We start from the raw sequence: 72,089 nt of genomic DNA, 5'->3' as shown, positions 1-72,089 counted from the left end.
TCTCCATATGGGTCTAGAACTGAATAAGGATCATGTTGGACAGTCTCTGGGAAACTGCATTGTTTCCAATGGTCCTATGCTACTTGCTTACCACAAGAGTCCTTCTTTTCAACATCTGCATTCTTCTAATGATGCTATAGGACTATAAATCAGGGAACATCACATTTTTAGAAGAATCAAAATTATAGGAGACACAAAAGGCAATCACAGTTTAGAACTGACTAGAGGACACAACCCTATTCTATGAATGACATTTCAAAATGAGACAATTCAAGGGGCAGCTAAGTGGCGCAGTGGCTAGAGCTCTGGTCTTGGAGTCAGGAGGACCTGAGTTCAAATCTGGCCTCATACACTTGACACTTACTACTGTGTGATCCTGGGCAAGTCACTTAACCCCACTGCCTAGCAAAAAAAAGAAAAAGAAAACAAAGGCAATTCTTTCCTATGGCCTTTCAAAGATGGAGGAGAAGTTCAGGGAAGACAAAACAAAGACAACTAAGAATGGAGAAAAAAGTGAGAAGCTCTCAAGATTCTGAAGTTAATGAACTCAAATTATGCCACATGATTTCATCCTTCTGGAACTCAGTGTTCACATCTAAGAGGGGGGTTGGACTAGAAGTCTAAGGGACCTTCCGGCTCTAGCATTCAGTGAATTTATGAAGTCTTTTGTACCTTTGTTATCATAATGATCTGATTAAGCAATTCATAGTTCTTGGTCTGTTATTTTGGCCTTGAGCTACTGGAAACTCTCCAGAGAGTAGCCACAACAGACCCAAGCTCTAGTAACAATAATCTTTATCTTGGGGCCTGAATGAAACCGAGTTGGATTCTAGAGTTAGCTAAGACGAAGCAACCTTTCTTAATGGCAAGGTTGATTCCATCCAGTGGTTTTAGAGTTAAAACCTCTTCATTCACTAGCCATATCACAAAAGAGGTTTTTTAATACTCTATTTTCAAAACATTTAATTTTGACTAACCTTGTTTTAATGTGTGTGAATACCTGATCTGGACTATCCCACAGAAAGTTGAGGACAGCATAGAGTTATGGTGGGTTTTTTTTTAATCCTACAGTCTATTTTCTTAATTTTTTTTCTTACATCAAGTTCATTTCTGAATCTATTACTCCTCTCCCTTCCCCACTCAGTGAGTCTTTTCTTGTAACAAAGATTACAAAAGAAAAAGAAAAAAAAAACTTCAGCAAAACCCACTGACACTGACATCTGATTATATATAATATTTCACACCTGGAGCCCTCATTCCTTCTCTCCTCACTCTACCCCCCCCCCCATTTGGAAGGAAGGAAAGCAGCATCATGTTTTCCAATAATGAACTTTTCTCTGACAAACACCCATCTATGTCATAGGTGGCCTCTTAGGAAAGACATTGCTGTTGTAGTTACAGATGAAGAGACAGGCATTGGCAATAGTGGACCTTGTTGGGGGGAAAGTTCTCTTCCACATGAACTTTTGCAGAGTGAAGTAAGTAGAAACAAGAAAACAATATATGTGACTTTTTAATAGTGGTGAGCAGAGAGGTTTAGCTGAATCTTTTATTTACCCACATGAATAGGTACTCATTGCTTAGTTGGGTTTCCCTGTAAAAACATTCCCTTTCTGCTCTAAAAAGTTGTAGCAATAGAATCTATAATTCTCCATTCTAGCTGAGAGCCCCCAGTTTTAGACATTGTTCTGACAAAACAGCCATTTTAATTCTCTTTCCTTTTCTGGGATGATCTCCCTTAGTTATCTCTTTCAAATTGCATCCCCAGGGTAGCAAATGCCCGTGTTTATAAATGTTTATAAACACACAGTAAATTTTTTTTTTATCTCATCAAAGTTGGAAGTACAGAGGTCTTTCATAGGCCAGATCCCATTACCTATCAGCACAGAAGCTTTAACCTGCTACCTTTTTGTTACCTGGGCCAGTTTGCCCCTCATTAGGCCCCCTGGTGGCCTTCTCCTCCTGGGGGCTCACTATAGTGGTGCTGCCCTTAGTGGAGATACCCAATCAGGTTAGCCCTACTGCAGCTCGGAACTGAACTCAAGCCATCCACTAGCCTCAGCCCCAGTAACAGGGATTACAGATGTGCCACCTGGTCAAAGTAAACAAAGCAAAACAAAAAAAGGCAAATTTTTAAGAAACGTTTTTCCTGTGTCCAGAGGAAGAAGATTCAGATACCCATGAGGGAGTCCAAGGGAAAATGGAATGCAGAATTACTGACTTGGGGGGAGGGTGTATTGTAGACTGGGGAGGGGGTGGTTTCTGTAGCACAGCATCTGTGTCAGTATGGTTTGTGCATGATTAGCCCACACAGCTTTGCTCTCAAAGTCCTGGCACTCATTCCTCGCATCAGCTACCTCGATCTGGACTTCTGCTTTTCCAGTTCTGTGCGACTTCTTAGGACTTCCTCTTTAGCTCCATGAAGAGCTGGTCTCCCTTGAAATGAATGTTCCGCTCTCTTTGAGGGGCACTCTGGGCCAGATTCAATCACTGGTCAGCTGCATAGGCAGACCTCCTTTTTAATTCAGTCAAGGAACTTGGTTGCATTTCATAAAGGAATCATCAGGTGTGACCACACTTTTTCAGTTAGTTTAGTATCTTGTTGCTGGCCAGCCCCTTGCTTTCTGGGATCAGATATGAGGCTGGGGATTGGGACCAATTCCCCTGTAGCAATTACGAAAAATGAAAATGGAAATAAAAGCAAAATGAAACAAATGCTGCGTAACCATATGATCAAAGCACAGAGAAAAGATGAGAAAATGTACCTTTCTCCCGCTTTTTCCCAAAAAGGAGAGGACTATAGATATGGGAAATTGTATGTACTGTGAGATTTGGTTGATGTGTTCTGCTAAACTTCCCACCGTTCCTCCTCCCCCTTTTTCATATTTTGTTACATGGGATGGATCAGTCAGTGGGGGTCGGGGTGAGGGATGGATATGTTTGGAGATGAAGGTGATATAAAAACGAGATACTGATACATTTTTAAAAACTCCTGTATCTTTACTTTCTTCTTTATAAAACACACCCAGGCATGTAAATCAGAAAATATGTATGTGGAACAGTGATAGGTTTTATAAAATTTCTCTGGTCTCTGTCATACAACTATCTTTTCTGGCAGTGTGGTATATTTAAATATATTCTGGACTAGAAATGCACAAATGGGTCTCCAGGCTTAGTTCTGCCACTAACTAGTGACCCCTTGAATCACCTAACCACATAGATCCCATTAGTTAATTTATAAAATGAAGGAGTTGATGTAGAACATGGGCCCCTCACTATTTTTGTGTGTGTTGTGGAACAACTCTGGGGAAGAGCTCTCAAGGAATGCATGAAATACAGGAAAATTCCAACTGCAAGAAAAACTGTCACCAAGCTGCAGCAAAGGGGGTGGGCTGATAGCTCTCAATGTTTTAACTACACTGACTTCCAAACAGCTCCTCCTGTCAGACATGCTTTGGGTTGCAGGGAGAAGTAAAAGCCAAAGGTCTCTGACCATATATAACCCCTTCTCTCCAGCCCACTGACGATTCAGAACCTCATTTCAACCCTTTTCCTGTTACTTTAGCCTGGTATTTAAGATGGCCCAGAGGCCCAGAAAAGAAGGCATGGCTCAAAGGTAGGGGCTCCATGTTGGACCACGATGGGTTCTGGCCAACCATATGTTGGGAACCTCTAGAATAGATCACTGCCAACTGAAATTCTATGATTAAAAAACAGACATGTAATATGTATACATTTGTATTACATAAATATTACAAGGTGTATGTTAATCTACAGAATATACATTTATTAAGTGTCTCCTATGTGCCAGGCACAGTGCTAAGTGCTATGGATACAAATAAGAAAAAGAAATAGTTTCTTCCCTAAAGGATCTTACAATCCAGTCGGGGAAGACTATATAAAGAGAAGCTAAAAAGGGGGTGGGGAATGCCAGAGGAACCTGGCATGTGGGCATGATGAAGTCAAAACTAAGTAGATCAGTGAGTGACAAATGAATAGATGGCTGGCATTTTGAGCCCTCTATAAAGGAAGGCTATGGGAGGAGTTTTTTGATCTGCCCTCTAGTCCTCCAATCAGAGAGGCAGAAGCAACTGAGGTAAGTGTATATGTCAACATATGTCAATATATGTATGTATCTATAACATTTCAGTCAACCAATAAACATTTATTAAGCACCTACTGTCTCTCATGCATTGTGCTAAGTACTGGGGATGTTAAAAGAGACAAAAGACAGTCCCTGACCTCAATCCCTCACAATGGAGCAAATAAATAGGATAAATAGGAAATAATTAACAGAGGGAAGGCACTAGAATTAAGAGGGATTAGGGAAGGCTTCCTGTAGAAGATGTGGTTTTAGTTGGGAGTGAAGAAAGCCAGGGAATCCAGGAGGCAGAGGTTAGTAGGAAGAGCATTCCAGGCATGGGGGACAGCCAGAGAAAATACCTAGAGCCAAGAGATGGTGTGGCTTGTTCATGGAACAGCCAGGAGGCCAGTGTCACTGGATCAAAGAGTGTGTGGTAGGGAGTTAGGTGTAATACAATTGGAAAGGTAAGAGGGGGCTAATTTATGAAGAGTTTTGAATATCAAACAGGATTTTGTTTTTAGTCCTGGAGACAATATGGAGCCACTGGAGTTTATTGAGTAGGGGGGTGACGAGGTCAGACACGCACTTTAGGAAAATCATTTTGGCAGCTGAATGCAGGAAGAACTGGAGGAGGCGGAGATTTGAGGCAAGCAGCCCCACCAGTAGGCTATTGCAGTAATCCAGGCATGAGGTGATAACAGTCTATACTAGAGTGGCAATAGTGTCAAGAAGAGAGAAGGGGTATATTCAAGAGATGCTGTGGTGAAATCAACAGTACTAGACTGGAATCACTAGGGATTGGGCCTGATGGGTCAAAATCTAGAAGTCACGGACAGATTCCTTCATCGTATAGAAACAACTGAGCTTAGTAAGTAATCAGGGAAACTAAATAGAAGCTACCAGGTGGTACGTAATACCTAAAGCTACAAAATCTGCTCTTTGCCTAGTCTCCACTGAATCTGTCTTTAAACACCGATTTGTGTCTTTCACGCTCCTTTCCCTGGGGTATATGGTTGTGGCTATAGAGGTGGAAAGGGCTCCTGAGGCCATACAGTCCAACTCAGTTTACATGAGGCCATTTGGGCCCAGAAAGGCTAAGGGACCTGCCCAAGGTCACACAGCAATTAAGTGGAAGACCTGGGGTTCACATCATAGTCCCTGCCTGCCTCTGGTGCCAGCCATAGCTTTACCAGTCTGATTAGCACACATTTCCCTATGTGTTTCTCCTCTCCCTTTCTTGCTCTGGGGCTTTTCTGTTACCCTCCCAGCTAGTGATGTTATATCCCCTCCTTACCCCAGTTCTGTTCCTGCTTCTCATCTTGGCCCAGTTCTAGCTCAGGACAGGCTTCAAAGAGGCAAGGGTAAAGGTGGCAACCCCAAGTCCATTCTTGACCAATCCTGTCTTAATGCTGTTGACTCCTTCAATCTTGCTTTGAGCTTATCAGTGATGTCCTTAGCTCTCTCCTGTCCTTCATCCTCTACCTAGAGACTTGTCCTACATAGGAGCCTATCTTGCTCTTACTCAGAACCCATACATCTGATCTTATAGTGAAATGTCCAATATGGCTGGCTGTCCAAGCCTGGCTGTCCTCTGAAATATACATGAATTTAATGCAGTTATTTGTGTAGAAAGCGACCATTAACACCTAAGTGTAATAGTATCTAATAATAACAGCTAGCATTTTGTCTAACAGCACTTTACAAATATCTCATCTGGTCCTCAAGAACCCTGAGAGGTAGGTACTACTATTATTCCCTTTGGGGGATAGATGGGGAAATTGAGGCAGACAGAGGTTAAGTAACATGCTCAGGATCACATAGCTGGTAAGTGTCTGAGGTCATATTTGAACTCATGTCTTCTTTACTCCAGGTCCACTGCTTTATCCACTGGACTACTTAGTTTATCTTATCTTTCCCTACAATGTCTTTCTAATAAAAGAAAAAAGAGTTGGTGAGGAATAGGAGGGTGTTACTCCCTGGTTTTCTCCCCCCCCCCCCAAGAAAAATCCGTAAGAAACCTTTAAAGGGCTATTGAGAAGACAACGCTCTTGCCTGAAGTAGGCCAGGGAGAGAGGGAGGGAGACACTGGCTGGGAGCAAATAGACAGCAAGATTAGAAAGGGAATGAATGGGAAGGAGGGAGAGAGACAGGACAACCATTTGGACCTGAAGAAGAAAGCATATAACCTGGTAATTGCTAATGTATATCTAAGGGTCATATGCCAGAAGGATGCTCCTACTCTGAATTTTAAATTTTTTAACATTTTTTAAATTAAAATTTTAAGATTTAAAATTTTTAATTAAAAAAACATTTTATTTGTTTTAACCAGCTAAGATGCCTCTTTTCACCCTCCACCCGAATCCCCTGCCCACAAGTGAGAACACAAAAACAAAGCCCATCATACACGTGTATAATCACTCAAAACAAATTTCCACATTGGTCATGTCCAAAAATAATTTTTCTCATTCTGCATTGAGTTCTTTACCTCTCTATTAGGAAGTGAATAGCATATTTCTTCATTGATCCCCTAGAATCCTGGTTGGTTATTATGCTGATAAGAGTTCAAGACAATAGTCTTCCATCACATTTGTATCCCATGATGTGTTCGTCCATTCCCCAATTTATGGGTACTCCCTCAGATTTCCATTCTTTGCTACCTCAAAAAGAGCCAAATGTTTTTTGTGTATCTTTAGAACTTGTTTGGCTTAGGAGTCACTTCCCCCTTAATCCTTGAATCCCCTCCCCTTTCCCTGTTGAATGAAATGTATCTCTGTACCCAGCTGTGTGTATATTCTTCCTTTTGACTAGTTCAGATGTGGGTGGGGTTCCACTGTCAGCTGCTCCCTGGCTCCTTGACTGTATAACTGTTGACTTGTGCATCCTCATTATGTGAGATAATTTCTCCTAATCATCCTTTCCCTTCTCCTCTCTTGGCATTCTGACCACAATCAAGACAAAACAGAACCACTCCTAGGCCTTGTTTAATTGGCTTTCCCTTATAAACCCTGATGTTGATAGGATTCAGAGAGCATGGGAATGGACTTCTCATATTTGAATGTAAGCAGTTTATCTATGTTTAGTCCTTTGTCATTGTGCCTTCATGTTTACCTTTTTATGTCTCCCTTCACTACTAGGCTGGAACTTTAGAGTTTCTTCACAGCTCTAGTCTTTTCATCAGGAATGCTTGGAAGTCATCTGTTTTATTAAAAAGCCATTTCCCCCATGTAATATTGTACTCAGCTTTGCTGAGTTGTCTGGGCTGGAAATCCATGTCTTTCTGGAATACAGTGTTCCAAATTCTCTTTTCCATTTTAGTGGTAGCCGCTAAAAGGTGTTTGATCCTGACTGTGGCTCCTTGGTACTTGAATTCTTTCTTTCTGGCTGTTCACGGTATTTTTTTCTTTGACCTAGAAGTTCTGGTATGCTATTCCTGGGAGTTTTCATTTTTCTATTTCTTTCAGGAAGTGAACAGTGGATTCTTTCTTTTCCTGTTTTGCCTTCTGGTTCTAAGAGTTCTGGGCAGTTTTCTTTTTAAAATTTCTTGAAATATGATGTCTAGGCTTTTTATTTTGGTCATGGTATTCAGATAGTTCAATGAGTCTTAAATTCTTTCTCCTCAATCTCTCAATCTTTCAGGTCATTTGTTTTTGTTATTTATTTATTTTTTTTACATTTTCTTCTATTTTTTCCAGCCTTTTGACTTTGTTTTAATATTTTTTGTTGCCTTATGGAATCATTGGCTTCTATTTTGTCCATTCTAATTTTCAGGGAATTTGTTGCTTGGGCATGGTTTTGTACATTTTGAGTCAAGCTGTTAATTCCATTTCCAATAATTTCTTCCATAGTTCTCATTGCTTTTCCATTTTTTTCCTCAAGAGCTCTCACTCCATTTCTAAAAAAACTGAAACTTCTTTTTTTATTCTTTCTTTATCTCTTCCAGGAATTCTAGTTGACTTTGTTCCTAAGCTGTGTTTTTCTCTGAGATAATGCTTGTAAATGTTATGGAATCATTCTCTTCTGTATTTCTGTGTTGAGCATCCCTGACACAATAGCTCATGATGATGGGGTTCTTTTTTTGTTTGCCCAATCTTTCAGCCTATTTCCTGACTTTGGACTTGAGGTTAAGGATGGGCTTTGTCACACTTCTGGAGGGAAGATCCGGACTGGTCTTGTTGCTGCTTTCTTGGGCGTATTGAATGTTGTGTTATTGCACAATCTCAGGGATAGGCTGAGGTCCTGCATGCTTTTTGTGCTCCCAAAGTGGTCTGATCCAGGGCAAAGTATGATTGCTGTCCTGCCACCCCCAGAACTCTCGACGTTTCTGATCTGGGTTTGGATCTGTGCAAGAGTAGATGGACTCCACCCCTATAAGCTAGCTGGAAAGCTCTGTTGGTTCAGCGTGGAAGAATTATAGGCTTCTCTTTGGTCTGGAATTCCTGCCTTGATTTTTCCTCTGCAATCTGGGCTAGATGCTAAAAGTGAGGAAATTGGGTTCCAGAGAGGAAAAATAACTTGCTTTAGGTCAGACAATAGTAAATGTAGAGTTGGGATCTGAACCCTGGTCCTTGAATAATTCCAAATTGTTTTACAGAATGATTGAACCAATTCATAGCTCCACCAAAAGTATATTGTTGTGCCTATCTGCCTTCCAGCATGAACAATTTCTGTTTTTTTTTTTACCATATTTTTCAGTTGTTAATAGTTTGCATATCTTCCTCTGAAAACTTTTCATGACTTTTGAGCAATTGGAGAATGACTCAGTTTTAATAAATTTGTATTAATTCCCTATAGATTTGAGATGTCATACTTTTATCAGTTTGATAAACTTTTATATTTGATGCAAACATCAAAATACTCCATCAAATTAAGTTTGATATTAATAATTTTCTCCAGTTCATTTAAATTCTTATTCTAGCTCCTGAAGGTATCTTCTATGGAAACATTGCTGTGTATCTTATAGACCCTTACCACCCAATGCAGACACCAAGAGAACTTGTGTGATATATATGCGTGTGTGTGTGTGCACACACATATATGTACATACATATGTATGTATATATATACATATATATATGTATACACACTCCATTTTTAAAGGTTAAATTATTTCATATTGCCTTGGACTTCCACTGGGTGGCACTGTTTGAAAAGAAATGAGGTCGATTTTGGCCTTGCAAGTTTTTAACAATCTAAGTGATGCCAGTTTTTAAACCATCTAAAAACTATTGGAAAGACTAGTATTGCTATCCATCTGGCTATGACTTGGCACAATTCTTTTGAAAACCAGTATGGCAGTATACAACCAGAGTTACAGATTTATTCATGTTTTTTGACACAGTGATGCTAGACCACTATCCTAACTAAGGATGTTATTGACAAAAAATGAAAGCAACATGGTGCAATTGAAAGGGGAAAGCCAAGAATCCTAGAAAGTTGGGTCTGGGGCAGTAAGGAGGAACCTGATGGCCATCTGGTAGCTTCCTGGTTTTATTATTCTTACCAGCCAGGTGTGAAGCCCTCTTGTTTTGATGCTGTTGAAGGACTCCATGTGCTTTCAAGGCCTTTTCCATTTAGTGCCAAAGGAGCTTTGGTTTTGGGCTTCCCAACCCAGTTAAATCTCTGGTGACCATGAAGCACCCACCCAGTTTTAACTCTATGATCCTATGAACTCAACTACACAAAAATATTCTTAGCAGATCCATTCATACAAAACTGGGAGGGTAGAAAGGGTCCTATGTGCCCAATAAATGGCTGAAATGGAATCAAAACCTAAAGAATAATGTCCTCTTCCAGGCCTTCCCCTCTTTAGTAATCCTCCTAATTTACTATTCTTATTCTCTGTCTCTTTCTCTCTCCTTCTCCCTCTCCCTCCTCTTTCTGTCCCTGTCTGTCCATCTGTTGGGCTCCTTTTCTCCTCTGCTCAAACATTTTCAGTGCTTTCCCATGGGTAACAAGATAAAATGCAAACTCCTTAGCTTCGCATTTAAGGTGCTCCATAATCTGACTCGGATTTCTCTTTCCAACTTTATCACCTTTGCACACAGTGCTGGGTATGTTGTAAAACTTAACAGATGCTTGTTGACTGATTTCATTGGCCCTTCACTGTCTTTTGACTGATTATAACTTATCTTTCTCCTTCATTAATATGTTTATTATCTATCTGGAATAAGGAGCTAAGAATCTATATGATGGAGAAATATTTTTAAAAAAAGATGTAAGAAGGGCTACCCACTGTCAACATTTCTTTTTGGCATAATTTAAAAATGTTAGCCATGAGGATAAGATATAAAAAAGGAATCAACATCACCAATATGGAAGTTAACAATATTTCTCTTAGCAGGTGACATAATTATGTATGGAGTTTTTTTTTTTTTAATTTTTACTGGATCCATGATTTCATAGGTGTAGGGAGATCCCAGTGAGGAATTCCTTTCACCAGTGTAGATCAGTACCTTCTCTGATACTTCTAGACTTAGTTGCTTGGGGCACCAAGAAGTTAAGTGTCTTGCCAAGGTTCCAACAGCCAGAGGTGGGCCTTGAGTGCAGGTCTTCCTGGCTCAGAGGTCAGTTCTCTGCTTTAAGCCTTTCATGGATCTTTATCTAAAGCATATGTAGGCTGTGAAGCTCCAATGAGATAATGTATATAAAGCATTTTGCAAACTTTATAGTATTTTTAAAAATGTCATCATCATCATCATCATCATCTAAAACAGAGGTCTACAAGATGGGAGCTGGGGACTCTTTGGAGGTTATGGCTTGATTCCAAGGAGTTTACGACTGGACCCTGAGGGCTATGTGATCACAACCAATCAGAGGGTGGGAGGACGGGCTGCATCTCCCTCTCCTCTGCCCCAATATAGGGAGTTGTAGGGCTCGTCTCCAATACAACCACATTTACCTTTTACCCTTCATCACATAACACTCCCCCATGTGCCCCCCACCCTCTACTCTGTAAGATCCTGCCTTTCCCCTTTCTAACCATTGGCCTTTTGGGGAAGTTATAACCTAACCACTACTGGGGCACTCATAACAGGTATCAGAGTTAGCTACTGTGGGCAATGTAACGGGCAGCAGAGTAATCAGGAATGTGGACTCCATAGGAGTAGGCACTGGTATAGTGCAAAGATAAATCCAGCATAGTCCCTTGTTTACTATAATGAAAATGGTCCCTCCACATTGCTGCCAATGCAATAGTTAGTGGTCACTGGACAGCATCTTACCAGGGAGGACAGAGGGATGACATTGTTGGGATATGACTTGTTTTTTTTGGTGGGGGAGGGGAGGAGAGTGAAACTGTCTACTCAATCCCCCAGTGCCCTGATCCTGAGGGAGACCTTTAGCAGAGGCCTCTAAAGGGGCAAAGATTTAGTATTCCTCCTCCCCTCATGGGGAGGTAAGGTGTTGTCTGGCGGGCCAAGGAATACTGAGGGGGTGGTGTACAGGGTGATTCTCTGTATGGATGCTGTCACTGGGACAGGAAGCATACAACAGGGTAATGACCTTTTAACTACCTTACTAGAGATGATCCTGACCTATGATGAAGATAAAGAGGACCACATAAGCAGGCCAGGACTATGATATCATGCTACAGTCAACAAGCATTTATTAAGCTCAGTTAAGGTTAGACAATTGTGGGGTAGTGAAGTGGGAACAGCAGAAAGACAAGGGGGCATGTAATTCAAGGACAGAAAAAATGCTTTGGCAAAATATCACAATATTAGGTCAAGATTGTGAAGCCTTCCTTTTTTAAAAAAATAAACTTTATTTTTTAAATTAACAAGCATTTATTTTCTCTCCCTCCCATCACTCCCTCATTGGAATTAAAAAAAAAAGAAAGAAGAAAAAGAAAACCCTTATGGCAAATATGCATAATCAAGCAAGATAAATTCCCTCATTGGTTGTGTTGGAAAATATGAGTCTCATCCTGCATATTTAGTCCTCTCTGCCAGCAGGTGGGAAGCTTCTAGAATCTTGACTGACTATTGAATTAATCAGAGCTCAGACTATAAAACCATGAATTTGTCTTTTTCAGAGGCCTGAAAGGCTATCAAAGGCCTCCCTCTACTGGGCTGAATGGGCCTGCTGGAATATTTGAACAGATATGATGTGTGAAGACCTTACTAAGTCATCTGGGGGACTCTTGAGGGGAGGCAGGAGGTGTAGTAGGTTCATGGAGTGAAGAAGCAAAGAATCCAGGGACATGATGGAAGAGGTTTAGCCTCCGAAAATGTACTAGTTGTATGACCTTAGGCAAGTCATTGAATTAGAAGGCTCTGAAGTTTTTCCTTTTCCCTTCCTTTCCTCTCATCTCTAGATTAAGATGATAAATCTTAAATGAGTTTGGATATTGTTTCTTTTAAGAAAATTCTGTTGATATATTTACTTTTTATATCACCTTTATGGGCAGCTAGATAGTTCAGAGGATAGAATGGCAGGCCTGAAGTCAGCAAGACTCATCTTGAATTCAAATTTGGCCTCAGACACTTACTGGCTGTGTGACCACGGGCAAGTCACTTAACCCTGTTTCATCTGTAAAATGAGCTAGAGAAGGAAATGGCAAACCACTCAGTGTCTTTGCCAAGAAAACCCCAAATGGGGTCATGGAGAGTCAGGCATGACTAAAAATGACTGAACAACAACACATTTTCCACTGTATCCCTCCCTCAACCTCTCCTGGAAAGCCTTTTAATACAGTACGAAAAAGAGAAGAAAGAACAAAAAGTTCCCTAAAACTAAATAACATGGCAAAAAAGTATGATAAATAAGCAGTATTTTACACTTACGGCCCTATACTTCCTACAAAGGAAGGAGGGGAGGTGTTTTCACATTTGTGTTCTTTAAGGCCTAGCTTGGTTATTATAATTTCATAGCATTCAATTTTGATCATTTTTGGGTATTGTTTCTTTTTTTTAAATCTACTGTTCATAGCTAGGGGAGGCACAATCCATCTTCTCAGAGGACCAGAGCCATTGGAAAGTACTAAGCCCTCCTGAAAAAGTACAGAAGAAAGAGAGTCAATGATTAGAACCGAGGCCCAGGGGTTAAGCAGACATGTTCTACTGATTCTCCCTCTTCAAAAGACTGAAGCAGTAGAGAAAACCAATGGGATAATGATTTTGAACTTAGAGAAGTTGGGTTAAAAGTTTTAGAAAGCCTCATGTTTGCTACTCCCCCACTTTTCCCCATTCCCAGCTGCTTGATGCTCTGTGTTCTTGAAGTATCCAGCCAAGTGAAGAACCAAGGGTCAAACTAGGCACGAGGGGCTGACTGAAGGACAATATTGTTGGGATCCCCAATTTCAGAGTGTGTCTTAGTAGTAATGTTGTTATATTTTTATATGTACATATGTAATATTATCATCAATAATCATGTTATTGCAGTTATGTTTCTACTCATAGGATTGTAGATTTTGTGCTACAAGGGGCCTTAGAGATGAATTGCTTCATTTTACAGATGAGGAAACTGAGGCCCAGGAGTTTAAGTAATTTTTCCAAGGTTGCTCCCTTAGTAAACAGCAAAGCTGGAATCTGAACCCAGATACTTTAACTCTAAATCCAGCATTACTTACTGATGGGGAGTGGACTAGAGCAGTGCTTCTTAAACTGTGGGTCATGACCCATATGGGGTTGCAAAGAATTTGGCAATAGTAAAAGGTTTCTGAATGCTCAAAGACCAAAAATTATTTAAAAACCAATCAGATAATGAATCTGAGGTGTTTGTGGCAGCACTTGCCTGTTTTGTGTCGCATAACTTCACTGCAGCCTTGGTTCTGAACACAAAGCATGTGCACTTTGTACTGGGCATGCCCTTAGACCATGCAATGCCAATGACAATGAATGCCAAAGCAGGAAAAAGGGTCAGGAGGGGAAAAAGTTTAAGGAGCCCTTGACTAGAGAAGTGAGGTGGTATGCTTGTGTTATATTTGTCTATGGCATTTCCTTACCTTTCCTGACAGCTGCATTTCATTCAATCATATGTGCACATGGTGATTCATTCAAGTACTCATTGAATACTTACAAAGTGGCTGATAATGTAATAATGATTATTACAATGATAACTAACATGTATCTAGGGCTTTAAAGTGGATATGGAAAAGTAAGGAATAGGAAAAGTAAGGCTTTAAGGGAGAAATCAAGTCCAGCCTGTGTCTGTGTAACCATGGGGCAAATCATTTGAATATTTCTGAGCCTATTTCTATATCTATTAAATAGAGATAATAATACCTGCCATGCCTATGTCATGGAGTTGCAAGGCTTCAGTGAGGTAACATATTCAGTGCTTTGCAAACTTTAAAAACCTGTCCAAATGTTGATTATGATTATAAGAATTATTATTACATTATCAGTCACTTTGTAAGTACTCAATGAGTACTTGAATGAATCACTCCGTGGATATACGCAGTGAAATGCAGCTGCCAAGGTCAGAAGAAAAGTTGTACATAGCAAGTTGGTAGGTAGAACAATGGGAAGGCTAGACATCACAAAGATCCTTTGTTGTGTCTGACTCTTCATAACCCCAGTTGGGGTTTTCTTGGCAAAGATGCTGGAGTGGTTTGCCATTTCCTTCTCCAGCTCATTTTATATTGGAGGAAACTGAGGCAAACAGGGTGAAGGGACTTGCCCAGGGTCACACAGCAGTAGGCAGCAGGGCTTGGATAGTATTGTTAACACTGAATTCATGGTGTGGGAGACTGGACTGTAACTGACTGCTCAGGCTATCACACAGTGAAGACGTACTTAGGTCAATAGCAGATTATCGAGGAAGCTGGTGGCAGCAGTATGCAGATGATGATAGAGAACAGGGAGACTGGAGAACATGGAGAAGAGGAAAAAGAAGGTTATTTGAAAGGGATAAAAATTTTGGCTCCCCTGGGCAAGGTCTGGATGGTGGTGCCATAATTATTGGCATTTCTGATCCCTAGGAACTATGCAAATGAGGAGCATAGTTAAGTAGAAGAAAAGTACTCTCATTAATCCCCCAAATGCCACCAGGATGAAGATCTTGAGATGCCTGTGAAGGGGGAGAAGTATAACTACAGAGAAAATTCAATCTTAAAATAGTATGTAGGAGGAGGGTTTGCTTCTCTTGGCCAATTATGTAAACAAGAGAGATTAGATCCTTTTAATTCAACTACATCATTCTTTTCTAAAAGTGAGTAAATCAAGAGCAATCCCAGTCTGTGGGTTATAAAAGCCTTTCCTTTGTCTGGATGGAAAAGCCCAGCAGAAATACAAAAGAATTTATTAGGGAAATCATTCTGCTCTTATGCTCTCATCAAAACTAAGTTTTTCATATAACTAATTATCTCTGTCTCTTTCCATATATCTCTCTCATTTATATTATATTGCAGTAGAAAATTCAAGAAAGCTTTGTGACTTTGGACAAGTCACAGTCCATCTCAGCCTCAGTTTCCTCATCTGTAAAAAGGAGGTAGGAGCGCTCGCGTCTTCCAGCTCCAGGTCCTATGATCTCATAGTACAGGCAAACCTGGGAGCGCTCTTCATCCTTTCTCATCCAATGGGAGACAGAAAGGATTCATGTGCTTGAAGGCCAGAGAAAAAGAGGTTCCCTTCCCCCCCACCACGGCTGAGGAGTTCTTCTTTTGCCCTCTTGTCAGATATAAAGGTCAAGGGAAGAAACGTTCCCACAAAGATGATGGAGGAGTATCAGACACTTCTCCAGGGAGCATGACTGTGCCAAGCAGAAAAATATGTATCCAGCTGACTCTATATGACTGCTGCTCATGCCCTTTTTGCTCCAGCCAAACTGACCGGCTAGCCATTTCTCATATGTGACTTTCCATCTCTTGCCTTTCTGACTTTGTATTTATTGCCTGGGATACTCTCCCTCCTCAACTCAGCCTTTTGGAATCCCGAGCTCCCGTCAGGACTCATCTCAAGTATTACCTTCTTTGAGAGAGCTTTCCTCCTTGTCCTCCCGTTGTAAGTCTGGCCTCCACCCTGATGAACAATATATGTGACATATATCACAAATATACACACACGTATGTGTAATATATACACTCACCTATAGTATAGTGTACAAATGCATGCACACACATACACATAATATCCTTTATACAAAAGAGGCAGTGTGGTAAGTGGATGGAGAAGAGACCTCAAATCAGGAAGACCTGGGTTCCAGTCACACCTTTGACACACACTGACTGGTGACCTCTGGCAAGGCACTTGGCATAAGGCACTTGCTCTCCTCATTCCCCTCCAGGCTGCACTCCAGACTTTTTCTGTCATGCCCCATTTCTTCACCACAAAGCCTTCATTTTTGCCCTCATTGGAAGGATCCTCTACCCCTGCAGCCTCTGATTGGATGGCTTCTCCCAGGACCTCTATTTAAGGAGAGTGCCCAGGCCAGCCAGGTCTCATTCCCTTCTAGGCTGCTTTCCAGACTTTCTCTACTATCCACAGCTTTGGTTCTTCTCTCCCCCACCCCCTCCCCACCATCAAGCTTCTTTTTACTTGTGGTCTTTCTCCATTAGAATATAAACTCCCTGAGGGCAGGGACACTCTACTTGTAGCTGTATTTCTCATGCTTAGCACAGTGCCAGACACATCGTAAGTGCTTAATAAATGCTTTTTGACTTGCCTTGGCCAACTTTTTTTCTTTTTCTTTTCCCCCAAGAAAAGTAGTTTAATGGGTTACTACTCGGTGCATGACAGTTTTTCAAGGACTATGTTTTGATTTTGTATACATAGGAAATCAAGAATTTGTGCTTTGGGCAGAATGGGGAGGGCAATCAAACTTTGCCAATGCCCATTTGCTAACTGGGAACACTGAAAATCTTGCCCTTTTCTAATGTATTTTCATTCTCATTTTAGTGTTTAACTCAAGATTCCATCTGTAGCACTCTCTCACATGAAATCCACTCTTGTGTTTCCTCAACAGAGTTGGAAATACAGAACATCTAAACTTCTCACAACAATGAGTTATACATGACTTTGAAGAAAAGGAAAAAAAAAACCTATTGTCCCAAGTACAAGTAAACATGTTTGTATAGCTCTGGAATAGCTGGACTTCAGCTTGTGGATCCAGTGAGAACTCCCCCCTCCCACACAAACCAACACCTGTTTGGGCATCAGCAGGTGGTGGTGACTCTTAAGACAGGAGATCTGTGGTAGAGCATTCCCAGTTCCTATTGGTCTGATGGGCCACAGGTGGACAGACTGTAACTTGACTCTAATACAGTGATGTTATTTTCTTCTTCGAGAATAAAGGACAACAACTAACCAAATAAGACAGGAGATCTTAACCCAGGGTCTGTGAGCTTTTAAAAAAACATGTATATTTACTACTTGTATTTCAATATAATTGGTTTCCTTTGGAATCTGATGTGTTTTGTGTTATGCATTTAAGTTCACCAAACTGCTGCCTATGGGGCCCATGGCACGAAAAAGGCTGAGTTCATCTGTGGAGTTTGGAGGATCCTCCTGCTCTGGGAGGGAAGATACTACTACTTGTTTGAGAGTGTGGCTGGCTGACTGGCATTATTTTCATTGCCTCCTTATTGATTTTATCTCTATTAGATTTTTACTTTTTCGGTGCATAACTTGACCTGGATCTTTTAGTATTGTGAACCACAGAATATGCAGGCCTTAGTTAGCAAGGAGCAGACAGGTACACACATTCGTCTAGGATCCTAAGTAAATCTATCAGGGCTTTGGGGCAGAAAAGTACTGGTTTGCACTTCTGAGCACTCAGAGGTGGGGAGCTGGCTGCTTCAGAAGCAGGGTATCTTATGGCTATGTCCCACATCTCTACTAGCATTTTAGGATGAGGTTACAGGGCTCATGCTGAATGTGAGCTAACTCCTGCTGGTGGGAATTGAACACTGGGTATTTACTGACCCAGACAATTACTGGAGAGCTCCTTACCACCTTCCTTCTTCCACCTCATGTTACTCAGTGTTTGGAATGACAAGCCATGGAAGCTGATGATTCAACTCAGTCTAAGATTAGTATATTAAGTTTCTTGAGGCTAAACACCCAAATCTAAGGCCCAGCACCCTAGATAGTGGGGTCCCCAATCCAATGGTGGGTGAAATTTCAGCTCCTGCTTCCATTGTTCTGTGATTTAGAGTTGCTTTTTTGCTGTAACAAAATCCCCTCACTGATGCTACTTCTCCCTGTTCTCTTACTCTGATCTGTATCAGTCCTAGTCCTCCCTGGTTCATATCCTCTTCTACCTTCTCATTCTCTTCTAGCCTGTGCAACTCCTGATTTATTATGAACAAATTCCCCTTCAACCTAGATCTTTTCATTTGATACTCTGACTTCTGTAATGTTTGGAAGTTTGGCTCCCCTCAGAAGACAGTGCATACTCAGCTACGCATTCTAGTACTAGATGTTCCTTCTCTTATGTCCCCCCCCAACTCTATGGGTCAGGAGGAGGAATGGACAGATTCCTCACTCCCTAAATGCCACTTCTAGACCCTCTCTTTGCCAGCATAACTCAGCAAATCGTCCTCTTCTGACATTTATTTCATGCACTAGTATGACCTGGTTCAGATCCTTGTTACAGTCTTCCACTAATCTTTAGGTTATTTTCCCTCTGATTTGAAGGTGTTGATGACCTGGAAGTCTTCTTCTTCATCCCAAATCACTCCCATACTCAAAGGCTTTAATTTATATACCTATGTCCTGTAAGCACGGCGGCTTTTCAGTTCAAAAACCTCAACTCCCATGACCAACATCTTCACTAGACTTCAGCCACTTACAGCAATGGTCACATCTTAGATCTAACTACCACCCACGTCTGTTCTACTTCCCTGATCATGTGAGAGCTGGAAGGGACGTTAAAGGCCATCTGCTCCAACTCATGTTTTATAGATGAGGAAAATAAGGCGCAGAGAATGGCTTGCTCAAGGTCACAAAGGTAGTGACAGAGGTGTGGCTTAAACCCAGGTTTTCCAACTCCAGAGCAAAAAAATGCTTTTGACTGTTCTATGAGGATCCTTAAAGGTCCCTTATATGCTCCTCTCATTCCCTTTCTCCCATTTCCATTTCATTGACATGTTAACCAAACCAGAGGATTCTGACAACTTTATCGGAGAAATAAAAGACACAAAGCAGTGGATTACTGTGTCTTTCTGAAACTCCTCTAACATTGACTATTGCCATCTTCTGTTATCTTTGCCAATTTGCCAAGTGTGAGGTGAAACCTCAGAGTTGTTTTTCTATTATTAGTACCTTGGAAAACTTTTCTTCATAGTTTGCAATTCTTTTGAGAACTGAGTGTTTATATCCTTCAACATTTGTCTTTTAGGGAATGGCTTTTTCAGTTAGTTGCTTACATATTTTGGATATCAGACCCTCAGATGTTTGATTTTTTTCCTGGAAAAAAAAAGTTAGCCACTTTCCTCTTTATCCTAGTTGTGCTAATTTTTATGATGCAAAAGATCTTCAATTTGATGTAGTCAAAATTATCTATTATTTGTGATTACTTCTATCCCTTATTTGGTTAAAAACTCACTTGCTATCCACAAGGGTTTCTGAGCCAGTTTTCTTCTAATAGTTTTGGTATGATTTTTAATATTCAAGTCACATGTGAATTTTGTAATTATTATAGTATATGATATAAGATACTGGTCTAAACATAATTTTTGCCTCAATAGCTTTCCAGTTTTCCAGCAATTTTTGTCAAATGCCTTAGTGTGACTTCAGTTGTTTCTGATTTCTCCTTTATTTACTCTTCTATTTTTTTTAGGGTTATGCCTAAATGCTCCATGATTGGTGGTTATCCTTTTTTTTTTTTTGAAAAGAAGAGAAAAAACCTCCAGCAGAAGTTTATTATTTTGCTTTTGTAATTCTTTTTGTCAAACTTTATCTCCCCATTCTTCTAAAAGGCAGCAGTGTGATGTAGTGGAAAGAATATTAGACCTAGAGTCAAGAAAACCTGAGTGTAAATCCTGACTCTGTATGAAACTGTAGAAAGAGCACTGGATTTGGAGTCAGAGGAGCTAGTTTTACCTGAATGATCATAGGCAAGTTACTAGGCCTCAGTTTCCTCAACTGTAAAATAAGTTTTGCATTAGAAGACACCTGTCATCTGGATCTACCTCACATTATCACTGCATAAAAAGTGCTTTGTCAAACTTAAAATGATATGTAAATACGAGTTAAATGAAAAGTAAAACCTTTCTGATACAATGCAAACCTTGCTTCTATCCCACTCTGGTAAGTTAATAAACATAGTAGTAAATTGGCAGGAGATGAAGTTGGTGGTGGGCTGAGTTATCAAATTCTACCCTTATTCAGGACCCAGCTCCTTTCCTACATGGAGTCTGCCCTTATTAACAGCAAAGAATCTTGGGGACCTTAGAGATCACTTAGTCCAACTTCTGACCCCCAATGGGAATGTCCTCTCTAATACCCCTGACAGACGGGGATCCCATCTCAGCTTGCATGCTTCTCAAGTTACCCAGTTCATTCACAGACAACTATTGGGAAGATCTTCATTTCTGAGCTGAACTCTGCCTCCCCCTTTTTCCTCCTCCCCCAACTACATAAATTCTAACCCCTGGTCTTAATTTTGTCCTCAGTATTTACACAGAAGTAGGTTTTTGCCACATCCTAGTACCTAGTCTGGTTCCTGGCACATGCATACTTAATAAATGCCTGCTGAACTGAATTAAATATCTACTCCCTTCCATATGATTGTCCTTCAGATATCTGAAGATATCTTTTCTAGAATCTAGTTCTAGAGAACAGATCTGCTGTTCCCTAGGCTGATGATTCCTAGTGCCTTCACCCTTCTGATCACTCACCTCTGGGACTCCAGATTGTCAATGTCCCACAACTGTTTTACTTTTTCTTTTCTTTTTTTTTTTAAACACTTAATCACATGTTTTACATTGTTAAATAGGTTTCATCTCCCCAGGGAGGTTGGGCGTTCACTGAAGGCAGAGACTGTGATGTTTCCAAAAACTATATAAGTTTATCATACTGTAGATGTACAGGCACCAAGGAATTGTGAGATAGGAAGAGGCTGGCTTCGTAGTAAGAGCTAGAGATCACAGGTGAATGGCCCAGAGGGCCTCTAGTTTGTTGGGTGGATACCCTGTGGCAAACTTTAGGTGAATATAGACCAAAATTCCACAGGTTGGGTAGGCATGGAAGGAACTATTGAATCAATGTGATTACAGGTCTATTTAAGTATCATGCATGCTTGATAAATATTAGCTGAATTTAATCTAATTGAATGTGCCATGACTCTTTTAAATGTGTGATATATAAAGAAAATCTCTCTTCTTATCTTACAAGTAGAATGTGGAGCCCAAATAGGAGGAATTAGGCTTACTATCATATAAAACTGACCAAGATTTTAAACAAGGACATTAATAGAAAAACTACAGTCTTTAAATACTCTGTGCTGTGATTCTTGGACCTGGTAAAGAGCCCTTCCCCTAACCAGCTCTATTCTTGTTTCCTTTAATAATATGGATATTTCTCTTTCAAAAACTCTTAAAAGAAGAGAACCTCCTGATCTTTTAGCTTCCTCAGAACAAGTAGGACAAGGTGAAAAATAATCTGATCTCCAAGTTCAAGGCATGGATAGAGATCCATAAAATCATCCAAATAAATGTGTTGCCCTTGACCTACCACAGATGACATATGTTGACTTTAGGCATAGAATTTTAAAAGCAGGTAGAGCATATGCTCCCACCTCTAGAACAGACCAATATTTATCTTAATGATTAGGAAACAAAAAGACTCTCAAAATGAGATTCTAATTTTCCCATTTGAGACTAGGAAGTATCTAAATAGAGGTTAACTATTGTTCCTATCTGGGAAAGAGAAATTATCTCTAGAATTACACATTTTAAATGAGGCGAATTTTTCCTTTCAGCCTGGAACAATATCCTTCAGAAAAGCCATTGACTTTATATGAGTAATACTAATATTTTATCAGTAAATTATAATTTTCCTTTAAATAGATGATTTTAGAGGGTTGACTGCATTCTTAACTGTGATTTTTATGATGTCCTTAAGCCAAAATGCTTTCCAAAGTACAAATCTCCATATTTATAAATGAGCTAAATAGAAAAATATGATTTTTCAAAATTTGCTTCAAAGGCACTTGTTTTTTCAGAAAAAGTTATTACATAAAGTAAGGTATATTGGCATTCAAAAACTATGCACATATATTTTATTCTAATTTTGTAATTATACTATTTTTCCATTGTAGGGATAATAAAACTATATTGTTAAGTGAAACTTTTCTTTTTGTGACTATTTATGGAAAACTTTGTCCTCAAAGCAGTAACAGCCTATACTTAACTTTTTTAAAGTCACATTAGTAGAGCAAGTGTGATTATCTCTGGAGCTCAACTGGATTGGTACCACTGATGAGGATGGGATCTAGACCCCAGAAAAGAAAAACCCTGGACTTTCCCATATGGTTAAATCTCTGGCATTCCCCTGAGGCTATAATCTTATCAACTGGCCTTTCATTGTGGCTCCCAATCTCCCAATTCTCTGTTACCCTTAACCTAGCCTAGCCCTCCCTATGGCCCCCCAGCCACTTTCCACTCTTAATCCTAACTATGCTCCATTGTCCAGGTCCCAGGAGTTCTGTTCACCCCAGTTTACTGGCCACTCCCATTCAGATCTTCCTTAGACCCCTCCTCCAGTCACTCCAAACTACTTGGCCATTCCTAGATCCCTCCCATAGTCTTTTCTGTATATAAGGTCCATTTTGTCTCCATTAAGATGCTCAGATTCTTAAAATCAGATTCCTGATAATGTAACCAATAGCTTACTAATATTTAGACTCCTTAAGAGTCTGCCCAATACGGCAGATGTTCTAATAAACCTTGTCTTTGGCTGAAAGAAGGCTTGGGTCGAATTCTTTCGGGTAGGACCTGCATGCGGTGATTTTGGGGTCCCAGCACTCCTTAACCTCATCACCACCTCTACGAATAAGAATATGCTAAATTACCTCCACACTCCCCCCCCCAGCCAAACAATTCTTTTGGGAAAAGAAAACCAGTTCGCAAAAATGACATAGATCAAACCAAAGGTCTCTATCCAGCTCAATGCTTTGCTTCTAACTGTCCCAAAGAGCCGTTTTGTGAGCAATCACTATGCTAATAATAGCTTGCATTCATAGAGTGCTTTATGTCTGTAAAAAAGTTGTTTACATATAATCTTTCTCTTGATCCTTACAAAAGCTCTGGGAAGGAGGTTGTGCAAATTCTCTAAGATCACAAGATTTAGAACTGTACATTTAGGATCTTGGAGATTATCGAGCACAATCTTGTCATTGTACAGATGAAGAAACTGAGAACCAGGGAGATTAAAGCCATTAGCATCACTGAGATTTGAACTCAAGGCTTCTGATTCCAAATTCAAGGTTCTTTCCACTTTATCATGTTATCTCAATTAATCTCCATATTTTTACAGATGAGAAAACTGAGGCTCAGAGAAAGTTTAAGTGACTTGGCCAAGGTCATAGTTGTTAAGTGGCAGAGCTGAATCTTGAACTAGGATCTTTTCAGTCCAAATCCAGGGCTTATTCACATGCTGTGACATTGACCTCAGACGACTAAAGATATCAGGATATGCTTTGGTTCATGCTTCCAAAGGAGAATGTCTGGTGTATTACCTGACAAACAGTACTTGTCAGGTAGAACTCTATTAAAATGGTGCTCCATAACTTGTATATGTTGTTTTCTTCCATTAGAATGTAAGCTCCTTGAGATCAGGGACTGCCTTTGTTTCTGCTTGTATTTGTATTCCCACCACTTAGCACAGTGCTTGGCACATTGTAAAAGATGCCTGCTGACTTGAATGAACCATTGGAGTAGATCGTTAGTGGAGGAAGAAACAAATATTGATGTATTTAATAAGACATGCGATGTCCAACATACAAAGGTAAGGTTAACAGAGCTCTTCCATGATCTAGAGTACTTATATAATTTTTCTTATTTCTGTTTTACTATTTAGTGCCCTAGAATAGGAATTTGCTAAATGACATACCAGGGCTCAAAGAGTATCTTGAACTCTGAAGATGTTTACTAAACTCCCAAATAGTTTCCTCTGTCATACAATAGGGCTATAAAGTAGGGATGATTAGGTTCACAATTATGAGAAATTAATATTTCTCTTGTATTTAATAACTAATTATTGAATCAGGACCAAGGTTTTTCCTTTTTTTTTAACTTCCTCATCCAGAAACCAACTAGTGTAGGAAATCTCTAAGAGAGATTTACCCAGATCTAATCAGATAGTGAAAGAATTTCTAAGTTTGGGCTAATGGGTGTATTTCTGCTCACTGTGTTTGCTCAACAGGTCTGGGAAAATGTTGATTCTCCCTTCTGTTAAAACAGGTGATTATAGAAATTGATAACCAAGATTTGGGTGACTTAAGTTATATACCCCAAGACCCTCATTTTAATATAGCCCACCTCCCATTGTGTTAACCAGTCAGAGTTGATTGGCACCTCCTCAGGAACACCTATTCTTCAAAGGGCATAGAATCTGGGAGCCCACTGCCATTAGGGGTCTTTGGTCTGAGAAGGATGGCTAAATGACTATCCTTTTATTAATAACATGCTGGTCTTATTAATAAAATGATTAAATTACCCAGAAACTATGTCTCTCAGAATTTTTTAATCATCACACAATTCAATGGGCATTATCAGAATTCTCTCTTTTGTGTTACATGCTTATTTTCATTTTTATGATTTGGAAATGCTATCCCATTCTCAATCATGAAATAGTTTGAAATGAAAATATAACCAACTCTATATTTGGTAAGTGTTATAATATGCTTATTTTAATGCCTTTTGGTTCAAACTGTGGAAACAATTCTCATGACTATATATGTTTACCACTAATGGTAGCCTCATGTCATAGTCTTTAACTGATCTTTCAACTTGTTGTTTGTTTTTCTAGGGGTGAGTATAGCGAACTGTCATAAGGCAAGAAAGCAGCACATGATTTGGTACCACAATAACAAGGCTTCCCTGTTTTGTCTTTATCTGGAATTTCTTGGTTTCCATTACTCTTTAAAAGATTGTGAAATCTTCCTGAATAGTCATAAGAAAGTTCTTCTTTTGGCAAAATGTCTCTGGCTGCAAAAAGTGCCAACCTAGGCACCATTGAGTCAACACGGACAGGGACCATTAATAAATTTGGCTCACAAGAATGGTTAAGAAATCTGCCAATGTTACCTATGTTGGTAGGATCCACAAATGTTTCTATTATCTGGCCATTACATATGTGCTCTCTGACAGCTATAATGTAATTTAAATCATGCTTTGTTTGTCGTCGTATTCTTCTGCATGCCTCTGAAGATCCTAAAATTTCACCAGCATATTCACACACAAACCTTCCTTTGGGTATAAATTCCAAGGTGCGAAGCCCCCAGCCTTTCTTATCAGTCTTGAACACCTGGAGATTGAATTGCAGACCTCTTTGAACTACTCTGTTCTTGCATTCTTCACTGCACTGGCACATGACATTGCATTCAAACACCGGTCTGGCAAATTCCATTTCACTTTCTATGTCTCTGAGGCATGAATTATCATAATTCTCTCCATGAAGGAGACATGAACAAATGGTAGGGAGGCATGAAGTTGTGAGACAAGTGCATCCAGGAAAGGTTATTTGAGTGGGATCAACTTCTGCTCCAGGTCCAATCACATGTTCAGGAGTATACTACAAAGATAATAAGATACCATGAGTCAGTGTGGGATAGTATAATACAAGTTTGTAGTTGAGACAATCCCTAATACAAATAGATTTTTTTAATATTGTTATAAAAATTACTTCCCAATTTTTTTAAAAGAAATGTTTTTTAGTTATTTTTAAAGATTTGGGTGCAGTGTCTATGGAGGATTTATACAAATATGTGAATTAGAATTGGACAGCATAAGAAGGTATAGGAAATTGAAATATGTGACAGTGGTAGGAGTGCCCAAACTGATGAAATCACAAAATCATCTAAATATTTAATATTCCTATATGTGCTATTTTTTTCCCATCAGAATATTTAAGGTCCTTGAGGTCAGGAACTGTCTTGTATTTTCTATTTTATAACCTTAGCGCTTAGCACAGTGCCTGGCACATAGTAAGTACTTAATAAATGCTTTTTCATTTGTTCAAGTATTAATACCAATGAAAAATTTCCTTTTTGGAGGGGAAATTTTCCCAGACTTCATATTGAATTTTAAATTGTAAAAAATTCCTAGGTTATTTAAATTCTTAAATACTCAGAATTCTGACATTTCATATAGGACATGATTATTTTACAGTTCAATCTGAACCTTCATAGGGAAAATTTTGGTTATTACATAATTAACTTTTCAGTTCAGTTGTTAAAACCAAAAGGTTTTTATTACCATTGTGATTTTCCTTTACTAGTCATTCAGAAAAAAAGTTGCAGAAAGAATGTCACCTATTAATAGTTCTTTAAAGCATGTCATTGTTTCAAAAAAATGGCTTATTTCTAAAAGGCACAATGGTGGTACTGAGGGACCAGCTCTCTGTGTCACTATTTTTTTGGGGGGAGTCCATACCTGTGGTCTCATTACTGTAGGAAACTCATCCTATAGAAGCTCCTTTCATGATCAGCAAAATGACAACTCAACTGTAACTTTAGAGTTTTAAAGAGCTGTTTAGGACAATGAGAGATTGAGTAACTTATCCATGATCACACATGTTATGTGTCATGAGTAGAACCTGAACTTTTTTGCAAGTGCAAAATGATACATGGCCATGTCACAACAGTTTCTGTTGTTTCCGCCTTTTCCATTTTTTGTTTTTTGTTTTCTTTGTTTTGTCTTAACCTAGGTAGGTGGCCTAGAAGGAGGAAGGCCGGTTTAGAAAGAAAGCCTTGTCAATCAAATTCCCTGCCCCTTCATCTTCTGTGGAGTCTACTTTAAAGCTTTTGAATATCAAAAGTAATGTAGGCCAGTGCCTAGTGAGGCATTTTAAGAAGTAATGAGAAATTAAACTTTATCGTTTTTAGTGAAAGTTTTGTGAAGAATTCTTTTAAATCAACTTGTTCTTTCTAGCTCTCTCCTTCCTAAATACCGTATAATTCACTGAGCCAAAAAATGATTTTATGACACAATCATCTCCTTTTAAAATCATGCTTGACTTTCCACAATTTTGTCAGTTGCAGAAAAGCATATCAGTCCTTGGTGAATAGATTTGCATTTCATTGCACAGAGATGAAAAAGAAGAACTTACTTTGATCTCTTATTTTATTTTCACCAATTTCTTTTCTTCTTCTTCAGATTTTGGTGAATGAGGATATATTTTATAGGGTTGCAATCTTAGATGAAATCCTCAGGGATTCTGATTACATTTGGTAAACAAAATAAAGCAAAAGAGTCTTAGGCCTCTCAATTTATAAAGTAGGTCTTTTATGTCTTTGAGATGTTTCATGTTTAAAGAGAATTATTCTTCCTTGCTATAGCTAACCTAAGCATTCTCAGGGTAATTATAATTGTTTAGAAATATGCTAATTAGTTGATTTGGATTCCAGTAGACTTAAAAATACTAAATTATCTATTCAGTTTTCAAAAGCAGAATGGTAGCCCTGTGATACAGGAAATAATCTTAATAGTATATAAAAATATACTGAAAAAAATATCTTGTTTAACAGGGTCACTTATAATAGAAAAAGAAATATAACTGATGTTCTTGTGCCTGTTTACAAAATAGTGAAAATCCAAATAGCTGTGCATTTTTTAATCCAAGAATCTCAAAGCAGTAAAGAACTTGAAGCATTTCTCATTTTTTTTTTGAAATGAATAAATCAAAGCATTGACTTGACATTTAACATGCGTCTTCTATGTGGTAGGTGCTATATCAAGTGCTGGGGATACAGATAAGGGCAAAAGAAGCTCACGTTCTAATGGAGGAGGCAACATTAGAACTGCTATGTTGAACAGGAGATATACAGGATAAATTGGCGATCATCCACAGATGGAAGGCACCAGCATTAGGGGGATCAAGAAAGGTTTCTTCAAGAAAGAGGTATCGTAGCTGGGACTTGAAAGAAGCCAGCAACACCAGGGAGCTGAGATGAGGATACAGTAGTCTGGGGTGCAGGGAGAACAAGTGGACATGAGTAGCATTTAGAGGCAGGAAGTCAGGAAGGCCTGACTTCAAATCCCCCCTCAGTCACTTACTGGCTATGTGGCCCTGTACAAATCATTCAGTCTCTCCCTGTCTCAGATTACTCCTCTAGAAAATGAAGATGCTAGACTTGATGGTCTCTAGAATTCCTTCCAGCACTAAATCTATGACCAATGAACACCTCAGGTAACTAGTATGGCTGGGAAACGAGGTGTTTTGGTTAACTAATGGTTAACACATTTATTAGTGAAACTTTTTGGGACGAAGAAATATTGGACAGAATGTACAGACTTTATTTTCAGATATGGATAACTACATTGGGTGGTCTTTCAATTATGCATTATTTGGAAATTCACCACTTTGTCCATCATAGATCTATGTTTTATTGAGCATCTATACTGCCAACATACTTTGAAAAAGTTAAAGTTGTTCATAACAATTTGCCTAGAATAAGACTAAAGAGAAAATTCTTTTTCTAAAATTTTAAGCTAAAAAGTACTTTGATCAGAAATCGAGAGCTAAAGGTGGTTCAGAAAAATAAGGAAGTACTTGTTAAACTACATAAAACCATAAACACTGAGTTGTTCCTACATAGCAAAATAGCTTAGATTGAGCTTAGAATGAATCAGTCAGACATTCAATTAACATTTCAGTCTACTACGTGACAGGTACTGTGCTGAGCAGCTGGGATACAAAGATAAAAATATAGGCCTTGCTCTCAAATTCACATTCGAATGGGGGAGACAACATGCAAATAATTATACATACATATACATACACACACACACACATATTTTATACAAACACACACATATGCATAGAGCGTAAAAGGAAGGTAATCTTGCAGGGAAGGAGCTGAATGGTGGTGGTGGGAATGGGAAAAGCTTCCTGCAGAAAGTGGGATTTGAGCCCAGTCCTGAAGGAAGCCAAAGAAGCCAGGAGTTGGATGTGAGGGCCAAGCCTTCCAGCTGTGGGTCACTGCCAACATAAGGCATAATCAGGAGGTGGCATGTGGTGGGCAAGGAGCAGCAAGCAGGCTGGTGCAGCTGGATTGTGGAGTGTAGGGAGGGAGCAGAATGGAAGAAAAGGGCAAAAGCATGCCAGGCTCAGGTGGTGAAGGGAATTAAATGCCAAACAGAGAATCTCACATTGGATGCCGGAGGTACAGGGAACCAGGGGACACTGGCTGTTACTGGGTAAGAGTAACATGGTCAGACTTGGGCCTTAGTAAAATCCCTTTGTCTGAGTGGAAGATAGACCTTCGAAGGGGGAGATAGTGGTACCCTTGACAGTCAAAAAAGTTGGGAAGAGGGGATGATTTGGGGTTAAGTTAATGAGATCTGGTTTGGATATGTTGAGTCTGAGGTGCCTGTGGAACACTGTATTTAAGCTGTTGGAAAAGGCAATGGTGATACAAGATGAGCCAAAGAGAGATTAAGGTTGGATATACAGGTCTGGGAATCATGTGCATAAAACCTGATGATACCAGTTACCTGGGTATCAAACTAGGGTGATTAAAAAAAAGATTCATTTAATATTTATCAAGCATCTGTTATATGTAAAATACTATTATACTATTTTTATAATAGCAGAAATAAAATAAAAGTAAATATTGACTGATATTTTTTGCTTCTAAAATGGCCAACTTTCTTCCTATATGTCTCCTCTTCCCCTATCCTGAAGGGCCATCCCACAGAACAAAAACAGAATCCCCCTAAAAGTTTGAAAGCTGAGCTTATGAATTTGGACTTTTAGTTGCATGCTTTCCCAATAGTACTTAGTAAGTTAGGTTGCTTTTTTTTTGGGGGGGGGGCTGCTTTGATGAAAAATTTAAAGCTTTTATAATTTAGTATTTGAAGGATCTATGGTTTCATTTATGTGTGTGCCTCCTTTATTGACACAGATCACAAGCACTATTTTATTATTACTATTTCAATTTACATAGTTGAAGTCATTGTTTGCTTGGCTCTCTTTACTTCACTTTACAACACTTCATGAAAATTTTTTCCATGCTTTCTCCAAATTCATCGTGTGTGTCATTTCTCATTGACCAGTAATATTCCATTACATTTTTGTACTACAATTTCTTTAGTCATCCCCAGCTTGACGGGCATCAACTTTGTTTCCAGTTCTTTACTACCACAAAAAGTGCTGCTGTAAGTACTTTGGTGTAATATGGAGTCTTTCTTTTTATCAATGACTTTTGGGGTATGGACTTCGTAGTGGAATCTGTGGGTGAAAAAGTAAGGATGTTTTAGCTACTTTGTTTGCATGGTTCCAGTGTTTCTAGAATGCCTTACACATTAATTCAAAGTCCCCCTCACTGACCCAAAATACATTAGTGCGACTGACTTTGCACAACCCCTCCAACATTGACTATGCCCATCTTTTGTCATCACTGCCAATCTGTTGTGTGTAACCCTAGGGTAAAACCTCTGAGTTGTGATGTGCATTCCTCTTATTAGTGATCTGAAGCATTCTTTCAAAAGGTTAAGTTTGCAGGTCTTTAGAAAATTGTTCATATCCTTTGACTACTTGTCTATGAGGAAAGTCTTACGTATTTCCTTAACTGTTTATATCTCTCAGACACCAAACTCTTAACAAACATGATACAAATATTTTTCTCATTTCACTGCTTCCCTCCTTATCCCAGATACATTCATTTTGTTTCTCTAGAAACTTTTCAATCTCATATAATCAAAATGACGTATTTGTTTTTTGTAACTATCTCTATTTCTTGTTTGCTTAAGAATATATCTCCTATTCATGGCTATGAAAGGTATATCTACTTCTCTCCTAATTGTTTTATGGTATCATCTTTACTATTCAGGTCTTTTATCCACTTTGAATTTATAGTTGAATATAGCATAAGATGGGCAGTTAAGAGGAATTCCTAAGACATTGGTCTAAAGAAACCCATTTTACTTTTGAAATTTCACTTTTTTGCTTTTGAGCTCTAATTGTTACTAGGGGCAGCTAAGTGGCTCAGCAGATAGAGAGCCAACCCTGGAGTCAGGAAGACTCATCTTTGTGAGTTCAAATCCAGCTTCAGACACTTATTAGCTGTGTGACTGTGGGCAAATCACTTAACCCTGTTTCCTCAGTTTCCTCATCTATAAAATGAGATGAAGAAGGAAATGGCAAACCACCCCATTGATCTATTTCTCTATTTTTTACTTAATGCCAAATAATTTTGATGATTCTGCTTTATAATATAGTTTGAGGTCTGCAAGTACTAGTCCCTCTACATTCCTTCCTTTTCCCCCTATTATTTCCCATGACATTCTAGATCTTTCATTCTGCCAAATAAATTTTATTTTATTGATTTCTGTAAAGCTTCCCTTTGACACAGAAATAAATTGTTAATTGTACTTACTCTGTTAGACCACTTAGGAAATATGAAGTTTAATTGAACTACTAACTGTAACATAAACCAATTTTATACTAAAAAAAAAATGGGAAAACCAAGAAAAATGGGTATTACATTTTTCTGAAAGCATGGATTTAATCTCTGTCCCTGACAGCAATTCACTGTGCAAATAATTTTGTATCTTTATCTTAGTTTCTTCTTTCACAGGATGTTGATAAAATACTGTAACCAATTTGGAAAAATGACACAGTATGTCTTCATTTATGGACTGTATGTCTGTTTTTGCAGAGCAGCCTACAAAATTTGGAATGTCTGATCATCAGTTTCACATCTGGGTTGACATATTTGGGGCCCCAGCAACTGTAGAAGACCCATCATCTACCAAGTTGTTGATGGCTTGTGATCCATGTCTATACAGAATGCACGCATACCAATGAAACCATAGATCCTTCAAATGCTGTATTATAAATGTTTTAAACTTTTCATCAAAACAGGGAAAAAAATGCAACCTAACTCTGAGTACTATGGGGAAAGCATGCAACTAAACGTCCAAATTTATAAGCTCAGCTTTCAAACTTTTTTGGGGATTCTGTTTTGTTGATTTTTTTGTTACAATTACATATCAGTACAATTTTCCCATAACACTATCAAAGATAAATATTTAATTTTCTCAAATATTCTCTAATATTGAACTATAACAACACAGATCCTTGAAGTACTGAAGTTTAAATTATACAAGTGTATGTGTTATATTCAATGTACTACATTTCTTTGTCATCCAAAAAGACTGTTATTGCACTGGCGAACATATAGGTAAGAGACTTGAAATAGAGCTTGGACTTTCAATGGCATGCATGTGTATTGTTTGTTTTTGTTTGTCTTATCTAGTAACAAACCTTAAAGAACTACTTCACTTAACATTTTCATATTTAGTCTTAATTATACTTATTTAATTTTAAATACCTATCAGAATTTTAATGTGTTCAATATGATTTTATTTATCTGCAAAGGTATTCCCTAACGTAGCATTCACCTTAGCAGCTAGGTTATGTATTAACTTATAGGTCATTTTTGTCTGTAAGCACTAGATGGTGAGATATGACTACAGGATTACCATCTTAAGAAAGTACAGGAATGTGTAGGGCATTAAGTGATTACTTTAAGGATACTTTATTTGTAGGGTAATGTCAGTTATATGCTTTTTTTTTTAAAGGACAGAAATCTTATTTAATAATCTAAAAGGATTTGTGTGTATATCAAATAATCAAGATGGTTAGTTTCAATCAAAAGTACTTGTGTGGGTAAACTTACAAATGTTATCTTTTTTATTTCTTAAAACACTTAAAACACTTTAAAACTTATTGGATTTGTTTTTCCAGTGATGTAGATCTTCCAGTCTCTGGTGCAGAATGTTTCCCAATTTTAATCTTTGAATCCCCTTTTAATCTTCTGTGATTCCGGACTTTCTTTGCCCACAGATCCTTTACACATAACTCTCTCTCTACCCAAGATTCCTTGTTCTTGCTCCATGACTAGCCCACTTCCTTTTCCAATCACGTTTTCTGAATGACATTTTAAAATATTTATACTATGAAAAATAAAAATAGGCCATTTGTACTTAATATAAGATGTGAAACTTTTGAAGCAAAATTTACAACATGCCTCAGGTCTCCCCCTATTAGAATTTAAATTCATTTTGGGCAGGAATTTTTTCATTCTTTGTGTCATCTTCAATGCCTAGCATAGTGCCTGTGCTAGTTGGTCCTTAATAAATACTTGTTGGTTGACTGATCATATAATCATATAATACATATACATAATACATATAATACAGTTGCACAGATAGTACTCATCACTTTTTTCTTATTTTAGGTACAAAATTTGGTCACAAATTCAATTATGTTCCTTTTACAGTCTTTCCTTTTTTGCAACTGTATCCCTATTGGTAGGTACTTGTTGACTGATACTAGATGGTATATTAATAGTATTATCTGCATTATATACTCAAACCTCTGAGGTATTTGGTCAAAGCTAAGTGTTACTAACACTACACATAAGTTATTTTAATTAAAATTGGGGGAAATGACAGCAGTTGACCCAAGACAACTGGGTATGAAAATTTAGAAACAAATTATCAGAAAAATATTACTAAATTGGAGTTTCATTATTTCTCAGATTTCCAAAATATGTTTTGTTCGGGCAAACATCAAATTATGTTGACGACTTCAAGGTAAAAAACATGACAAAAATGTAAATGTAAAATCTACTGATTAGAATCAAAGTTCTGAAATTTCAGAGTTGACGTTTAACTTAACTTAACTGAAGAAACATTTGGGATGTCATTTCACTAGGAGCCTAAACTAAAATAGGGGACAATCGAGGCCTACCAAATGTGTTCATTCTGTGGTCAGGCAAGCCCACACTGCTCAGGCTCTTCTGCACTTACAGTCAGGGCAGTTAATTAGAGACTGGTTCTTACTCTTCTCCAATGGTTTCGTGACTGCTAGTCTAGCCAACAAGGATGAAAGTTCCTAAGGGCAAGGAAGTCTCAAGCCTTTTGTTCTGCATCTTTTATAATAATAAGCACAAAACCGAGTGCATAGCATTAGAGGGCTCTGCAAATTCTTGTCAGACTGAGTAACGGCTGCTCTCATTGTTCTACAAAAGCTTCGAAATGTCATATTTTTCATTCCCCAGGTTAAAGCCTTTGGCTGCTCCTGGGTTTCAGAGGCATGGCCATGAAAAAGGCTTCCTTCCTTTTTTGGTTGTTCTGAAACACCAACTACAAAAAGTTTTGTACTTGGCCTTTAGCCCCATGAAGTTGTTTTTGCTAAAGGCAGCTATGAGGGGCCTGTGGCCAGATTAGTCCTATTATGAGATCTTCAAAATCATGTTTGGAGTTAGTTTCGGCGATCAGAATAACAGTGAGTTACGTCCTGGCTGAACAAAATTAATAAGTTTTTTTTTTCAATCATTGATTGTCTCTGGCATTAGTTTCTCAATTCCAACTTAAGAATTTCAAAGTTTTATTTTGGTTTTCTCACACAATACCTAAAGGTAAACTAGTAAAAAAGTTATTTTTGCCCAAGGAGTATTCTTGCCTTAATTCTTCTGGGGGTACAACTAACCAATCTGATTTGGAGAAAACATATTTGAAAGTACAGAACTGCTTAAGCTATCTACATAATAGTTACTATAATTTGCTACTATCCATTAACTAGTATTGAGAACAAAAGAATAGGTAGTCAATTTCCTTGTACATGTGAGCTTGAATATCACCATTGGTTTTGAATAAGTTTAGTGAAAACAGAACTTATTTGAGCCTTTTACAGTCCTATTCAATATTACCAAAAATATCTTGTGTTATATAAACCGCTTTTAAGTGTTTTTTGCCTTATTATCTAAGGAAGCTGCATGCTATTGTGTAAATAACACTGGACCTGGAGTCAGAACATCCAGGGTCCACTCCTGAGTCAGCAACTTAACCATATGTAACTCTAGATAAGTAGAGTCATTCCTTCCACATCGGGGGTTAGGGACATGGTGCCCCAGTGAGCTGCATAAAATATTTTGGCTCTCTTTTCGTACCAAAGAAAAAGTCTGAATTTTTTCTTTTTCTTTTGTAGGACGTTTACAGTACCTTATTGTAAAATGTGGGTTGATAATATACAATACTATATATGTATGTTATGCATTTCTGAGTTTCTAACTTTTTCTGTGTCATCTGCTAGCCTTTGAGTGTTGCCTGCTGCTTCCACAAAACTCCCCCCAAATTCCCATTTAATTTCTTATACTGACCTGCAATATATAGAAACCAATGAGATAAGTTGTAATGTGAAAGGGATAACTGTAATTTAACCTCTGAGCCTGCTTCTTCACCAGCAAAAGGGGATAACATTTGTAAATCAATCAATAAGCATTTATTAAGTGCTTACTATGGCCAGACACTGTTCTAAGTGTTGGGGATACAAAAAAAAAAAAAAAAAGCAAAAACAGTCTTTGACCTAAAGGAGCATATATTTTAATGATGAGGTAGACAGAGTGTTTGAGGCAGACAGGGCAGGCAGGATGTAGGACATCAGATATGAGATAAAATGCAGGATGTTACCAGCCATAGACTATGCATTGATGCTCCCACTGCGGACTTATCTGTGTGCTTTCACAAAGCATCCCCCAACTACATGACATTTCAGAACAGCTCTCCCCTTACCCCTTCCTGTTCCCATTGTTTATCTGTATGACAAAGACACCTCTGGACCACCTGATATTCCAGGCATTCCAGAGCTGTGCTTGCCTCTCCTCCCCTTCTTCTGCTTTCCTTCCCCTATCCCATCAAACTGTATTTAGACCAGACACCTAACCTGGCTAACTGCTGTCTCCCATGTGGAGAGAGGCCTGCTAGGGCTCTGTCTCTCCCAAATAGATGTCCTGGAGACAATCTGAGTGAATTCTTTTCAGGATAGACCCTGTAACCTACGCATCTATTTCTTGTCATTCTGGTGCACTCCATTTTGGGGTGCCCGTGAACCCCAACACTAACAGGTGGCAATGCAGATAGATCAGAACATATGAGATAAATACAGAATAGAGGGAAGGTAACTTTTGTGGAGATGGCAGCAGAAGTTGGGGGAGATCAGCCCGAGGAGGTGCTACTTAAACTGAGTCATAAAGGAAACAAAAGCTTCTATGAGTTGGGAGGATGGATACCATTCGAGACACAGAAATGGGAGATGACGTGCTCCATGTGAGGAACAGAAGGTAGGCAAGGATGGCTGGATCCTAGAGTACATGGGAGGGAAGACAATATAAGAGGCCCGTGGAAGGTTGGCAGAGGCCATGTTGAGAAGAATTTTAAATGCCAAAAGTAATTTTATTTCCTGTTGGTAATGGGGAGCCACTAGATGTTATTGAGTAATAGAGTGACATTCTTTTTTCTACGCTCAAGGAAAATCCCTCTGTCAGCTGAGTAGAAGAGGGATTAGAATGGGGATAGACTTGAGGCCAAGAGGCTGATTAGAAGGCTATGGCAACATCAGAGGTGAGCTGCAATGAGGGCCTGAGCCAAGGTGGTTATCCACGTCAGGGGAGAGAATGGGACATATGTGAGATATTACAAAGGTAGAATCAATGTAGGGGCAGGGAGGAGAAGGGATGTATGCTAGAGATATTGTAAAGAAAGAAATAATAAAATCTGGTAAATGACTGGATATTTTAATGGAGGTAAGGAGAGAGAAATCAAGGATGTCACTGCAGTTGCAAACCAGGGTGAATGGAATGACAGTGGTGCCCTCAAAAGTAATAGGACAATAAGATGCAGAGGCAGCTAGGTGGCGCAGTGGATAGAATAGAGGCCCTGGAGTCAGGAGGACCTGAGTTCAAATCGGCCTCAGACACATAACACTCGCTAGCTGTGTGACTCTGGGCAAACTACTTAACCCCAATTGCCTCAAAAAAAAAAAAAAAGAAGTAATAGGATGTGTGGGAAAGAGTGAAGGTTTAGGGTAAAAGCTAGTGAGTTCTGTTTTGCACAGACTGATTTGGAGATGCTGATAGGACATCTAGTTCAAATTGTTCAACAGGCAGTTGGTGACATGGGGTTGGAACACATGAGAGAGATGAAGACAAGATAAATAGATTTGGAAATAGGCTAGGTAAATCTGTACAGTGATGATATCTAAATTCTTGAAAAGCTATGAGACAGTCCAGTAAGAGCATGGAGAGAAAGAAGAAAGGGCCCAGGATATAAAAGTTATGGGACACCCACAGCAAGTTAAAGTGACATGGATAAAGATCCAGCAAAAGAATCTGAGAAGTGGTCAGACAGGTAGGAAAAGAACCAAGAGGAAACAGTCACAAAAACTCAGAAATTAGGGAATATCCAAGAGGCGGGGAGAGTTAACAGTATCAAGTATTCCAGAAAGGTTAAGAAGAATGAGGACTGAGGTAATTAAATTTGGCAATTAACACTGGTAACTTTGGAGAGAGCAGTTTCAGTTGAATGATGAGGTTAGAAGCCAGATTTCAAGAGGAAGTTGAGGCTTTCAGAAAAAAGAAGATGAGAAGGCTATTGGGTATGGTAGGATCTAGCAAAGGTTTTTCTAGGCATGAAGGAAACTTAATTGTATTTGTAGGTAGCAGGAAGGGAGAGTAGACAGGGAAAGAGTGAGGATTAGAGAGACAGTGAGGATGAAAGTGGGGGGTAATCTCTTGCACATAATTTTACTTGCTCAGTTCAATATTTACAAAATTAATAATTTTATTAGTTTTGGGATTCTCTCCATTGACACAGATCACAAACTCTTTCCAACTTGGGAAATGGTCTTGAAAAGTTGCTGGGGCCAAAAAATTCTTTACCTCGCAGTCACCCTGGTGAAAATCCTCTCCAAAGTTAGCTAGGATAGTCCTGGGATATTATATACACTATCCATTTCTGGAATCTGCACTCAAAGGCTTTCCATCTTGACAGGACTTCCTGGTGTCTGTGCTGCCATGGTATGACCTTTCTATAACTACCTGCATAGCATGATGAAGCATCAGACTACCTCAATGGAAGAAAAAAAATTATTTACTTAAAGTGGTTCAAACATATTCTTATTTCTCATAATTCAACTGAAGCTGCTCTCACCAAAATTATCAATGATCTCTAATTGCCAAATCTGATTTTTTTTCTTTGTCTTCTTCCTTCTTGACCTCACTGTACTGCTCAACAGTGCTAATCACCCTCTCCTCCTGGATATGCAATCATTTCTGGATTTTTGTGACATGGCTTTCTCCTGGTTCTCCTAGTCTCCTCTGCCCTTGCAAGAAGTGTGATTACGTAATGCTGTGGGAGTTGGTGCTCCCATTATCGGCACCTACTATGTGCCAGGGACTGTAGTAAGGGCTGAGTATACAAAGAAAGGCAAAAGGCAGCCTGTCTCTTCCAGGAGCTCAGACTAATGGGGGACACAACATGAAAACTGCTAATGTACAAACGTGATAGGCAGTTATTGGAGATAATTCTCACAGGGGGTTTTCTATTGCCAGCCCAGCCCCATGGCCTTTCTTTCTTTTTTTTTTGTGTCACAACACCTAAATTTCCCCCTACATTCGCCTACGTGTAAAGTGCTTAGCGCAGTCTCCAGCACATAGTAGGCCCTTCATAAATGCTTGTTCCTTTCCCCATTCCCTAGAGGGCGGAAGAGGTCCCTTACAGGTCTCAGATCCAGTATGGAGGAGGAGCCGGGGCTTGGAAAGCGTGTGATGCTCTCTCCACCTCCCTCCCTGAGATCGGGGAGCGGGCTAGGAGGCCCGGGCGGCACGTGCCTGTGGACCTTCGAAGCGCACAGAGAACGGAAGGCGGGGGTGCGGTGGGGGAGGGGGTAGCGCACGGCGGGGTCGGGGTGGGGCCGCGGTGCCCTCCCCGCGCCGCGCACGCCCTCACTAGGTGGCGCTCGAGAGCAGCCCGAGGGCGGAGCGTTGCGCGCGCAGGGTCCCCCCCCCCCCCCCCCCCCCCCCCCCCCCCCCCCGGGCCCCCCCGGGCGCCCCCCCCGGGGGGGGGGGCTCGGGCCGGGGGGCCCCCCCCCCCCCCCGTCGGTACCTGGAACTCGGGCTCTTCCCCTTCGGGCCACGAACTGATGGGCAGGTTCTCGAGGCCGCGCCCTACGTCCCGCTGCCCTCCAGAGGAGGCCCTGGGCTGTTCCTCTGACATGCTGGCTTCTGAGGGCGGCCGTAGCCAAGCGTCTTCTCCCTTCTTGGCTTCTTCCTCGCTGCTGACCGCCTCAGCTCCCGGTTCGTAGTTCTTAGCGAGGCAGGGAGAGGTGACCTCAGGCCCTCAAAACCACCCTCTACTTACCCGCACCCATCTTCATCCCTGTGAAGCACCGCCTAATGGGTTAATCCAGGAGACTGCTGGGAGAGGTTGGCTCCCCTGCCCCGTGGGCTCATGGGAGTTGTAGTCCCCGGCTCGGCCGCCCTCCCTCCACCTGCTGCAGGCAGGGGCGGAGAATCAATCAATCACCTCGCGTTTACGGTTCACCGGCTTCTCAGTGGGTGACCCAGTGGTGCCAATCAGAAGACACCAGGGAAGCAACCTCGCCGGATTTCTGTTAACTTACCAAAACAATTTTATGGATGTCATCTGTCTTTATACCGCCGCTATTTCTGGGAAGGAAAACCCCCCAACAGCTGAGCAAAAGCATCTGGTGCAGTGACGTCATGGGACATTGGCGCTGCCCTGCGCACGTAGTAGGCGCTTAAGAAATAATTGTTGAATGACTTCTTAGACGCCACCTTAAGCTCACTGCCCTCGACTTGAGTAAGGAGGTGTGTCTTATTATCTGTGCTCTGGGACTTGCGTTGGTTTTTTAGTTAAACTGGACTTCAACTTCCTAGTTTAGTATGTGTGGCCGACTTCCTTTTTGGTGATTTTTTCCTTTTCGTTATTATACATATTATTCTGTAGGTTCTGTTCTCTCTGCCTCCCGCTTTGAATCAATTCTTACAAAGTTTTCCTTCTGCTGTTTAAAAAATGATCTAGGTTTGCAGATTTCAAGCTTTGATGGGCCTCAGAGGTTATTTACTCCACCTCTTTTCCCTCTTTCCCTCCAAATTCGGTCCAGTCTATGTGCCAGGCATTGTGCTAAGTTTTGGGGATACAATTAATAAAAAGAGACAGTCCCTGCCCTCAAGGAGCTTACAATCTAATGATTTTAATTCAATTGAAATAGGGCTTAAGAGCTTACTAGGTGCCTGTAAAATGCTATTCTAGACTGTGGGGATACAAAATAGAAAAAAAAAATAACTCAAGCCTTTTTTAAGAGCTTATGTGCCACCAAGTACCTCGATTAGAAAAAAAAAACAACCAAAAAACAAAAAACCAAACAAACCAAAAACAGTCCCTGCCCTCATGTAGCTTACATTCTAATGGGAGAGATGACATATATAGGTTAAAATGATACCCTCAAGGAATGTATGTTCTAGTGGGAGTGGGGGGAGGAGAATTCAGTATGTAAAAAGTTAAATAAATGTGAAAGATTTAGGATCTACAACATGTCTGTGAGAGGCAGTGTACTAGTCTTGAGAGCTGGTCTGGAAGGTGCCTCAAGCAACTAGGAAGGGCTGTGGGCCTGGAGTTTGAATGTGACATTTAACAGCTGTGTGACTCATGGCAAATCATTTTAAAAACCGCTGTTTTCCTCGTCTGTAAAACGGGGATAACAATAGCCATTGTATCACAGGGTTGTTGTGAGGATCAAATGAGATAATAGTTGTAAAGTGCTTAGCACATGGAAAACATTTTATAAATGCTAGCTATAATAATAATAATAATGATAATAGTAATAATAGTCAAGACCAACAAAACACCTGCCTCTGACATGCATTCCTTCTGTGATTCTAGGTAAGTCATAATCTCTCAGTGCTCTAGGTAACTGTCTAAGACTATATACATTGTAGAGAAAGTGGTGTATGGTTGAGGAAGTTCCTCACCAAGTGCTTGTTTCCATCACCAATGAAATCATGGGTCCAATCCCTATGCCTAAAATGTCCATGGCTTTACACAGACCTTTTAGGAGGCAAGGAGAGGCTAAGTGACTTGCCCAGAATTAATTGCCATTAAAATATCAAAGGAGGAATTGGGATCTAGTTTTTCTTGACTCCAGGGTTGGCAGTCTATTGATTAGATGAGACTTCCTCTTAAATAGAGTGTATAGGGAAGGATTTTAGGAGGGAGGAACAGTGATAGATGGAGGATCAGAAAAGGACTGATATAGGAAGTGGTCCTTGGGTTGACCCCTTAATGGAAGCTGATGATTCCAGGAGATAGAGGTGACAAGGGAATGCCTTTCAGTCAGCTGGAACAGCCTGTGCAGAGTTTGGAGGCAAGAGATGGAGTGTGTATGAGGAACAATAAATAGGCCAATTTAGCTAAAATATCCTGTGAGAGAAGAAGTGATATGATGCAGCTTTTGTTCTACAGGGAGATTGAAGATTTCGATGCTGAAACTGAGGCCTAGAGAGACTAAGTGATTTGCCTGAGGTAAGTAAACAGCAGAGCTTATCCTCAGTAACCAAATTCAGATTTCACGTTGGGGGATTTCCAAATAGCATCCTGTCTGGGGTTCAGTTTGGGAGGATAACACCAGCAACAGTTATTCCTTCTGTCTTCTGCTGCTAAATCCTCAAGGTTTGGTTTTGACTTATCGTTGAAATTGTCAGGGTGAGATTTTAGGAGACCAGAAATCACTGTGACTAAGATATTCCTTAAAATATATTTAAAAAAATTTAAAGCCTCTTTTATCGTACCGATAAGAGGTGAAGTTTAGGATACAGATTTGGCCAAAAGTCCTGACTGGCTGAGCAGGGATAGGACCCAGGTACTCAGATGCCTGGCCTAGTGTCCTTCCCAGGTCACTCCTACCACACAGGATCTTGATCACCAGATCAGCTGGCCTGTTTTCTACCATAGACTTTACATTTGTACTTAGTAGTAAAATTAGTGGCATTAAATTCTTACCTGAGAGTAAGTGCCTAAAGCAGTGGGGGGGAGGTAGTGGACAAAAGGAAAAGCTACTATATACAAAATTTACCTGCTTAGCGAGTGCCTCATATGTGTAAAGCTATGGGGATTCGAAGAAGAAAATGCTGATTGTTTACCTTGAAGGGGCTTTTTTATTCTGCTAGGGAGATTGTGACATATATATTACATGACAGGTGTGATGAAGGCACAGGAGAGGTCTAGACAAAATGTTCTAGGACTATATGAAAGCATCTTTTCATCAGGGAGGGACACCAGGGAAAGCTTCACAGAAGAGCAGGGACCTGTTAGGTCTTCAGGAAAGGAGTCTGAAAGCCAAGTTGAGGAGAGAATTCGTTCTAAGCTTGGCAGTGTCCTTCCTTGACTTCCTGGAGCTGAGAGACCTGTGGCTGGCCCGAGCCCACACCGGCTCTTCTCCCCTGTTCTCCTCTCCACCGCCTCTGCTTTCCTGCCCGCTTTCAGCTCCACTGAATCATGTCCCTCCTAAGTAGGCTCATCACTTCTAACCTCACCACCACGTTGCTAACTCAAGAAACCCTCTCTCCCAGTGCCCCCTCTCCTCTGATTGGAGGGCTGAAGAACAGAGTACCAAACTGTTTCTAAAGCCAGCCTTTATAGAGGGCAGAAATTGGACTTTTAACTGCCTCTACTGCCCTGCCTGATTTAAACTCCACTGAACAAGATGGCCCCATGCCAGGTGTCCCCTGGTTTTCCCAACCCTTCTCTGCCTTCTTTTGTGAGTTGTCTCTTCCCATTAGATTGTGAACTTCTTGAGGCCAGGGGCTGTCTTTCTTTTCCTCAGTTATATCCCCAGCACTTAGCACAGTGTCTGGCACATAGTAAGCACTTAATAAACGTTTATTGGTTTGGGTTGTATTTCCTACCAGCTAAGCGCTTATTCCTTTGTTCATGGAACCATTCTGGTTTAGTACCATGAGATCTGGAATCCCATTTCTCCTGTTCACTGGCTGTGTCACTTCTGGCAAAGCATTTACTTCTCTGGGCATCAGTTTTCTCAACTGTGAATTGATGGAATGGCTGAATGATTTCTCTTCCAAATGTGGCGTTCTATGACTCTCTGTCTGGCTTAAGTGTCTTCTATGAGTTTGATCAGTGGGTCATAAGCTCTCCATAGGTCTATCACACCACCTGCCTGGGTCATAGGATTGATGTAAAGAAAGCATTTTTTTTAAAACCCTGAAGTTATGTATGTGTAAGATGCTACTGTTGCTACTGGTTTTCTCGGCCCAGAACAAAGCTTTTCACCCAGAGGGCACTCAGCAAGTTGTGATTAATAACAACAGGTTCCCTCTTTCTTACTTTAGGGAAGAACAGAAACCACCATTAGCCAAACATGAAAGCTATTTTTAGGCATTTAGCAAAATACTCTGACACTGGCTTGTTTAATCTCCCATCTGCTTTTTAATGTTACACCCTCCTCAGCATAGGTAAATGAGCTGGGCGTGTTTAGCTTACAGAACACTAGGGGAGGAGAGGAGAGAGAAGAAACAGGGCATTATGGCCATCTTCAAGGATGTGAAGAATTGATTAGATAATTGTGTGACCCCAGAGAATAGAACCAGCAGCAATGGGTGGAAATGGCCAAAAGGAAGATTTAGGCTTGATACAAGGAAGAACTTCCTAACAATAAGGGCGGCTGCGCCTAAGTAAGTAGTAAGTAGTAAGTAATCCCCAACGGACTCCTTAGAGGTTCTCCTCCTTGGAGGATTTGAAGCATAGCTTGGATGGCCACTTGGTCGACAGCTTTTAGTGGGGATTCCATTTATGTGTGATTAGACTATATAACTTCTGAGGTCTCTTCCATTTCTCCGATTCTGTGATTCACCTTGAATTATCTTAGGAGAAGTTAACCACAGATGGAGTTTTAATAAATGGCCTCAGAGATCTTTTTGTAGTAGCTCTTTAGGCATGGGCTGATTCACCTATTTCTCTTACAGTTTTATCGTTCTGATTGACTAATTGGGCTGGAGGAAGAGACAGGAAGAACTCTGATTGAACTTCAAGGTTTTCAGGTGACTGATATGCAAAAAGAAAGGACCCAGGTATTCTTAGAAGAATGATGCATCATCTAACCTCACCGTAGTATCTATCTGTCCTTATTCCCTCAAAAAAGTGAAGTGTCTGAGTTTAGTGCTTAGAGATAAGAGGACCTGGGTTTGAATTCGGGTTCTGCCAATTACTGCCTGTGTGACCTTGGGCCAAGTCATATTATCTCCGCAGGCCTCAGTTTCCTTGTCTATAAAATGAGGGGGTTGGATTAGACAACCTCTTCGGTCCTTTTCAGCTCCAAATCTGTGATCCTGTATGGGTTTTTTTCTTCATCTGAGCTTTGTGTCTCTGATTAAAAAACAAAATTTAAAAAAATGTTATTCTGCCATGGGTGCTAGCAGTAGGAGACCTACTGGTTACTGTTATGAAATTTTAGACCTGATCTTCCCACAGTTATGTGCTTTGAGATGCAAGGTTTTTTGTGGGGCTGGAATGGGGGAAGAATCAGATCCTTGCATTCTGCTCCTCTCTCTTCTTGTTTTATTAATAGGACACACAGGAAGGAAGGAAACAAGCATTTACTAAGCACCTACTATATCTCTAGCCATTGTGCTAAGTGCTTTACAATTATCTCATTGAATCCTCCCAATAATCCTTTAATGTAGGCGCCATTTTACGGTTGGAGAAACTGAGGCAGACAGAGGCTAAGTGACTTATTTGGAGTCACACAGCTAATAAGTATCTAAGGCTATATTTGAACTTGTTTTCCTGATTCCAGGCCCAGTGCCACCTAGCTGCCTCATGGTTTCTCCTCACAGCTGCCCTTCTGTCCACCCTGTTTCACTCATGTATCACCCCTTGTGTTGAGAATTTGCAGGGGTGATATTGGAGAGGGTCACTGTGTGATATTATGCCCACCTTACCCACCTTACCGTTTGGCTTGCTGAGTGTGTGGTATATGAGGTAGCTGGAGCTTTAAACCAATTACAGCCTGTTTACAATCAGTTTAAACTCAGTGTACTTAGAGTGATGGGGTTGAAGTTAAGACATTTGCTTTTGACAGTTGACTCATTATAAATATTTTCTGAAATCAGAGCATACAGATTCCCCTTCGTTCATTGTTTCTGTGTCTGTCAAAGCTGATTAAAGCTTGGAGAACAATGATAAAGCAACACTACAGATAACTTGCCTGCTTAGGGAAAATGGTTTGCTGAGGAATAGGAAAGAGTAGAAGAATAACTTTTCTTACCTATCAGATCTCATCCTGTAAATAGGCTCTTTGCCTCTTTTGAAGTAATTGCATAAAAGTAATTCACATTTTGCTCTTAAAAATGAAATCCTATTTTGGGACACTTAGTTTCTTCTCTCCACATCTATTTATGACCTTCTTCCTCTTATTGGCTTGTGTATTTTTTGAAAAGTAAAGTGGAAAATTAATTTGAACAGAACCTTAGAGTTTGAAGGAATTTTAGAGACTGTATGGGTCCAAATGATATCTGGACAAGAATCCTACTGAAGGTATCCCTGACAAGTGTGCAGTGGCAGGAGCCCTGGAATCTGGTCACCAGGATTGGATTTCCAACTCTATCCCCCAACTGGTGGCCAATGACTCTCTCTTGCTGAGCCTTAGGGCTTCTCCATTTGTAAAATGAGGGAATTGGAGCAGATGGTCTTTAAAGTGCTTTTCAGGACCAAATCCTATGAACCTTTGGAAGACTTCTAGTAATGGGGAATCCACTAGTTTCAGACAGCCCATTCCATTTTTGGACAGCTCTAATTACGAAAGAGTTTTTTTTTTCCTTTCCTATTCAAAATTAGAAAGTGGTCTTTCTGCATATTCTACCTATTGCCCGAAGTCATGGTCTCTGGAGCCAGATAGAACAGTCAAATCCCTTCTCTCCCTAACAGTTTCTCAAGTACTTGGTGACAGCTTTCATGTCTTTCTTAAATCTCCTCTTCTCCAGGCTAAACACTCTCAGTTTCTTCAAAATATTTTCCGATGGCATAGTTGCCAGACCCCTTCACCATTTTGGTTGTCCTTCACTGAATGTTTTCCAGCTTATCCATGACCTTCCTAAACTCTGGTGCCCCAGAACTGATCATAGTACAGCCGCATCTGTGATCTAACCAGGACAAAGTACAGAAGGACTTTCACCTTCCTCACTCTGGATACTCTATTAATGCAACCTAAAATTTTATTAGCTTATATTGGGTGCCAGGTCACATATATTGACTCATCTGGATCTTGCAATCTACTCAAACACAAACTGTTGTCTGCTGTGGTGGGCTTTGACCAGGCTCTGCTGTAATCCTCACTGAGTCCTGATTGCTACACATAGAAATGTACTCTGATAGTAGTGGACCATAAGGATTTAACTAGATGGGAGAAAATAAACAAGGCTATGAAATAGTAGAGGGGAAAAGTCAGGGAAAAAAAGTTGTAAAATGTAAAATAGACATGTCTCAAGTCCCATGGACTCTGTCTTGTCTGAGCAACCTTCAAGCATCCCCAGTGTTTGAGGATAGAGACCCTCGCCTTTTTCCTGGGTGCTAGGAGATTGGACTGAGGAGGAGCCTCACTGTGGGGGGACAGAGAATGGCAAGGAGGCTGTCTGTTGACTGCATCTATTATTGGATCCAGTCTGGCATGGGGTGCCCTTGTCCTGTTTTTGACAACTGTATCCTTACCAGCTAAGTAAACCAGTAAGTAATCTTCTCAGGTTTCTTTGAATTTATCCCTCTGGTAATTTCCTATGGTGCAAGAATATTTAATCATATTAATGTATCATAATTTGTTCCACTGTTCTCTAGCAGATGGCTTAGCATAGTGCCTGGCACCTAGTAGGCATTTAATAATTGCTAGTAGACTGACTTTTGGGCAACAACTTTGTTTCCAGTTCTTTGCCACCACAAAAAAGAACTATAATAAATATTTTTGTACATATGGGTCTTTTCCCTTTGTCATTGACCTCTTTGGGGTCCATGTTTTGTAGTGTTATGTCTGGGCCAAAGAGTATGCACAGTATAGTGTATCTTAGGGTTTGGTTCCATGCTATATGTGGTGGAATGGCTGATCCAGGCTATGCACAGTTTAGTAACTTTTTGTGCATAGTTCCAAATTTCTTTCTTTAATGACTGGACCAATTCACAGTTCTACCAACAGTGTAAGAATGCACCTGTTTATGAGTTCAAGTCTGTTTGATGTGTGTTTCTTATAAACAAGATGTTGCTGAATTTTTCTTTTAATCCATTCTCCTATTATCTTTGATTTTAAGGGTGAGTTCATCCCATTCACATTCACAGTTATAATAACTAATTGTATTTTTCTTTATATTCCCTTCTATATTTTTCCCTCTTTGTTCCCATCTTCCCTTTACCCTTATTTCTTTCCTTTTAAATTCCTCTTCATCATTCCCCTTACAGACTTAGAGTTGTTTTGCTTATGACTATGTGTGCACTTTATCCACCTTTGACCAGTTAAGATGAAAGTGAGGTTCCCTCACGCCTTCCTCCTTGTTTGGATAGTTTTCTATTTACACACCCCAGTTATAGGAGATAGTAAGTCCTTCCACCCTTCTTCCCTTTTTCTTACCTCCTTATAAAGAAGGAGCTCTGCTCCTGGCAGGTTCACATTAGATTCAGCCAAACCAAAAAAGGGCAATGGAGCCACAGATAAGGGATTCATACCAGTTTATTCTTCTGCTGGCTGGGATGAGAAGGAAATGAGGAAATTACCTGTGCTGCCGAGCCAGTGCCCACCTGATTTATAGAGAAACAGACAAAGAAGGCACGTTGCCAGCAGTAGGCTCATAAGTTTACATTAACTTTAGCTATATCATGGTGAGTCAGCATAGTGCAAGTGTAGTGTACTGTTTATAAGTTAAGCTCAAATGTTTACATTATGTTACATAGTGATGTGCACGCGCAGTGAAATTGCGTATAGGCCATGATCCTGGGAACTAGTATCTATGAAAGAAAAACAAATGTATATCACCTTACATACACAAGTGTAACATTTCCCTGCTTTCTTTTCTTGTAAGATCATCGAAACATAGCAAAGCAATTTTCAGGCCCTCTATCTTATTTAACTCCCTCTAGGACTCCTGAGGATGTTAGGATTCTGAGGGGAAACTTGTATCATTTTCCTCTAATAAAATGTAAATTTTTTGTCCTTATGTAATTCCTCCCACTTGCTTGCTCGTACTTACCCTTTCATTTTTCTCTTGATTCCTGTGTTTATATTTTAAAATTTTTACTCAGCTCTGGTCTTTTCATTAGTAATGCTTAGAAGTCTTCTGTTTCAGTATAGGTTAAAATTTCCCCCTTGTAGAATTATACTCTTTTTTTTTTTCTGGGTAAGTTATTATTGGTTGTAAGCCTATGTTTTTTACCTTTTCAAATATTATATTTCATGCTCTTCACTCCCTTATAGTGGAAACTATTAAATCTCCTGTCATCCTTGGTACTTGAATTCTTTCTATAGGAATGCTTGCAGGATTTTTTTCTTTGACGTGGAAGCTCTGAGTGTTGGTTATGTTATTTCTAGGAGTTTTCATTTTGAGGTTTCTTTCTTGTTCTAATATAGCTGGGTAGTTTTCTTTCATGATTTCTTGAAATATATCTGGTTTCTCTTTTTTTGGTCAGGCCTTTCAGGTAGTCCCATGGTTTTTAAATTATATTTTCTTATTTTCCAAGTTATTTGTTTTTGATAAGAGAAAGCTATTCTATTTTTCAATTGTTTGACTTTATTTTCAATATTTCTTGTTTTTTTGCGAAGTAATTAACTTCTGTTTATCCATTTTTATTTTCATGGAGTCTGTTACTTGTGTAAAGTTTTGTACTCCTTGTGTTAAGCCATAAATTCTCCTTCCAAGTGTCTCCTCCTTTAGAAAAGAGGGTCACCTTGTAGGTGAAAATCAACCCTGATTGGTGAATAATTAATGGAGGTGAGTGGGCATATTAACGAGAAGGTGGGCTAAAAGTCTTCAGTTTCTCCTGCTGAGAACATGTCTTGATCATGCCACTCGGCCACCTCCAGCAATCTGGACAAAGGAATCTATCTCTTCTCAGACCACTCTAGTTGGTTTACTCCTTTGTGAGCTGAGTTATCATGAACTCCAGTGGAGGGAAGGTACAAGGACACAGACTTAATGCTTTAGGGCAGTCAAAGGCATCCTTGACTACTGAGGAGTCTTGGATTTCTTTTTATTGGTAATTGATCACTTTGCTAATAAATTGATTATGCTTGGAACCTTGTGTCTCAGTTCTCTTTATTGCAGATATTTACTGCAATGGTGTGTGTGTGTGTGTGTGTGTGTGTGTGTGTGTGTGTATATGTCAGTGTATTAGAATCTGGAAGGTCATTTGAATCTGTGCCAATTTTGCTTACTTGAATGCTAGTGATGAGATTGGAAATAGAGGGGAGGATGCTTCAGAGGTGAGAGGATTTAAAATATCGAAGTTATATAAAAGCAGTTTGGATTTTTTCATTGTATACTGGCTGGAAGTTCAAGCTGTATACAGTCAATCCTTAACTCTTGCAGAGATGACATTCCTAGAAAATGGTGCAAAAGTTAAAAAAACAAATGTTGATATATTGAACTGATGAGAAATAGGGGATTAGGTTTGCATGACCACCGCAAACTTTTGCTAGAGTTTGCTGAAAATACACTTTTCTGCATAGAATTCTTTATAACAAAACATTAATTCTGATAATATGCATTTTTTTTTAACACAGTAACCATGAAATAACCCACGAAATGCAGAGGAGAGGAGAGGCAATGCAGGATGGGATTGGAAGGGCCATGTGCAGGATGTCAGAAGGACCTGAGGTTAAAAAAATGAAAGGGGCAACCTGCCATCTCTAATCTCCCTTTCATTGTGGTTGAACTGCCCCTCCACTGTCCCACACAAAAACCTGGGACTTCCAGATGGGGTGTCGCTCTCTGATGGCCTGACAAGGTGCAGTGGGCTGCCTGCTCCCCCAGCCTACCCACTGGGGCTCAAGAACCTGGATTCTGCAGTGGGGAGACAGGACACTCCTGCGGCTACTTGTGCTGTCAACAGAGCTGGGGTGACCACTATCTCATTTACGCACAGACTTAGCCATTTATACATTTTTCAACTCCTTCATCAGCTCTTAAGCAGATTCATGAGCACTTTTATGAATGCTCTTCTCCTTTCTGTGGATATAAACTTTTACAAATTGGCCTCTCATTTTTTCTCTACTGCACATAGCTGCAAATATGCGCAGTTGCCAATGTAAAAGTGAAAATGAGGTTACTAATAAAATCTCTGGAATGTTTGAAATCACGGAAGTTAAACTCGAGAATGTTGAGGATTGATTGTATTTAGTTGAGAGCTCTGTGTGTTAGAGAAGGAGAATTGTGGCTAGATTCCTCCCGAGATATGAGCTAATGAGCAAGAAGCCCTAGGTTGCTAAAGGGTAGAGCATAGGCATGTCCTTTCCTGGGATCAGCCATGTTGGTAAGCTGGGTTTCAAAGGAAAATCTTGCCATGAGTGAGGAAGGATCTAAAAGAAAGCCATACTCCCTAAGGAAGAACCCAAGGAAGAAAGGGGGTGAAATTTTTAGGGGTTCACTTGTTAGCTCTGCTGGCTCAATGGATGCTGGCAGCTCAGTCTGCCTAGCTTGCTGGCACCATCAGTTGCTTATAGTGGCAAGAAAAAAATCATGCCCTAGGCCAGACTACAGAGTCTTTTCCATCCAGGCATGTCTATAATCTTACCTGGCCTCATCACATACCCTCTTCCATCACATTCCACTTGCCTAGATGGCTCTGGAGCAGAGGGTGAGGCTGGTGACCTTGGCTCACCCTCCCTCACTTAAAACCAATTCACTTCTAAGTCATGGCATCATCTTCCTGATGTCATGGTTCTCTTCAGAGAAAGAAGGACAAACCACCCCCACACTCCTCCACATCCACACACCTTGCCATTACCGACATCCAGCCTCTACCTGCTAATGCTTTTAAATACCTTAGCTAACTGCAACCCCTCTCAAAAATGCTAATGCCATGGCTCACACTTTTTTTGTTCCTCAAGGAAACCTCTATTGAGTACTGGGCATAGCTTACTGTCCACCCCTATTGTCTTCAATTTACACAGATTCACAAGGAAATTAAGCAGTTGAGGGCTGGGAGTGGAGGTAGAGAATAAAGTAAGAGACAACCTTCTTAGGACCCTATTCTGTATTCACATTAAGGGGCACACTCCTATAGCATAGCAAATAGAGTCCTACTGCTTTTCAGACTGTTACTGAACCAGTTGCACATTTTATCATGCAATTTTCACACCTGTAGGACTTGTGACTTTGTACCTGTGAAGAGCTCGTTCTCTTTCAGGTCCTTGCTAACTTTGTTTTCTTTCTGCTTCTCTCATTGCTTTAATTCCATTCATTTGATCAATGCAGTTTTTAATCTTGGTTGGTGATTTGACCTTTATCAGTGAATGTTCCCTCACCACTGCTACTGTCAAGTACTTCTTATCCATCAGTTAGGCTGTCCCCTTTGTTTTTAAAATATTGACTGCTATAGAGTAAAATACATTTTACAAAGTCATTATTTTGAAGAGCAGCAATGAATGTTTTAAGTCTGGCTTACATTGTCACTGTCTATAAATTTTGAGAAAAAATTGGTTTTGTAAGTAGTCTTTTCTGAGTTTTATGAAAATCAGTACTAAATCTGTACCTCCCTAGACTATGGTTAATGCCTTTAAAAATCTGTCTTGTAATAATTTAAAAATTTCCCAAATTTTTGTTGATGCCATTTATTTTTCATATCAAAATTATTTCCCGATATTCTCCACCTTCCTAACTGAACATCATCCATGCCACAAAGAAAAACAGTAAAGCAAAACTGACCAACAAAGTAAGTCTGATAATGTATGCTACATTCTATACCCACTGTCCTCCGCCTGTCTAACAAGAGAAAGGTTTATTATATCCTGTCTTAAAGATTTTTCATCTGTGTCTTTGGGATAGGAGGGTGAAAGAACCAATTTTTCTCCCTTTAAAGCCTGCAATGAAGGCAATTTCTTAACAGGAAATTGAGTTCATGTCAGTTTTTCAATTTAATTTGTTTTTATCTGACTGGCAAAGGCTTTGAAAACATTTTACAGAGTATGAGAATAAAATAATGAGAGGATGTTTACAGGGTGATAGAGTCAGTCTTCGGAATTACAAGCCCAAAGTCCTTCATCCATTCCCTTCATACCAAAAAACCCTATCTTTTTGTCTCTTTGGCATACCTGTCCTTCAATGATCTTGAAACAGTAGATAGTTTCAATCTGTTTCTTTAACCAGGGCAACTGTATGGTAGAAAAAGTAATTACTGGGCAGTATTGGATTGCTGCACGTGGGCACAATACATTATTTCTGTGTGATACCCTCTTAAAAGAATAAACTCATTGAAAACCTCAGAGCAATCTGACTGTGCCTCAGATCCATGTGGTTCCCTTGTCAGATGCTTTAGGGAATTTGTTTTAGCTGAAAAGATAGGTCTATAGTCCCAATTGCTCCAAGTGCTTGGTTGAGAAAATTCCCAACATTTAGGCAGAGGTTTCACTCTATGCCTTAATTTACATTTACATTCATATAATTAATCCATGTAATCCATATAGTTAACCCCTGGCCTCTTGGTAGCTGAGGCAAAAAAAAAAAATCCTGGAAACGTTTAGGTAATGAAGCAGCAAATTACATCATAGTGTCTGTTGATAGATTGGTGTAACACACTATTACAATGAGCTCATTTCAAACTTAGGGCAGCATAATGACACCTCAAGTCCAAGTAGCTCTCTTCTCAGACAAAAAGTGTTGGTTTCAGACACAATTGCTCTAAACCCCTAGTTGGGAAAATTCCCAATCATCAGGCAGAAGTTGGGCTCTCCGCTTAACTTATATCTATATTGATCTCTATTTAATCCCTGACTTCTTTGTGGTTGAGGCAACATTCATTTTGCTGGGAATATTTGACTAAAGAACATTATATTATAATATCTATAGGTAGATGGGCACCAGCAAGGGAAGTTGGGGAAAAAGCCAACAATGAATTTTCTTGGGATTTTCCTAAGATTGTATCTCCTGCTCCAAGGTGCTAGTAGATCCATATCCTCTTCAATAACTCCCTTTTCTGTGCAGCTCAGCCCTACTTTTACTTCTCAGAGGCAAACTGAATGTCATTCTTGTTGTCTTCTTTCAAAATGAGACCCTCAGAATCTCTACCCCTGGTTCTGAGATAGTTTCTTTATGCAAATTATTTAGGGTTCTGATCCAACCTTTCAAACAATTGCTTTGATAGATTCATGGAGGTGTACTAGGTTCACACTCCCCCCCCCCCACACTTGGTTCAGATTCTTTGATTCTATCAAAGGTGTTCTTATTTAATGAAGATAATTGCTTTTCAGTGGGTAGTATAATCAGTGGTGTCCTACCCATATACTGAAGACATTGAGGAAGAAAAGAAGACCTTTCCTTGGAACTTCCTGTGGTCCTTGAGTAGATTGGTATCTTTGGTGGCACCATCCCAAGTCTTGTGCTCTGTGAGGCTTGGAAAGCCAATGGCCCTCCTCAACATCTGCTTTTTCTGCCACAATTCAGGCCTACTGTCTGTTTCCCTTTTCATTGCCTGCCTCCGTAACTGCCTGTTCTTTCTGGCTCATCTATGGATGCTTTTACTCCTACACTATCAGACCCTCAGCATTCTCTAAGGTTCTTTGGTACTTCTTCATTTTATGCATGTTCTTTAGCTGGTGACCTCATCTCTCACCCAGTACTTTTGCTTGATTCAATGAGGTACACAGGCCTTTTTCACTCCTAGCTCTGATTGATTTATTCAAGAAGTGTTCTTACTTAACAAAACAATGATTTTCATGTAGAATGGGATCATTTTCACACGTGTAGATATAAGCTATGTAAATCTAAGTTATTGTTGGCATTATTTTGTTGATTTTGGTTTTGTTACTGGCAGAAATGAATTAATTTGATGGAAAGTAATGCAATATAGTGCAGCCTGTATGCAATACAAAGCATCTCACTCTTATTTATATTTGGTTATCAAATCAAGCGGATACAAGAATGTATTGTGTAACTTTCTGTAATGTGAGAAGCCTTTAATGAGGGTATTAGCCTTGTCCTATAACACCAGTATTATAAGGAGGCTCTCCTTTATTTAATATTCAGAGGTCCAAGCTCTAACATTGTCTGAGGCTTGATATCCTGTTATATATGTCATGACTAATGATAAGGAAACTAAGGCCTGGGAAGGATAGGATGCTTGGTTATATCAGTGATGACATCTTTGGAACAACCTAGAAAATCTGATCATTCCAATAATGACTAATATTTCAGGCTGTTATTCATGATATTGGCATTGTCTTGTAAGCCAGATGAGATACTCTATATGAAAACACTTAAAAAATAGAGTGCCTTTGTGCAAAGCTGACCTAAGTGACTCATGTTTTAACCTGGCTTGACCTTTGGGTACCCACACAACCAGTCTGTGGAGAATGACAGTCTGGATTTAGATGTGGGGAAAAGCTGAGGTGGCATAAAAACAAGCCCTATCTCCTCATCATATGTGTAGCAATCAGCATTTCCTTGCCCTTATATGGAAGTAATTTACTCTTATCTATAAAAACTCTGTGTGGTTTGAAATCATTTCCAGTTGCATTCCAACTGCTTGCTGACTTGGTGTGCTAATAAAATGCTTTTGCCGTTTTTCGTGAATTTGCCTCATTGATCAAGGTGAGGTCTGAACCAAGATTTCCTTTTAACAATTTTGGTGACCCCCGTGAAGGGACCTTTTGTTCAGATGACTGTCACTGAGTGATCTATTGATTGATTCCACAGCTGGCACTTGGACACCTTTGTTCAATTGCAGGTTGGAGTACTCCTGGTGATCAGTCAACCATAAAATGATTGGAAAATTAAACTCCTCAAACTCAGGAAGGATAAAGAGAAACTGGTCCCAAGTCCAAAATTCAATCCTCTCATTGTGCTTGAAGATATGGGAGTGGGTGTCACATTTGGGCAAGGCAATGGTGAATAATTGGTCTTGACCTGACATTAGGTTGCCGAGACAAAATGGTCAAGGTATACTGGTATCATTTTGGGATTAGGCCAGAGTAAGCCTCCTACTGACTTCCTGTTAGATAAGCTGTTAAAAGCTTGGGACAAGGAAAAACTGACAGTTCAACTGAGAATGTCCAAAACATGAGTGGTAAAGCTCACCTTAAATTAAACTTGGTACTTAGATAATTGTGGGAAACAAATTTGGCCAGATAAATATGGGAGCTTTGACGGTCAATGGTGCATGCTAAAAACCAGACTTTAAGATGTAGAGCCTAGGCAAATGGATTATTGATACTGTTGGGCAGTACTTTCAGACTAAAACTTCCCTTCATTACTATGTCCATGAGAGGTGCTGGTCCAAACCACCAGACCACCACCATACAATATGGATTTCTCAGATAGAACCTGTAAGGACCACTTTTGTAGGAGAGAGTACGTGTCCCCTTTCCACCAGGAAATGTTGTATGATGGCAGCAATCTACTCCACCTTGCCAATGTCTTTAAGAAAGTTAAGACCACTATAAGGAGCTGCAATACCATTTCAGAGAATATTGAGGAATTATGAGATGCCCTTCTCACAAAGGTTAAGAAGGCAAAAGGCCTGTCCTGTGCTGTAAAGTTAGAGGTGGAACATAACAGGACCACCTGGCCCAGAATGGTTCCTGATTGGAATTATAATAACGACGGGGACTGGGAAAGGTTCAGTGGTGCAAAGATGACCCTCTTTGATGCTGTAGAGCAGGCAGCACAACAACCAATAAATTGGGAAAAATTTCATTTTTGAAATTCAGAATTCACATTCAAATTCAAAAATGCCATTATTCAAAATTTAGGTGAACATTTGCAATTGTTTTCATAAATTCTGCCCTGGCTGGAGTGGAAAAACTATTAGTGAACTCATGGGAATTGTGTCATATGCGTTTGAAGGGTGGCAGGAGAAGGAACTTAAGAAAGAGAAGGAAGATAAGGTTAAAGTGATGCAGGAAGACAGGAGAGAAGGGACTAAGGATCAGAAAGGGATTTTAGAAAGCAAGGGCAAGGGAACAGCATGTTTTTACTGTAAAAAGGGAGGGGCACTTTAAGAGAGATTGCAGACAATATGAGTGGGGAGGAGGCCCCTGACAGAGGGCGACATCCTCCAGGTTAACCAAAGGCAGCCCCCATGAAGAACCAGCTGCCATGTGAACCATCACGCCCACTGTCCCCTTGGTGCCTGCAGCCTCCATGGACACCAAACCGTCTGTACCCTGTTTTGGATACTGGGGATGATTATTTGCAATGATGGGAGGAGGGAGGATTTCCGCACTTAGGTAATTCACCAAGGAACTAGTAGCTTGTACAGATAAAAAACCCCTGAGTCATTCATACCCTCAGAGGCTTTGAAGGAAGTAATTAAGTGAGTGAAGCGGATGATGGCCTCCCCACCAACTTTGGTACTGCTCGATTGTGACAAGGCTCTTTTCCTTTTTGTGCATGAATGGAGAAGGATTGCCTTGGGAATCCTTATCCAGAGGTCAGGGCCTCATTGTAGACCAAGATTAGCTTGCCATGTACTATTGACTGTGACCAAAGGCCATACTTTACTGCAGAAATAACCAAGCAGTTCTCCAAGTGTTGTAGGATAACCGTGAGCCTGCACACCTCTTTTACCCACCATCATCAGAGAGAGCTGAATAGCTAGATAGGGAAGTTAAGACCCTTTTGGGAAAACTATGGCAGGAAATATAGTTAAAATGACTCAGGCACTTCCCTAGAAATCATAGCAGGCAGGATTGTGGATTGTCACCTTTGGAAATTCTGTTCACCTATACCACCTAATGCCACTTAATACTACTTGGGGACTGGACCCTCTGAGCCTGAGCCTGACCACAGGAGATGAAAGCCTGATAAGATATGTGATCTCCCTGTCCAGTTCTCTTTCCCAGGTCTGGAAGGAGGCAGCTTTGACACAAACTCTGCCTTTGGAAGAGTCAGGGCATCCATTCAAGCCAGGTGACTACTTGTGGATACACAACTGCAGGAAGACGTTTAGTTTTCAACCCTCATGGAATGAGGGATCATGGAATTTCCAGATCCTGCTGACTAGTCTTATTGCCATCAAGATTGCCAGACGAATGACCTGGGTACATCACTGTACATCACTCCGTGTGAGGCCTGCTGGGATTGATTTCAGCTCAACCAAGGAAGCAGATCCTGAGAGGCCAGTAGACAAGTTAAAAACTTGGTTTAAAACTGGTGACTGCCACAGCTGTGGTGTGCTAATAAATACTAATATTAATAATAATACTTCTGTCTTTTTTTCCTGAGTTTGCCTCATTGACCAGGGTGATGTCCTAATCAAGATTTCCTTTTAACACCATGCAAATACTAGAAATTATTACATTTTTAAAATACAGGTTGTTACATAGAAACTATGCTATATATAGATTTTTGTTTTTGTCTGCAATGTTTTCCTTTCATTTAAAGCAATGCAGCAATTCATGTAGTACTTTACATTTTTACCTTTCATTTACCAAATAATTTAAAAAATCAATAAGAGTAGAAATGTATGTCAAAAACTAGCAAATTATACAGCAAATCAAACGTGTTTGGAAAGAAAAATGTCCTTTTAGTTGTTGACATTTTATGTCAAAATGTGTGGCATTTGGATCATTTTGTAATAAGAAAAATATGGCAGTTGATTAAAGTAACTTTAGGGCTATATTTTACAAGTCTAAAGTGATGATTTTGTGCTATTTACACTTTCCAAAGAACTATATTTTTTACATTTTTGTGTTTAGACTGGTAGGAAATGTTTTCGATAGAATAAAAAAACTTTCTCATCTTGTCTTGTTCTTATATCACTGTATTGTGGTTTAATGAAATCCACAATTTTTCCCTTGTTGATATGCCAAAAAAGACATAAAGATAAAATTACAATCAGAATATTGTTATTGTACGTACTGTAGCTGTAAAGTAAATATCCAGAATTGATGATTACTGAGTAATAACTCAGAATGGTATGTAATCAAATGGGGAATAGTTTGATAACAGGAGAAGAGGTGAAACAGAGAATTATGTCTTTAACATAAAATGTCGCCAGCAGGAAATTAATTTCTCTCATCAGAGAAATATGAACAAGTTTATTGCCAAATATGTTCAGCCGGTAGCTAATCAGGTAGCCAGTATAGGAATAGACATGCTTTACTTATGACCTTGAAAGGCACAGCCTTTTATTTCCTTTACAAGCCTTTTAATTTTGAAAGAAGCTTTTGATACCACCCAGGAGGAATATGACTTACAAGGTAGGGCTTTACGATCTTTTGGTAAAAGGTGTTGGGTTCTCTTCATTGGTGGCTAAAAGTACATTGACAAGTCTTTTCTGCTTATGGGATTGGAAAGCAAGAAGATATGTATCTTTTGACATATTGCCCTAGGAAGATCTTGCCAAGGGAAATTTATCCAAATACTACATGCTGAAATGGAGGGATCTTTATGATATTCTTACCTGATGTCTTCCTCATCAGCCACAGAAATCCCTCTCAGAGCCCATCCTATTTCTTAGCTTTTTATAATCAGGCAAATTTGGGAACCTCAGGACAAAGATTACGAGCAGCTTAAGATACTGGGATAGATTGTGGGTGTGTGGGTGTGTCGGGAGCGTGGGGGAAAGGGCAGGGAGGCTGAAAAGGTTTTGTTAAAAGGTAATAAAAAGAATCGGTGGGGAGTGTCACAAATTGCTTTGCCAGTTTCCCAGTTTTGCCAAGAGTTCCCCATGTCCAGGGACAGTGCTTAGCTATTGCTATCACAGTAGAGGAAACAAGTATCTGTAAATGAGAAATTGAGTTTTAAAAATCATTATTTCTCTTGGAGAAACTGGTTTGGAAATAGAAGGCAAGAACTGCTGGCATTTCGTGATTGGATGGTTAAATGTACCAGGAGCATGTTTTCTCCCAGGGCAATGCCCTTAAGCACTGAAAGAATGACCATTTTATTAGTTTTTATTAGTCTGCTTGAGAAGAAGCATTGACTTCACTCTTATGTTTCTAAGACTTTGAACCTGATTACTTGAGAAGGGTCTGTTACCCTCCAGAGGTTTCTTCTGCTCTGTGACATTCAATTGTTCTTACCAGAACTTTGCTTAATTATTAGTTGCCTTAGAGATGGGGCTAACTAAAATAGATCTGTTAGTGATACAGTACAACAGCCAATTTTGTGTCAACATCTGTGCAACAAACTCAGTGATCTGAAATGGTCGGGAAATACCAGTTTTCTGAGAGTGATTCCTAACTCTGCTTTTCAGTTTAGGGGCATGATGACATCTCTGAAATGATGACATTATTTGAAGAAGTGAATTAAGGTTCTCAACTGGCCTATGCATTATTACTATATTAACTCTATATGCCTGCAAAATAGGAGTGCAGCACCATGGGAGGAAAGGGGGCTGACCTTGGAGTACAGAACTTGTAATCATGGCACCTACCTGGTTCAAATGGTGTCTCTGCTCAAGCTAAGTAGGACAGGTGGCCTTGGGGAAGTCACTGAAACTCTCTAGCCTCAGTTCACTTAGTAAAATGAAGAAATTGGATTAAATGACCTCTGAGGTCCTTCCTTCCTGTCTCTAGGTCTATTGTCTTTAATCCTGCTGCATTTCCCAGTCTTTTTTTTTAAATCCCCCGAGACAAACTAAAATCCTGTGCCTCAGGTAATAGTGTTATAGATTTAGAACTGAGAGGAGCCTCAAAGGTCATCTAGCCTAATATCCTCATTTTATAGATGAGGAAACTAAAGCTCAGTGGCATTATGACTTACCTAAGGTCATACAGGCAGTAAGTGCTAGGATTTGAACTCAAATTGATTTTAAATTGAACTATTTTTTTCACTGCATTATGAGTAGCCAATATTCTTATTTTTACTTGAAATCAAACTCCATATGTGATAGTAAGAGGGTTGTATTTATTGCATCATAATCCTGATAATAGCACTTTCATTTATTGATTGGTATGTCTGCTTTGATTTATCATCTCAGGGCTGATCAGAGTATTTGATTCTGAATTCCCTTCTCTACTAATCCTGACCCTTCCCAGAAGCCTCTACTATTGCAGTGGTGAATCTTTCATTTAGCTCTACTTTGGTTTGCAATTTTAACCTCCAAATGTTTTTCAAACAGATTTGATTTAGTGACATTCCAGCTCTAGAAGGTTAAATCCTAATCCCTAGAATACACCTGTAAGCTTAGCTCAGAAAGGTATTAAATATAAATTGCATCATCAGAGCAGAGAGATTGCAATATTGATGACATGGAGGAAAAAAAATTCACAGGCAAAAAATAAGACTTATAAGCATCTTATCGCTTGTTACCACTGTCATTAGGCTTAGGTGGAGTATCATATGTATTAGACATTTTAAAAAACAACAGTATTTAACCCAGAAGTTTGGATTTATTTTCTAGACCCTGGTTTGTTGATTTCTGTTGCTTGAGCTTTTGCTTTAATCAAGCCTGGCAGTCCATCTTTAGGGCAAGCTTTCAGGTTACCTTTGGTCTGGCACTGAGTCTAGCCATCTGCTGTTGGTTTGGATTTCAAACACAGAGGGAGAGTACAAAGTCTAGCTCACCTGGAGGCAACAGCTGGTGGTGTCACTGGGAAAAAAGATGATTGTGTTTGACATTGTCCTTTGGAAGCAGGCCGGGAGATGAGCCAAATGCAATTTCTGTTTTATCTCCTGATTTCTACAGATGCCTGCGGGTGAGTTGAGTGTTTTAATTTCTGGTCTCACCCAAGAACTTTCAGCTCCATGAATGAAGAGTTTTCCTTTAATGGTTCTTATCAACAGAATGCTCTTGGGGAAGGTCATTGGGTAGATTAGCATCAATCAAAGCTGATATTTCATAGTCTGAAATGCCTTGTTGTTTAAGGATATATTGCAGGTATCCTATTAGTTGCAGCATATTCATCATCTAACCTGAAACTAATAAACTCAATGACAGTGTTTGTCCTGATGTTAATAGGCACCAGGGAACTAAGGAACTAGATTTTATTTTATTTCAAACCAATAAAGTTGTGTTTGAGCATATGGAATTTTATTTTCATTCCAAACTACATGCATTAAGTTATCTTCTACTCATGCTTTTATAATTGATCATCAGGTTTTTTTTTTTTAAAGAATTCCACCCTCCCCCCAAGTATAACTATTGATATTTATCTAAATATGGTTTCCTAACTGGGTCTAACTGGAATGCAACAGTTGGGTTGGACTGGAGGAAGGAAGGAGATTTAAGAATATCCAATGAAATTATCCTCATTGAGTTCTTAAAGCCTCTTCCTTAGAAAATGGTGAAAATTCAAGTGGTCCAGATTAGATCCATATTACAATCAAGGTTACAGTAATTTGCTTTTTATATACTTTTAGCTCTTAATTATTCATGTTCATGGAAGTGAGAGGGCTGAGAACAATAGCACAGAAAAATCCTAAGCAAAGAATCATTCTGTGGCAGGGGTGGGGTGACGTGGTTCAACCACTTCTGTTTGCCCTCGCTTTACCACGATTCCTTTCCAAACCCTAACAGGTTTCTTGGTATATACATTTCTCTTCTACTGTGGAAAGTAGTATCAAAGGATCAATAATTCTCTTTATCTTTTTGTTCGTTTCTAGCAAGAATCATGGCAGCTAGATGGCTCAGTGGATAGAGTGCCAGGCCTGGGAAGACCTGAATTCAAATTTGCCTTAGACAGTAGCTGTATGGCCTTGGACAAGTCACGTAACCTCTGTTTGTCTTAATCCATCGGGGAAGGAAATGAAAAGCCATTCCAGTATTTTTGCCAAAAAAACCTCTTGCACAGTATTGGTGTGTTATGGTCCGTGGCGTCACGAAGAGTCAGACACAGCTGAATGACAGCAGCAACAAGGAGACAATGCTCCTGTCAAAAACATCTTAGTGTTAGATATATTTCTCCTGGAGGTGTTTTCTCAGCTGTGTTCTCCCAACTTCTAACACAGCTAGTACACCCTGACCAGCAAAGACCTGTGGTTATTGCTGTTTATAAAAATAGAGTAAATGAATAAAGAAAGGTAAATAGTCTTTCCCAACAGACGTAAAGGTTTCAGTCTTTGATGAGAGAGTCCGAGAGGAGAAAGGAGATTATCAATGTAGAATGTAGTTCAGGGCTTTCAGTGACACAGCCCCTGTCTGCTCTATACCCAGCTCATGCCTGATCGGCTCAAGCAATCTTCCTCTCGGGGTTCTGACCCCATTTTTTGCGGCAGTTGCTTCTGGCAGTACTTCTGTTTCCCCGATTTCCCACGACTTTCCTTCAGTCTTTCCTTCTGTCAGTTTCATGCCTCTTCTAGAGTTGGGATCCTCTTTGGGTTTGTCTTCTGAACTTAGTGAATTGTCTTTTAAAGGTCACCCTGTGGCATATTTCTATCATTCCTCACTTTATTTCTGCTTCCTTTTTTATATTTATTCAAGAGACTAATTCCCACTTCATGTAAAGGGATCCCCTGGTATAGGCTGCGTTTTTTGCATTTAGTTTAACACCCCATTGTCAATCTCTTTTCTGTCCTGGGCTTTCAGTGATCATTTCCTGTAACTCTTCAGTCATTAATTTTGACTTTGGAGTGTGTATGAGTGTATATGTATGTATGTATGTATGTGAGCATAGGTTTCATGGGCCAGACCATTATACCAGTGTATTTATTTATCTTTTGTTCAGTTAACTTTAGTTATTTTTTCCTGAATGCCAATAAGCTGGCCAGCAGGGAAACCAGGATGGGAAATTGGGAAACCCAGGCCAAAATTTTCAATTTTCTGTGATTAAATCTATTGAATATAATTAAGAGAAAAGATCATGTGCCACTCTTAATAGACAGAGCCCACACTACCTATCAAGTGACCTGGAGTCAGGGCCTGTCTTTCCTGCTGCTACTGCAAGTGATGTTTGCCTGGGTTTCCATATTTATAAAGATGGAATTCTTTCTGACCCTATAGCATTTATGTAAGTGCTGATGTTATCATATGTGGTTTGAGGTCTTGGGCAAAGAGATATTTTATAAGTTCAAGGTTTTGCTTGCCTGGTTATTTACAATGGATACCATAAGATGTGTAGTTAGGTGGCGAAGAGGATAGAATACTGGGCCTGGAATCAGGAAGACTCATCTTCCTGAGTTCAAATCAGACACAAGCTGTGTGACCTTAGGCAAGTCATTTAATCCTGTTTGCCTTAGTTCCTCTTCTGTAAAAAATGAGCTGGAGAAGGAAACAACAAACTGCTCCAGTATCTTTGCCAAGAAGACCCCAAATGGGGTGACGAAGAGTCAGACAGCATTGGTTCAGCTGGGTGTAGCTTCTCTGCCACCCTCTTTGCTGTAGTGCTTCCTGGTCAGAAGTGTGGGTGCTGCTGAAGGGAAGAGCTCCTGACTACTTGGTGACTAGCTCCTGAATTTAGACCACTGGGAAGCTATGTCAATGGTTCAAGTTTTATCCTGCTGGACTAAATAAGTTGTAAGGATGGTTTCAATACTTTTGACAGTAAAAATAGCCCAGCCAAGATGTTGCTCCTTGGTACCTTTTGGTAGCAAGGTCCTTCCATAACTGGGACCTTGAAGGTGTAGAAGCCTGGTCACTGGAAGGAAAAAAAAAAAAAAAACTAAAACAGAAAAATAGCACCCTTCCCTTTCCATCCGTCACAGCAAAAATAATGTAACAGTCACTGAGGGAGTGACAGAATATGGAGGAAAATGCACACCAGACATTTTGGGTTTTGCCTCTCTCCTTCTAAAGGATTGAGCCTCAGAGCTTAAAAAGATCTGGTCCATATTGATGATAACAAATTTTTATAGTTTATAGTGGGTCTCCTAGTATAAAGTGATGGACAAGAAAGATTAGGGCCGTAGCATAGATAATGACACTTTAGCAGCAGTCACCAATTCTCATCATAGGTCAAGGTCATCTGTACTCAGGTAGCTAAGAAATCAGTACCCTTTGCATGAAGCCTGTCTTGGTGCCAGGGTCAGTACTGAGAATTGCCTTGTATGGTAATCTACTCAGTGTTCCTCAGTTTCCAGTCAGAGCATCTCCTTCACTCGGAGCCTCATGGAGGGGGGTACTAAATCTTTGCCCTCATAGAGCCTCTGCTAAGGGATTGAGCCCCTTCTTCTGCAGGAGCTGAGTAGAGAGTTTCATCTCCCTTCTGTTACCAGAAAGCATACTTCTTCCCAACAATGCCACCTCTTGGGCTTTTAAGCCCTTCCTGGGAAAGAGTTGTCGAACTACCATTGGTTACTTCACTGTCAGCGTGTGGAAGACTCTATCGGTTCCAAATTGCAGTAAGCAAAAGGATGTGCTGGGCCTGTAATGCCAATGTCTCCTCCTATAGAGCCTTCTACTGCCTAGTGTTGCTAGGGCCTGAGTCTTGGTCAGCTGTGGCCAGGACCAGAGTGCTGCCCTGCTTCAAGACCTGAGTGCTGTTCTGTGCAGGGGCTCTAGCAATGTGCCCGTGTGCCGGTTCAGGCACTGTTGTAGATGATGCCACTTTGGGGACCTGAGTGTTACCCTCCTCTTAATCTTCAAGCCTGGGCTTGGTGCATTTGTTTCTGTTGGCAGATAATATTGTTCTGATTGAACCCAAGCTTAAGACTTTGCAGTTTTTGTTACTGAATTTCTTCTTATAAGATAGATTCTACCCATCATTCCGGCCTATTGAGATATTTTTGGATTCTAATTCTATCATCCACCATGTTAGATATCTCTCTCAGTTTTTGTGTACTCTGCAAATTTAAGTATATTACCTATGCCTTTACCCAAATTATTGATAAATATTTTTAAAAAGCATAGATCCCTGGGACACTTTACTACTAATCTCTTCCAAGTTAACATCTAACCAGTCATGATTACTCTTTGGGTCTGGCCATTCACTTGGTCCTAAATCTCCCTGGCTGTCCTATTGCTTAGCCCATGTTTCTCCGTCTTGTCTGAAAGCATGTCAAGATTTACTTTGCCAAATTCTTTGTAGAAATGTCAATAAACTATACAACATTTGTCTGATCTACCAGTCTAGTAACCTCTACAAAAAGGAAAATTACTCTGTCTGTTGTGACCTGTTTGTGATGAAGCTATCCTAGTTCTGTGATAGCTTTGTTTCTTAGATATTCACTACATTTCCTCTGATAATACACTCCAGAATTTTTCAGGATTTGAAATCAAGCTCACTTGCTTATAGCGTGTAGACTCTACTTTCTTACCCTTTTTGAAAAGTGATATTTTATATTTCTTCAGTTCCATGGCACCTCTCTCATTCACCACAATCTTTCGAGTTTCAAGGATAGTCACTCTGTAATCACATCTGCCAATTCTGATAGAATGTATGCACTTTGAGGGCAAGGACTACTTCATTTTTGTCTTTGTCCCCCCAACACCTGGCACAATAAATGACTAATAAATGTTCACTAAATGAGGGATTGATTTTTTCAGTACCCTAAGATGTGGTTGGTCTGGGCTGGTAACTTGAACTCACCAAGAGTAGATAGCTAAGTGCTCACTTATTAGCTCTGCTTATATTGGGTTTTATCTCTATATTGTCAATTTTCCTTCTGTCTTTTCCAGTGCAAAGGTAGTTTTCCATAGCAGAGAAAACAGAAACAAAATAAGGAATTGAGTAGTTTTGCCCTGTTAACATGATCCATGGTCATAATTCCATGTACCCTAATAATTTCAGTATTCTTAGCCCTTAATCTTTCCTCCAAATTCCTGACCTGCATTTCCCTATCTGTTCCACTGCCATCTCAAACTCAAGAAATCCTGAATTATTATCTTCTCAAAATGTGCCCTACCTTTGGCTTCCTAATTTCTCTCTGTAGCATCACCGTTATCTTCATCATCCAGACTTGAAACATGCAGTCATCTTTGACTTTTCTCTTTCTTTTACCCCTACATCCATCACTTACTAGGTACTGATTGCTTCTCCATGGTGTCTCACATCTCTGACTGCATCCCTCTCACTGGTGTAGCTTAGACCGTCATCATCTTTTACCTGGACTTTTGTAATTTCCTCTAGTCTCTCCTTTCTCCAAACCATCCCTAAACGGCCAAGAAAATAATATTTCTAATGCATTTGCCACTGCTCTCATGATTCCCCATTTTCTTAACACCAAGTAGAAACTCTGACCTAGCACTTAAGGCTTTCTAAAATCTGAACTCTAACCTACTTTTCCTGATTTATTTTACTCCATTACCTTTCCTAGCTTCTATATTCTAGTCAAATTGTACTGTTTGCTGCCATCCAAACATATGCTGTTATCTTCCACCTTAAGCATTCACACAGAGCATGCCCCATGTTTAGAATATACTCCCACCACATCTCTGCCTCCTGAAATCTTTTTTTTAGGACTTAGCCAGATGTCACTTCCTCCAAAAAGCCTTTCTGTGATTCCCCTGAGCTGAAAAATGATCTTTCCTTCCTCAAATTGTTTAAGCCCTTTGCCCAAGCCACTAATTTGTCCTTCTCAAATCCTACCTTGTACTATATTTATTTGTTCAGATTTTTTACTCTATATCCCCCACTACCTCTATTAAATTGTAAACTCTTTAAAGACAGGGATTATGTTGTTTCTCATATTAGAGTGGCATTGAATATTGATTTAAAGCCAAGGATATCTGGATGTAAATCCTAACTTAGCTGTGCTGCCCTGGGCTTGTCACTTAAACTCTCTGAGACTTAGTTTCCTCAAATGTAAAATGGGAATAATAACTATATTTACCTCCCAAGCTTGTTGTGAGGATCAGATGAGATAATGTATGCAGAGTACTTTACAAACCATAAAAAAACACATAAATATGAATTTTTCTGTTATTATATCCATCACATTTGTACAAAGTAGAAGGTCAATATATAAATATATGTTGAAGAGGAAAGAGTGGCAGACTTGGAGTCACGAGACCTGAATTTGGATCTTGGTTCTACCACTTATTACTTGGGTGACTTTAGGTAGGTCACCTATCGTCTTTGGGTCTCAGTTTCCTCATCTGTAAATTGAAGGGGTTGGAATAGATGACCTTTAAGGTCTTTTTCAGCTCTGGAGCTATGATCCTATGATCTGATTTGAATTGGAAGATAATTATTCTTTTGCCATTTATTGAGCCAGGTTTTCCTCATGCCTCAATTACTTCATAGTTTTAGTTAGACCCTATTGGAAACTGTGTTAGTGCTTTCTGAAGTCATTGCTTCAGGATATAGTCCTAAGTTGCACCCTAGTGGCAGTGGAAATATATGACTCTGTTGGCTGTTAGTGGTTTCGGAATAGGAAATTCTATTAAGCCAAATTACTTTAAGCATAAGGTGTTTTACTGCTAATAGTGATTTGCTTAAGCTTATAGGATTAAGTACAAAGAAATAACATCATAAATAGTGGCCTCGTGGTGGAGAAAAGTTATTGTGGTCACCCAACCTACAGAAGGGGTATGGCAACAGCTCTGGGAGGAGACAGCTCATTGAACATTAACAATGTATGGGTGCTCCTTTCCCCTGCCCCCCAACAGAGACTCAAACTCCTCTTTGCTTTAGAGGAGTCATGGACTTTTAAAATTGTCTTCTTCAGGAATGTTTAGGACCATAGTACTTCGAATGTAGCCTCATATCCCCAAGTATCAGCCAGGTATCTAGTCTTTTAATTAAATTAGCTTAATTGCATTCTTTGTTATAAGACTAGGTAAAGTAATATCTTGTATAATCAGCTTTCTCTTATCTAAAACAAGGTTCAGCTCAAATGCTCCTTCCTACATGCGGCTTTTCCTAATCCCTCCAGCTTCTGGTGCTCCCCTACCCCTTACTGCAAACCAGTGACCTTTTTGTTTTGTATATACTGTGTGTATGAGAAAGCATGACACAGTGGGCCTCAGAGTCAGAAAACACTGACTTCAAGCTCTGCCTCCAACATGGATTGGCCATTAACCCTGAGTAAGTGCTTTACCTCTTGCTGCTCTACACAGCTCTCTAACAGGATGAGTCAAGACGACCTGGATTCCAATCCTTCTTCAGATACTGGCTGTGTGACTTTCAGCAAGTCCTTTAAATCCCCTGGTCCTTAGTTTTCTCATTTATGAAATGAGAAGTTAGACTTGATGACCTCTCAAGGCTTTTCTCACCCTAAGTCTGTGATCTCAAGATACAGAAGAGGTACTGATCTGTATTGGTGGAGAGACTTTCCTCACTGGGGATTCCCTAATTCCAGTGAAATCACAGGGTGAGTTTCTTATTTCCTAAATACTTACGTGTACTCATGTTGTCTCCTCATAAGGCAGGGAATATTTCATCTTTGTTTTTGTATCCCCAGTGCCTAATAGTGCCCAGCACATGGTAGGTGCTTAATAAATGCTTGTTGATTGATTAATCTGTGCTAATCAAGTGAGCAATAACAAGGATATCCAAAATGCATAACAACCATAATGATTTTATAATATATTATGTAGACCTAGTAATTTTAAAAATTGCTTTGTGTAGGGTTTGCTAATTAATAACATTGTGTGACCTTAAGCCAGTCACATAATCTTTAGGGCTTCTAGGCCCTGGGGATACCAAGGCAAAAAGGAAGCAATCTCTGCATTTTAAGACTTTGTATTTTACTGCATTAAAACACACCCACACAACATCTCATGGTTTCCAGAACCAAGGAATTGGTGGTTCTATAGCCCCTGCCAGACCATACTTGGGGTATTTTGTTCGTTTGTAGGTGCTATGTCTTGGGCGGGACATTATCAAGCTGTTGCTACTCTAGGAGAGGGCACCAAGGTTGGTGAAGGGCCTTGAAATCATGCCATATGAAGATCAGTTAAAAGAACTGGGAACGTATAGCCTGAAGAAGGAGATGCAGGAAGGATATGATATGGTTACCTTCAAGTATTTGAAGGACTGTCATATGGTGGAGGGATTGGGCTTGTTTTGCTTCTTCCCAGCGGGCAGAGTGAAGAGGAGTGACTGGTACTTGCAAGGAAGGAGATAGATTTCAACCTGGTAGACATGCTTCATAACAGAACTGTACAAAAATTAAATGGACTTCCCCAGGAGATTGTGGGTTTCCTCCTAACAGGCCTTCAAGCAAAGACTGGATGAACACGTGGGGAATGTTACATGAGATATTCTTGGTCAGGCTGAGTTGAATTAGATAGCCTCTGAGGTCCCTTTCAAATCTGAGATTTTCTCCTAAGTAGCTTTATTTAATTTATAACACAAAAAACTTCAGGCTCTTTGGCAAGCAGGTTGCAGAGACTGTGGGGCACTCCTAAATAATAATAATAATAACTAACATTTACGTAGCACTTACTTTTATACTAACATTTTGTTGTACACTAACATTTATATAACGCTTACTGTGTGCCAAGTACTTTTACAAGTATTATCTCATTTGATCCTCACAACAACCTTGGGAGGTAAGTGCTATTATTTCCACTGTTTTTCAGATGAAGAAACTGAAGCCAACAAAAGTTAGATGGCTTGCCACAGTTACTAAGTTTGTGAGGGCACATTTGAACTCGGGACTTCCCAACTCCAGATGCAGCACTCTATCTAATGCACCACCAGCTGCTACCTGTATATAGGTGGTTGTAAATCTACCGTATATAGAAAACCACTTATTTCACTTACTTGTAGGACCAATCCTTAATGACTGTATTCTTATGAATTAAATGAGAGGTTGGGGGAATAGAATTGAGTCCCGAAATATAAAAATGTTCTTGGAAATGCTTTCATATAAGGCTTTATGTCCTTCAGTGTTATCCTCAAAATTCTGAGTGTTGGCACTGGTTCTCTAAAGGAGTTTGGGAGTTAATGTTTCTCTACCAAATAGAAGTGAGCAGATTTTCAGCACTCAGCTTTGAGAAGCTCCTCCCCTCAGTCATTTACCTAACTGTATAGCATTCTTTCTGCCTAAGAGCTTTAAGATTCTCCTGAGGAAAGAGCATACAACAGAAAGCTTCAATTCATTTCACGTCCTCCTTGTGAGTAACCGAAGTGGTATAACTTGCAATCAAAACTGAACCTGCTATCGAATTCATTTTCTTCTCAAAGTCAGGAAGTAGGACATGATTACATATCCTGTCTTCACAGGAGAAATGAAAAGAGCTCTGACAGCCATTTCTAGTAATAAAAGTGAGCTTTTATTGAACAGAGTATCCAAGCCAATGAAATAATTATTGAGCTCTTGTTTGGGAAATCTGCTTGGTGATAGTATACCTCAGAAAGAATTCACCTGAGAAGGAAATGCCTGGATGATATGAGAAAAATTCCAACTACCTTATTTTAAAGAGATACTTCATGACTTTTGTATGATGATAGACAGTTTTCTTCAAAATAATAACCCAGGGACAAGTTTTCCATTCATCATTCCCCCTCCAGCATCATTATTTTTACTCAAAGTGTCATTTATTATAGAATGGTTAAAATTGCAACAACAGTGGCATATGTCATCTACTTTGTCAGAAATGTCCGATTTTCCTACTTGTAGATTTCTCTGAAGGCAACACCGTGTTGTGGTGGACAAAGCACTGAAGGCAGAGTCAGGGAATCTATTCACCCACTTATGGGATTTTGAGCAAGTCACCTTATCTCACTGGGTTTCAGTTTCCTCCTCTGTAAAACAAAGGGGTTGAACTAGATGACTTTTAATACCCCTTTTATCTCTGTCTGCAATCTGATTTCTGGCTTTGTTAAGTAAGAGAAGATGTGATTTTTCTAAAAATTGTGGAAGGTGTGAGTGAACCAGTTGATAATTCTTTTGGATCAATGAGTGGGTAAATAAATGAGGCTACCATAGCTGAACAGCACCAACAGTGCCTATATTAATCCTGAATTCTTTCTCCTTGGTATCTTTTTGCTTTAAAAGACCAAATTCTTTTATTCCTATTAATCTATATTATTAGTATTTAATTTTGGTAAAAATGCAGCACTGATAGTTTTCATTCATTTTAATGTAATTTCTGCCTCTTGCTGGATAATTGCATTGATTTTGTTTCAAGAAGATTAGAAATTTTCCAAAGTGGTGATGAGAATTATAGATTCTCATGTGTTTTTCCTACTGTCTATTATTGTCCTTTGCTGGATTTTATACCTAAATTGCTGTCTTTTAAGTGTTTTTTCCCTCAGAAATAAGTGCTGTTAAATAAAATGGGTAACTTTAGTAAAACAGGCAGATCAAGTAACAATAAAATATAGTCTGGAATAATTATCAGAAGGATAAAGCCAACTTCTCAACATCAATTGCAACAAATAATCAGGGAGAAAAATGTGTCTCCTTAACCCCCTGTGATTTGGCATCTGTTGCTATCATTTCACTAAAGGTGTTCTCACAAAGGTTACTGATGACCTCTTCATTGCTAAATCTCCCTAGTTTTTTTCTCTCTAGTAGACTTCTCTGCTGTATTTGATGCTATCGATCATCTCCTTGAAATTCTCCCCTCTTTTGGCTTCAGTTATATGGTGACATATGGTTCTTTCTCTCATCTGAGTTCCTACTTTTTTTTGCCTCTTCTCATTTCTTACTATAGTGCTTTCCTAGGGCTCGGTTCCTGTCCCTCTGTTCTTTAATGTACTTTCTCTCTTGATGAGCTCATTTATTATTATGGTTTCATTTTTACTCTATGCTAATGACTTACAAAACTACATTTTTGCTCTTGTTCTGCCACTTAAGATTTAGGTCCAAATCTCCAATGCCTTATTGGACATTTCCACTTAGATGTCCTGCCATCATCTCAAACTAAACATGTCCAAAACTGTATATCCCCTACCCCAAAATAAGCTCCTTTTCCCCAGGTTACTTTTTCTGTCTGTAGCACCACCAGAATCTTACAACTGAAGAGTTGGAATGATCCTCAGAGGCCATTTAATCCAACTCTTACCAAAATCATGAATTCTAACTACAACATCCCTGACAAGTGGTCATACAGTCT

At 39.7% G+C, this 72,089-nt stretch overlaps 1 protein-coding gene and 1 long non-coding RNA gene across 3 annotated transcripts; one reads left to right on the top strand and one right to left on the bottom strand.

Annotated features, from left to right (window-relative positions):
• Positions 1–22,984: 22,984 nt before the first annotated feature.
• Positions 22,985–39,837, bottom strand: LOC114044536 (histone-lysine N-methyltransferase SETMAR). 2 transcript variants are annotated; one of them, XM_027864099.1, is made up of 2 exons: positions 39,658–39,837; positions 22,985–25,761 (listed from the first exon to the last, which is right to left on the bottom strand). In XM_027864099.1, the coding sequence occupies exons 1-2, from the start codon at positions 39,757–39,759 to the stop codon at positions 24,973–24,975; spliced, it is 891 nt and encodes a 296-aa protein (XP_027719900.1). In that variant the 5' UTR covers positions 39,760–39,837; the 3' UTR covers positions 22,985–24,972. The 2 variants fall into 2 exon arrangements, with proteins under 2 accessions (XP_027719900.1, XP_027719899.1); XM_027864098.1 differs by having other exon boundaries at positions 39,141–39,741.
• LOC114044537 lies at positions 39,780–44,216 on the top strand. Its single transcript, XR_003569253.1, has 3 exons — positions 39,780–39,865; positions 41,520–41,579; positions 44,036–44,216. It is a non-coding gene; the product is annotated as an uncharacterized LOC114044537 (long non-coding RNA).
• Positions 44,217–72,089: the final 27,873 nt, after the last annotated feature.

Source organism: Vombatus ursinus, unplaced genomic scaffold (assembly GCF_900497805.2).
Source record: "Vombatus ursinus unplaced genomic scaffold, bare-nosed wombat genome assembly UNPS02014773.1, whole genome shotgun sequence".
NCBI lineage: Eukaryota > Metazoa > Chordata > Mammalia > Diprotodontia > Vombatidae > Vombatus > Vombatus ursinus.
Note: the sequence above shows the minus strand (reverse complement) of the source record. Positions and strands in the feature narration are given on the sequence as shown.

What these genes read in the sequence shown, in the direction of transcription:
- LOC114044536 (XM_027864098.1), bottom strand. Translation starts at nt 39,251, where the DNA reads ATGTCAGAGGAACAGCCCAGGGCCTCCTCTGGAGGGCAGCGGGACGTA. An exon ending in GGGAAGAGCCCGAGTTCCAG is followed by an intron (nt 25,762 to 39,140) that starts GTACCGACGGGG and finishes TTATCTTTGTAG; the next exon opens with TATACTCCTGAACATGTGAT.